This window comes from Hyperolius riggenbachi, chromosome 12 (assembly GCF_040937935.1).
Source record: "Hyperolius riggenbachi isolate aHypRig1 chromosome 12, aHypRig1.pri, whole genome shotgun sequence".
Taxonomy (NCBI): domain Eukaryota; kingdom Metazoa; phylum Chordata; class Amphibia; order Anura; family Hyperoliidae; genus Hyperolius; species Hyperolius riggenbachi.
Window position 1 is genome coordinate 33,979,910 of NC_090657.1, and position 72,089 is coordinate 34,051,998.

General features: G+C 44.0%; 3 protein-coding genes across 3 annotated transcripts in view; all 3 read right to left on the bottom strand.

The window, feature by feature from the left end:
• Nucleotides 1-2,120: 2,120 nt before the first annotated feature.
• Nucleotides 2,121-7,001, bottom strand: LOC137541686 (keratin, type I cytoskeletal 19-like). The gene is made up of 7 exons (XM_068263104.1): nt 6,618-7,001; nt 6,412-6,494; nt 5,324-5,480; nt 4,269-4,430; nt 4,066-4,191; nt 3,578-3,798; nt 2,121-2,402 (listed from the first exon to the last, which is right to left on the bottom strand). Exons 1-7 carry the CDS (start codon nt 6,960-6,962, stop codon nt 2,240-2,242), a joined length of 1,257 nt encoding a protein of 418 aa, XP_068119205.1. The 5' UTR covers nt 6,963-7,001; the 3' UTR covers nt 2,121-2,239.
• Nucleotides 7,002-8,056: 1,055 nt separating this feature from the next.
• Nucleotides 8,057-41,534, bottom strand: LOC137540913 (keratin, type I cytoskeletal 19-like). The gene is made up of 10 exons (XM_068262094.1): nt 41,049-41,534; nt 40,848-40,930; nt 40,075-40,231; nt 39,034-39,195; nt 38,831-38,956; nt 37,155-37,375; nt 36,222-36,300; nt 18,466-18,546; nt 10,922-11,127; nt 8,057-8,186 (listed from the first exon to the last, which is right to left on the bottom strand). The coding sequence occupies exons 1-10, from the start codon at nt 41,532-41,534 to the stop codon at nt 8,057-8,059; spliced, it is 1,731 nt and encodes a 576-aa protein (XP_068118195.1).
• A 29,680-nt stretch (nt 41,535-71,214) lies between these two features.
• LOC137540914 (keratin, type I cytoskeletal 14-like) overlaps nt 71,215-72,089 on the bottom strand; it is a 9,936-nt gene continuing 9,061 nt past the window's right edge. The window contains exons 7-8 of the mRNA XM_068262095.1: nt 71,598-71,714; nt 71,215-71,291 (exon numbers count right to left, since the gene is read on the bottom strand). Coding sequence (XP_068118196.1) covers nt 71,215-71,291; nt 71,598-71,714 — 194 coding nt within the window. The remainder of the gene's footprint in view (nt 71,292-71,597; nt 71,715-72,089) is intronic.

The following is a 72,089-nucleotide window of genomic DNA, read 5'->3' on the forward strand; positions in this document are numbered from 1 at the left end:
AGACGATGAACATTTTAAAATTAGATCTTTGGCTTTAAAACCCAAAACAAGACTGTCGGATTCTGGAAAAGTCCTATTTTGAAGCCTTTATAGAAGTGATGGGAAGAGGCGGCAATGGACATTACCTGATCCGGCCACCTTTCTGTATCAGGTAGTATTTTTTTTAATGTCGGGTTCTCTTTAAGACTAGATAGAATTGTTTATCTCATCAGTTTACTTTCACTTCAGGTTTGCTTTAACCATTATATTGACTAAATGTAGTGCTTGGGACTAATTTAAAGGACAACTGAAGTGAGAAGGATATGGAGTCTGACATATTTATTTCCTGTTAAAGAGACTCTGTAACAAAATGTTGAGCCTTATTTATTTTGTCCTATAAGTTCCTATACCTTTTGTAATGTGGTCTGTCTTACTGCAGCCTTTCCTAGTTGCACTGTCTCTGTAATAAATCTTATCCCCTTTCCTCTATCGGCTCTGTCGGACTCAGGCTGCAATGTGTGGAATGTGCAGCACTGCTTGTCATTGGCAGAAGCTTTACACACCCCCTCCAAGCTCTGCATGAGTCACACAGTAAGCTAGTTCTCAGCCTATCATACTCTGGTTAGAAGCAAGTCTTTTGTTTGTAAACACTGCCTAAAACTGTTAATTACAAGCCAGGATTGCAGCAGGGAGTGGCAATAACAGCACAGAGGGGCCCAGGAGAACATAAGGAATAGAATGGTGTGCTTTTTATTGTAAGAATTTTAGAGTACAGAATCTCTTTAAACAATACCAGTTGCCTGGCAGCCCTTTTGATCTATGTGGCCGCAGTAGTGTCTAAATCACCAGAAACAAGCATGCACCTAATCTTGTCAGATCTGACAATAATGACAGAAACACCTGATCTGCTGCATGCTTGTTCAGGGTCTGTGGCTAAAAGTATTAGAGGCAGAGGATCAGCTGGACAGCCAGGCAACTGGTATTGCTTAAAAGGAAATAAGCATGGCAGCCTCCAAATCCATCTTGCTTCAGTGGTTCATTAAAAACGTATTTGTCATTTTCCTGGGATCTATAACAGCCCAAATGGATAAAAACCTATCAGTCTATTACATAACACCTTATTTATTTAGCGACTTTCATGATTATAATGTACTAAAAGAAAACAGACAGAAGTTACCGTATGCACCAAGCAGTTTATTAGAAGAGTCAGCAGTAACAGTCAATACAAATCCTGACATTTCAGGTCTTAAATAGCTTACAAAAGCTGAAGCGTGTGTCTGTGGTAAAACCAAATATAACGTTGATGTTTCTAGTTTCCATGCAGGTAAATATATTCAACTTCCAGAAGACTTATTGTAATATGTTTGAAAACACTATTAAAGCAATTGTGTTAATGCGTTGCTTTGGCTGTTGTAAATTATACACTTTGCTTCGAAAACATACAGGCATTCAGGACCACAACCTACATCCCCAGCATTTAACACATTTCCATTTAAAATATTGCTTGAAATACCTTACATCTCAATGTGGGATCACATGACTACTCTAGAACACTTCCTGATCTAGTGACTCTGAGTCTAGAGGAAGGACTCTTTGAGGACGTGCTTCTAGATATACATGGAGGAAGTTCAGTCACATGATCAACTTTTCAGAGTCCATTTCGGGAAATCTCAGAGGAAGGTTTTTTTATCAACATAATGTAAAAGCAACATATGTGCATTCGTAAGGGGGGGTTGATTTATCTGTATGCCCAGAATTCTGTTTCAAATGAGCAATTAAACACATCATTGCTTGCATGCCAAGTTTTTGTGCATTTTAAAAACTGGAAGAGAATTATTTTTTCTTTGGTAACAGCCAATCGGAGGATGTTTTTTTTTTCACCTGTACTGCAAGAAAGACAGGTGGAATGTGATTGGCTGCTGCAGATGTTATACATGAAGCTAATAGCATGTTATATTGGACACACAGTTCTGCTCAAGTGATAGTCATAGGAGAACTCATGGAGAAGCGCGTGATCAGGTTGAGAGATATGCAAGTCTGTGATTTGCTAGTCATGATGATCTGCTAAAGCAGGATCACCCAACCAAAGCTTTGCAAATCTGTCAGCTGACCAAAGAAATCACATGCCTCTCCATGAGTTCTCCTAGACATGAGCATCACTATTCTGCTCTTAAATGTCAAGCACTCATGGAAAAGAGAAGGGACAAAGAGGACAAACTAGACTTTAAAAGTTTCATGGCCAGGTTAGAATGATGGTATTCTAATTATGTTTAGCCTGGTTGTATCCTTCTTCTGCGACGGTTCTTGGCTTTCCACCTGCACCGCTCATGCCAGCCATTCCGCTGGAGCTGCCAGTGCTGCCCACACTGAATGAGCCTCCGGTGCTAGCTACGTTGGTGACTACCCTGGGAAATGATCCCCGCCTGTAAAGAGAATCCATATTGCTGAGGTTAGCTGTGGGACAACCAACAATAGCACACTGTGTTTTTTTTTTATTCAGTAATCACCTACATATTATTGTCTATTTGTCCTATATTTATATTTTCTGCCTCGATTACCTTGTTCAACTTGCGCTTGATTCAAAACTACATTTCTAAAGTTTGAAATGAGCATCTAATTACTTTAATTACACTGGTGAAATCATGTGACTCCAGAGGAAATACTACTAGGAGGGAAGGTGTGGCTAAGCTGCTATTCACCCTTCCTGCCAATCAGGACTTGACAGGGGTGCGGCTTTGTCAACATAAAGGGGTGTGCTTACAAAAAAGACAACAAGCAGAATATCCAGATGTCTAGATTAACATTGTTGTAATCCATGGATATGGATAACGAGCGGACAAGGAGATATTGCCACTTTTTTAACAGGCATATCAATTTCTTCTCAAAGAGGATTTTGTTTCTCTTTTGCAAACATTAGATTGACTAGAAAACACTTCACTATGACAAACAAATATTTTAGATATAATGGATTATTCAGTAGAGCCTTATTAGTTGCATCCTCCTGACACCCAAAGGTGGCAAGGCTGCACAGTATACTACCCTTTGTTTTAGTATGATTCTTTATAGGAACCCTTTCAATATACATTGATTATCTCATATTGGTGGATGAGGCAGGTTGTGTGCAGGATTCACTTATCCGGGCTATTCAGGATTAAGTAGGATTAAGTAGATTATGGGCTTGATTTACTAAGTGGTGCTAACCTACTTAGCACGTCTAAAGTCTTAAGGCGCGCTAACCAGGGTGCTAAGTAGGTTAGCACCAGTTTTCTCAATCCGATCGTGCGCTAAGTACCACGCGCAAAGTTTTGCGCGCGCAAAGTCCTATGCGCGCTCTAAGTCCCATAGGCTTTAGTGGGCACTGCGCGGAGCGCTCTGTGCAGTGCGCGCACAAAACTTTGCGCACGGTACTTTGCGCACGATCACTACTTCTCACATTTCAACTGAGTTTAGACGTGCTAAGGGCCAGTGCTAAAGTTAGCACCGTTTTGTAAATCAAGCTCTATGCCTTCTATGTCCTACAGACATATGCTACATTCACACTCATTTCTGTGCAGCAGACTGGATTACTTAAATTTGTAATATATATGGTAATACTTACTGAGAATCCTCTCCATCTAGAAGTTGTTTGTATGTGGCAATCTCTCTTTCAAGCAGGGACTTCACATCCATGAGGGTCTTGTACTCAAAGTTCTGTCTCTCCAGGTCGCATCTCAGCTCTGCCAGTTGAACCTCCAACTCGTTGATCATATCTTGCAGCTGAGCCAGTTGGTTGCTGTAACCAGCTTCTGTCTCCGCCAAAGTGTTTTCCAGTGTCATTTTCTATGTAGACAATACAGGAATCAGAGATGACATTGTACTGTATGTGTTAAGATACCTACAGGCTAAGGTTAAGAGATAGGGTAAAAACTATCTGGGGTAGTTACTGGGTTAGGTTTCAGAGTAGGCTAGGGTTAGGTTATGTATTGCTTGATGGTTATGGATTGGGTATGGGTTAGATGATGTGGGGATTGGGATCATTAAATAAGATCATAAGGCTGTTGGACTCAATATCCAATGTCCAGTTAAGCATATATGTGCACCACTTACCAAACTATTTTGGGTTTGAAGCTCGATTTCCAGATTTTGAACGGTGTGCTTAAGCTGAAGGAGTTCTGTATTATAGGTCTGCAGTTGTTCAGCGCTGTGGGACACCTGTTGGTTCAGCTCTTCACTCTAAAGAGAAAACAATATTGTCTTAGTCCAGAATTTTCCATATTTATTCTTGGTGGTTTGCCTGATCCTCCTCTTACCTTCTTGTGGAACCATCTCTCTGCTTCCTTGGCGTTGTCCTCCATTATGTTTTCATATTGAGATCTTATCTCGGCCAAAACTCTGCTGAGGTCCACACCTGGTTTAGATTCTACTTCCACGTTGACCTTGGCACCTAACTGGCTGCGCAGACTGGCAACCTCCTGATCACATAAAGATAAAATGGATGTTATAGTCTTCTTAGGGATATGGTGGATGTTTTTTTTTTCATGAACATATGAAATTAAATATTTAATAGAGCAACATATTTATTGATATCCTTATTTATTTATTTATTTAGCTACACCTTGAAATTAAATATATAGCTATATTGATGCCACATTTTACTTAGGACCACTTTACACAAGAACAAAAACAGAAATGGTCCCTTTGGCGATTATTTTTTTAACGTAATACCAGTTTAATTACTTTTGTCCTCAACTTGAGTTACTATTAGAAACATGCATATAAATGTAAATGTCATCATAATATGGCCTCTTCTATTATTTCAACATATTTTGTGATAGAATTGTATAAGGAATTACTTAAAAGAATAAAGACCTGATGAAGCCTAAATCCAGGGGATTGTTGTACCTTGGCAGGTCTGTAGTCTATTGCAACACATTTTACTTGTCATGGAGCTGCCAAATACCTATGTTGATTGAATGTAATTTTGATCGAATGATTCAAGTTCTTCTGTTCTTATTTGGAATTAGGCCCTCCAGAAGGAAGCGCTGAATGCACAGGCATCGGACACTCCTGTATTTTCTTCAGCCTGGGAATATGGCGAGGCTTTCAGGCTATTGCTCACTGACGGTCACAACACTGGTCTCTGAAAAGACTTGCTAAGCTCTTGTTCATAAGAAACCACTGACTCTGATCTCTGGATACTCATTTACCATCATGCATTGCATTACAGCAAAGGCCATTCTGACACCACTCTAGTAAAGTCATTAATCGCAAATCACTTGTGTAAGAAGTCTCGAGGTTTAGATCACGTAAAGGATGGGATATGGGAAAAATGACCCCTAAAAGCCAAAAGAGTATCTGTTTTTACCTCTTCATGGTTCTTCTTCAGGAGGGCCAACTCATCATTCAGGTTCTGCAGTTGTACTTCAAGGTCCTTCTTGGTCAGCTGAAGCTCATCCAGCACACGGCGGAGTCCATTGATGTCAGATTCAACTCCCATGCGGAGGGCTACCTCATTTTCATACCTTAGAAGAGGATTTATAACAGCATAAAGTACAAGTATAGTTACTTGGGCAGTATGGTGGTTACTGCTGAGCAAAGGAAGCTGTCTGCATGAAGTATTTGTATTCCTATATTTTCTTTATTTACATTGTTCTTGTTTGAGTCAGGAGACATTTAAACCCTCCAGCCAGCTTGCTGATTTACCAGTTAAATTAAACAGAAAAAAAAACAGTTTATTTGCATTTTGGCTGCAAGGACATTAGGGTTATCATTAAAGGAGAACTGAAGGGTACTGCCATATCTATTTCCTTTAAAGCAATACTAGTAGCCTGGCTGTCTTGCTGATCCTCTGCCTCTAATAGTTTTAGCCATAGACCCGTAACAAGCATGCAGCAGAACAGGTGTTTCTGACATTATTGTCAGATCTGTCAAGATTAGCTACATGCTTGTTCCTGGCATTATTCAGACACCAAAATAGATCAGCAGGGCTGCCAGGCAACTGGTATTGTGTAAAAGCAAATAAAGATGGCAGCCTCCATATTCTTCTCACTTCCGTTGTGCTTTAAAGACTCAAGACTTAGTTTACCTAAAATAATGTGTGTAATCGGCTTGCGAAAAGGTAAACGGGGCATGGAAAAAAAACTTCCAAAAGCACATTGAACTCACTTAAAACTATAGTGTGCTTCTGAAATCAGAAGATCTGTTTTCAACTGTGTTCAAGGCATGTTAAAATGCTGTTAGAAGATGTATTACTATAACTCATGTAAAAATACTGTTCATTTTCCTGTTAATATTATTTGTAGCAGAAATAAGGTAGTATTGGTTAGGCAACTGAGAGGCATAGTTATTATACTGCATACAGCACATATACCACAAATGTAGAGTTAGGGTTTAAAATCCATCCATAGGCATGAGAGAAATGTGCATGAATCTAAAAGCACATGAGAAACCTACTTGGTTCTGAAGTCATCTGCAGCCAGACGAGCGTTGTCAATCTGGAGCACAAGGTTGGCATTGTTGTTGTTTCCTTGCAGGATCTGAAAAATGGCAACAATACTTTAGTGGAATGATGAGACCTAGTAAAGTTGTCACACAACATGATACCGTAAGGCACTTGTATACCTACAATATAATTGTCTTTACGGAAAACATAAACATACCTGGTTTTGAAGATCCTCAATGGTCTTGAAGTAGGCCTGGAAATCAGGGGAAGCATAAGGGACCTGTTTGTCGTACCACTCTCGGATTTTCTTTTCCAGTTGAGCGTTTTCCTGCTCCAAAGAGCGGACCTTGTCCAGGTAGGAAGCCAACCTGTCATTCAGCAGTTGCATGGTTTCCTTCTCATTAGTGCAAATAAGATTTTCATTGCCAGAGGTGTGGAAGCTTTGGAAGGTACATTGGCCTACACCAGAACCGAAAGGTGTGCTGTTTCCTCCAAAGCCACCAGAACCGCCCATGTTTCCACCACAGGAAGCTCCAAGACCACCAAAAGCACTGCTGCTCATGATTCTGCTTCCAACACTATGAGTGCTGCCAAGCCTGCAGGATCCACTTGTGCGCACAGACTTAAAGCTTGACTTGATACTCATGATGATGATTGAGGACTGTGCTCAGCTAGTCAAGTGGATGACAGAAAATGCTGGTAATGCACTGACCCGAATGAACTGTCTTTTATACTGCTTCGTAGGGTGTTTCCTAGGTAGGGGACTTGTTTCCCATGAGGATTCGCCCTATCATTTTCGTACAATTACCAGGAAAAAAATGTGACCATAAAATTCAGCATTTTGGGTTTCAGATCTGGTTTCTGAAAACACCATTTTATTTCTCCTATAAAAATAACTGCATGGCACGCCTTATAAGAAGTTATATTTTATGATAAATTATAGATGCAGAAACTACATTCAAGCTAAGAAAAATTTAAGCCAGATACACATAAAGTGGAATGTACTAATTACAACGGGGAGGTACTCTGTTATTATTTGTCTGCGTAGTATGTGTTAGAGATGCTTCTTATTTGACCTTCCGGTGCACAAGCGTTACACTGAATTGGTAAAAGTTATGTACAAAAGGACATGGCTCATACAGAGTTGTGCTTAAAATCCAGTCAAATCGAAAAGTAGAAAAAGCAAATATTTACTACTTAGTTTATAACGGAGTATGGTAAAAATGTTCATAAAATGGGACTGTGATCAACAATATATTATACATGTCTTGTTAAAGAGCATCTGTAAAAAAATAAAAAATAAAATGGGGATACTTACCTCGGAAGGGGGAAGACTCTGGATTCTAAGGTGGATTTCCCAATCTCTTTATCCTCTGGGGTCCAGTGCTGGCAACCCCCGAACAGTGGAGGGAAATGGGGACAACTGCATGGTGGACTTCAGCACAGCTTCCGGTGGGAGGGGTGCGCAGGAGACAAATGCTTTCACAGGTCACTCTTATTTAAGGATTAAGTGTTGAAGATTTTCAAATGAGTTATAGGGAACACCTTGATTCTCAACAAAGGGAGGCCACAAAAATCCTGCTCACCTGAGTTTTGTACAGTACAGAGGCATCTCTACAGGGGTGCAGGTATGGCATCTGTGCCACGGGCGCCTCTTTATGGAGGGTGCTTCACCATAGCATCCATGGTGTTCTCCATACAGATTCTATTTTTTATCTGGTGGAAACTCTGTTTGCTGACTGCTAAAAAGATCTCCCGGGAGATGAGAAGTATATACTTTTCAATTCTATCAAGAGAGAAGTAAAGGAACACATTAAGCAACATACACAGGCTTAATTTCTGTTGCCTTTAGCGATTGTTTATAAACCATGAGGGCATCATGATGTTCCGCTATAGCCGAGTTTTGTATTGCATGTGCTCGCACCTTTAAGTCCCTTGCTCAGGCTGGAAAAAACACGGTGGAGCTGGCTGATAACAACCACCTCTGCCGAAAATCCAGTGTGAGCAGAACAGCCCCTGACTGGCGTCCAGCCAGAGACTCTGCCTGGCGTATTATCTCAGCTGAACGATGGTCAAGCACTGTGTCCTTCCAAACCTGGCTTCCGTTACACCCGTGCTGCTCAATCGGCCTTAAGCCCCCCACCCCCCAAGATTGCAGCAGAACACATTTCTGGCCTACAGACTAGCGAAACGTCTCTACAGCGTCAGCCCTGCAATGTCGCCTAAGGGATTGGGTCACTTTAGTGTGTTCTGGAGTGCTGATATGCTTCATATTCACATGCAGGATGGAGCTGGACACATACTGGAAATTGAAATGTGCATAGCCTAATCAGATCTGGGATTCACAAATTAATTAACCATCAGTTAAATGAGCTAAGGGGACTTTTTCAATGTGAACACATTTTTAGGCAGGAATGGCCAATGAGAAAATGCAGAATTCAGATTCCACAGAAACTCCAATTTCCGTCAATGCAGTTTACAGATTCTGCGGATTTCCATTTTCCGATTTCATAGGAGTCTTTTTTTGGGGGGGGGTCATTTTTTTGCATTTTCGGATTGGCCAAATACTTTTAAGTTGACTCTTTATCCTCTGATTGGTCCAATGCTTCCAAGTTCTGTGATTGGGCTAAAATTGTCAAGTTGTGGTTATGCAGCATTTCTGCAGAAATCTGATTTCTGAATTCCATTTTCCGATTTTTTTAGGAATCTCTATTTGGTCATTTTTTGCTTCCTTTGATTGGCCAAATACCTCAGCATTGACTCTGCGTTCTCTAATTGATCCAATGCTTCCAAGTGCTGTATTTGTATATAATAACTGAATTGCCCTCTTGTAACACCCGCAGTAATGGCAGCTGCGGACACTCAAGGTCTTTCCACAGCCGCCTTGCCTTCTTGTTCAGTTGCTGTATCACGAGGGCGCTCGCGGAGACAGGACCTTTATGCAGGGAGGAGGCGCGTCAGCTGACCGGCCGGTCGGCTGACGTCAGAGGAGACCCACGGCGCTCCGGATTGGTTGATTGTTGTGGGCGTGGTGGTAGGGGTCTCCTCTCCTTCATAAGCCTTCTCTGTTCACTCGCAACTTGTCTGCTGTTGCAAATACTTATGTGCTAGTGCTCAGACCTTAGATAGTATCCGGTGTGCTTTGATCTGGGAGGAAACCAGGGATTTCACACAAGACTAGGATTGTATACTGTTATTGATATTCTGTGTATGACTCTTGCTACCCTCTGACCCTGCTCTTGCTTATAGTTTCTGTACATCTGCCCATCTGACTCTGTTGCTGAACCCTGCCTGATATCTTACTATTCTCTTGCCTGTCGATTCTGTACTGTGCCTGCTTGCTCGTTACTGATCATAGCCTGTCTGACTTCTCTACTCACCAGTGAGCCCTTGTCACTGGTGAGGTGCTCTACTGATAGTACCCACCAGCTCCTCTGGTGAGGTGAAGTCAAACTATCAGTTATTGTGTCCTGATAGTACCCACCAGCTCCTCTGGTGAGGTTTAGTCAAACTATCAGTTGCTGTGTTCTAATAGTACCCACCAGCTCCTCTGGTGAGGTTAAGCCAAATTAATCAGTTACTGTGTTCTAATAGTAACCACCAGCTCCTCTGGTGAGGTTAAGCCAAACTAATCAGTTACTGTGTTCTAATAGTAACCACCAGCTCCTCTGGTGAGGTTAAGTCGAACTACTCAGTTACACTGTTCTATAAGGACCCACCAGCTCCTCTGGTGAGGTTTAGCTACTATTCTGTTACTGTTGCACCAAGCACTACATACCTCGTTGCTTACCTGCTATACTTGTATTATTGGTGATACTGCATATCACTACATAATCAGGTGTAACGTCTGTGTAGCACTGACTTCCACAGTAATAGTTGGGTTCTCCTACTGTCCCCAGTGATGACCCGTCCTGTGAAAGGACCTTTTACTACTCTGACACACCAATAACTATAAGGGGTTTTATTAGGGGCAGACAAGATGCCCTGTGAGAAGGGTGTGAGGCAAACAGGATTCACAATGGTATAGGGGTACAATGGCATCAGATAAAAGCAACAGCTTAGTGACAGTGGGTTAGTGAAGCAGAAACAGCAGTTCAATAGTGCAACAGTCATAAATAGAGTTTGTTCCCCTGTCCACCCGTGAAGAGACTCTGCCCTTAACGCAGTGGGTGAGAGAGAGAGACAAAACTGCTGTACAATTCTTAACAATCAAACAGGCAAACAGTTGTATGCAATTCACACAAATAGCAGAGGAGGTGCAACTAGCTACTGCACTTAGCTAAAACATTTCAAACCCTGACTAACCACTGGCCAGTGGTGAAACTGCTATAAAGTCTGCTAGCGATGGGGCCCATTCAAGTTAAAGTTGGAGCGCTCAGACCTTCAAGAGAAGGTATTTGTAATCCACATGGCACGACCAGCTCTCCAAAGGACTCTGAGATGAGAGGGGCAGGGGCCCCTTCTAGCTCACCAGGCAAAGGCACAATTAAACCCAAAGTACTGTGGCCACAGGCCTCTCACCCGTCTAGTCGCTGCAGCAAGCAACCCTCAGGAATGGCTTGTCCTCTGGGCTGGGTGAGACGATTCCTCCTGTCTGGTCGCTGGTGGCTTGTTTCGAATCCAACTCCTGCTATCCTGGCTTCATCGCATCGATTGGAGCCTGATTGTACTCCTCTTTCTGCCCTGGTCCATTCCTCTGAACCACACGAAGATCGCTTACGCAGAGGCTGGGACAGAGAGATCCACATGTCTCTCCAGCCTCTTTCCTTTGTCCTCTCTCTTCCTCTTGTCCTTCCCCCATCACCCCCTTTGTCCACTTCCTTTAGCTCTGAAAGAGGGGTCTGGTTGCCATCGTGTGGTGGGTATAAATATTGCAGTCTCAATCCACTGATGTTACATCTGTATTATTGGTGATTCTGCAGATCACACATAATCATTTTTATGAGCATTGCTCTGGATGTGGTAGGCCATAGCGTATTTTGTGTCCTATACATGTACGGTTTGACGCGATGAACTTATTAGCACTACTGGAGTATATGCGTACTGCTATGCTATTATGCGTGCTTTGTGATGCATTGGCGATTTTGACGCTTGGCTGTGCGCGTTTTGGAGCGCATGCCGCGTTTGGGGCGCGTTCCATGCATACTGCCATGCATTGATGTGTACTTTTCGCCGCATGGTCCCGTCCGATGACGTGGGTCTCCCTGATTGGCCAGAAGTGGCCAGGAAGTGATGCCGACGTCACATGATTCTGATAGCGACGATCAGAGGCAGGCAATTTCTCTCCGTGGAGTGTCTGCTGGCAGGTAAATGGTTAATCCTGTTTTACATATTAGCCTACTAAGTCCCCCATCAGGTCCACCACATGTCTCCGCCCAGTAGGTCACCGATTGGTGATTTTAGTGGAGGTGGGGTATTTAAGGCACTGCACTTGTGTGATTGTACATGGCTGCTGCAATTTGAGAAAGGGCTATGCCCGAAACAACGTTTGTCATTGTTTAAAGTGGTCTAACACCCAGCATTTCAACTTTGCTTTAAAAGATTGCTTACAGCTTATAAACTATTATGCCAGATTTTTTTTTTTAGCAGAAATTCACTGAATGGATTAAACATGACATTTTAGTGCTGCATTTAGCTAGAAATACTCCTCCGTGCTTGCTTGTTTAGTTACAAATGTATCTATCTACAATGTAACAAACAAACACTGCTTTGAGAGAACAAAGAGGGCTTCCCCAGCAGGCTTTTCAGAGGTCTTTTTGTATTCCAAATAAAGATACATTTGTAACTAAAAGATAAGAAAGGATGCGGATTCCTAGTTAAATCCAACACTAAAATGTCATGTTTAACCCATTCAGTGAATTTCTGCTTAAAAAAAAAATCTGGCATAATAGTTTGTAAGCTGTAAGCAATCTTTTAAAGCAAAGTTGTAATGCTGGGTGTTAAACCGCTTTAAGCCACAATGGTGATGCAATAAAAGAGCTTTTATTCACGTTTGGAGTGGTGCCGACCTCTTTGCTGCTTTGATCACACATATTTAGACATCTGTGTTGCTACACCAATCGTTACACCTCTCCACTCAGCCAGAAAAACCTATAAACAAGACCTATGTCTATACCTATAAACAAGATCTATGTCTAGAGATGGCCCGAATGGTTCCCGGTGGTTCACGATCGTGGAGAACTTTATTGGAAGTTCGGTTCACCCCCATAGTGCACCATTAGGGTCAACTTTGACCCTCTAAATCACAGTCAGCAGGCACATTGTAGCCAATCAGGCTACACTCCCTCCTGGAGCCACCCCCCCCCCCCTCTTATAAAAGGCAGGTATTGCCAGCCCTTATACTCACTCGTGTGCCTGCAGTAAATAGAGAAGGGACAGCTGCTGCAGACTCTCTCATAGGGAAAGATTAGTTAGGCTCTTGTAGGCTTGTTAGCTTGCTTCTTGCTAATTCTTATCACTAAAATAGCACCCCACAACAGCTCTTTTGAGAGCTGATCTTGTTCTTGTGATCTACTTGTGTTGCATAGAGAGCCTTGATCATTCATACTGTGTGTGCCACTGCCAGGCCCAGCACATTCAGTGACTACCTGTGTGTGTGACAGGTGCACATTACCCATCACTGCATATACCTACCTGTTGTTCACTGTGCACCCACCCACGTGAGCACATGCAGTGTCACTGTGCCAGTCCGCTACATGCCTGTGTGTGACAGGTGCACATTGTAATACCCATTACTGCATATACCTACCTACCTGTTGTTCACAGCGCACCCACCTACCTACGTGAGCTGAGCGCACGCAGTGTCACTGTGCCTGTCCGCTACCTGTGTGTGACAGGTGCACTTTGTAATACCCATTACTGCATATACCTACCTGTTGTGTTCAGTGCACCCACCTACCTACCTGAGTGCACGCAGTGTGATATACCACTCCGTGCATACCTGTTAACTGCACCTGTGTGACTGCACATTATATTAGTCAAGTCAGTGCATACCTTCCACTTCATCCCCCCTCATAATATGGACAAAACAAAAGGCAGAGGCAGGCCACCTGGCAGGTCTGTTTGAGGTCGTGTTGTCATGATTTTGTGTGGCCCTCGACCAAAGTACAGTGTTCAGAAGAAGGCACGTGCCATCAACCCCCAATATTGTCAGGACGTAGTTGACTATTTAACACAGAACACCTCATCTTTCTCAGCTTCCGCACGGAAGCGTGACATATCTTCCTCCTCCTGCTTCGATTCTGGCACCCCACTTAACACTCAGTCGGCTGCCACAACCAAAGTGCCATCACCCCAGGGCTTAGCGGTGTGGACATTTTTTTTGTGTGTCTGCCTCAGATGAGAGCAATGTCATCTGTACTCTCTGCCACCCAAAAATGAGACCAAGACCTGCGTAGGGACAACTACCTTACTAAGGCACATGATTACAAAGCTCGCGAACTGAAAATCGGAGGTTCAGGCCATTTCTACTTATGTCTTGTTTATAGGTTTTTCTGGCAGAGTGGGGAGCCAGTTCAGTTATTATATACAATCTTTCACTTGAAGCAGTGAAACAGCGATCCCACGAGGAGGACGGTTCTTGATAGGACTCGAAGAGGAATTGTTTTAGACAGCGCAACTTTGTAAATTATCATTATTAAGTTCTGTATTTGGGCTAAAATTACTGAGTTGCCATAATGCAGTATTAACACAGAAATCCGATTTCCGTTTTCCAATCGTAAATGTGGAAATTTCTTCATGAGCACCCTAATGAGATGCAAATGATTCTGAGTTGATGCAGGATTATGCAGATTTTCTATGCAAATGTATACAGTTTGCAAATGGATCCAATGCCAAGGTGAAATTTGATCCATGTTTAAGCTGCAGAAATTTTAACAGAAAAAGTTGCATAATCCTGCTAGAACTCAGAATTGGTTACAATTCCGTTGACCCTCCCTATTTTAATGTCCTCTCTATTGATAAAAACATGTTGGCAGTTATAACTAGAGAAGAGAGACCCTTTACAAAGTAGGAGGGGAGAGGGGACATGTGTTTCAAGCAGGGCTCTTCCATACCAGTTTGTACTATACATATTGAGGTGGAGAGCATAGGACATGCCACCACTCAACCCCATCAAGGCACACATGTCCGCACCCTCCCTCCTTGGGGCAATTATGTGTCCCCTTCACCCCCCACTCCACTCAGCATAGTACGTGCAGTGATGCAGTGCAATATTTCCCTGCTCCTACTGTATCGGGCCTCCTCTTCCTCCTGGCAGCCACTCACTCTAGTGTGCGTCCGATCAGCTCCTGATCATGTGACATGCAGAGAGCGAGTAGCTGCCAGGAAGAAGAGGAGACCTGACACAGCACTGGAACAGGTAAATTTTACACTATCTGCACTTAGACCTGGTCCACATTAGGTCCGGAAACGTATCCGTGGCTGCGTTTTTCAAACCTGATGAAAAACGGAGTCCCGGATACTAATGTTCAAAATAGCAGCCAGCCTCACCCAAGTAAAAAACGGATCCGTCTGCGTTTGCGGGGACCCGTTTTGAAAACCTGAACGGAAGGTCCGGATCTGCTGCATTTTCACGCAACGGATCAGGACCACGGATACACGCAGGGGTAGTGAAAGCAATGAGAAAACGCATCTCCAGCTCCACAGGCAAAAAACGGATGTGAAACCGGATAGCCTGAGCTTTATGATTGGCCCAAAAAAATCCTCCGACTCCTTCCTAATGATAGAGACGTTTTCTGTCAGGGAAAAACTGAACGGAAACTGATGCAAAACTGATGCAAAACTGATGCACTTTTATCAGTTTGCAGTACGGTGGTACTTCCCCCTAATCTTCCCCTGATTCGGACTGCAGTGTCTGTCCTGCAACTGTGTCTAGTGTGGACCTAGCCTTACTCTACAAAGTAAGGGGATGGTGAGCAGGCCTCCATAGCCCCCCGGACCAACTGTGGTCATGGGAGCTATTGTTATGACTGGGAGGCCAGTACATTGTGCAATTGATCTTGACATGATTTTAAGACAAATAAACCACCCTCCTATATAAAAACACAAGCACTGTAATTTGTGTAGCACCATTATTTTCCTTAGCTCTGTATAATTAAGATAATATATAATACAACTACATGGTTTATGGGGCAGTGAGGGAATGTAGGTAATAGACACTTGTAGCATTCCAGTATCAATGCCTAGAAACACCAGAAGAAAAGGACCTATCCTATATGAGGTAGCTAGCAGCCATAGCGAATATGGAATAGAAGCAAGAGATAGTGGGAGTCAATAAGCTGTACATGGGATGCTGATGTAGTTTTTTATTATGTAGAATGTAACAGTGGATATGCAGCTGGCTAGTTGAGATTTTATTTTTGTCTGAGGAGGTGAGTTTATTTTAATTTGCATTTGGCATTTTTAAGGGTAGATGGGTATCAATCAGTTTATGGGAGAGCGTTGCAGAGAAAAGGAGAAACTAGTGAAAAGTCCTGTATGTAGAAATAAGAAGAGATGACAATGCGTTGGTGGAAAGAGAATGTAGCTAGCTGAATGGTGAATGTTATTTTCTGTTTGGAGGCTGCATTTGGGATGACATTCAACATGAGTATATAAAAACAAGGAACACCAAGAGCCCCAATAGTGTAATATGTACTGGTAAATGGTTACTAGATAGAGCAAATATTAATACTCACAAACCAGGGTTACCATTAGGCAACCACTGTAAAGGCAGGTGGGGAGATTTTCCTGACCCCACTCAGGAATAAGAAGTCGCTCTCTGTAGATGAGAAAAAAGGGGGTTCAACCCTCCACCCAGGGTGGACTCAATATTATGCAGGAGAACAGAGGCGCCAAAAGGATAAAAGGAAGCTAAATGAGCTTAAAAACCAAATTCTTGGTAAATAGAGGAGGTAGTGGTGGACTTACCTCCTCCAAGTAGACACACAACGACTGTAGTAAAGACAGTCAATATATTTTATTTATGAACTCCAAATGCCATGTTACGTGCTAGCAAAAGACAAACGGAAACCGGGAGCCCGATCTGGTGTGATATCGCCAGGTGGAGTGGATGTTTTAAGTAGATAAGAAATCTACTCACAAACGTGGGTTGCTCCCTCAGGCAACCACTCGTGTATGCCTGTAGGGAAAAACCATCCCTACTCAATCTTTTCCAGGTGTTGTGGTCGCTGCTCCTTAAAAAATAGTTCATTTTGCAGATTCTACGAAAGTGAACAACCTACGAAGTAGGGTATATAGGAAAATGCTGGATGTGTGCAGGAGGCGCCCCTCCAAAACATTTTTTAGTATCAAGGTTTAGAAAAATAATAAAAATTCTCACTCCAAAGGATTTGGTAGTAATAGCACTAACAGGTTTTACAAATTTATTATAAAAGATGCATAGAGCACATTGACGCCGCATTTCTCGGCGTAAGCCGCTTCTTCAGGTCAAATACGTGCCGGCTCGTGGTCCGAAAGGTCACTCCTTTGGAGTGAGAATTTTTATTATTCTTCTACACCTTGATGCTAAAAAATGTTGTTGTTTTTTTTTGGGGGGGGGAGCGCCTCCTGCACACATCCAGTATTTGCTATGTTAGCCCTTCTTTTTCTCGACCTCTGTAATTCCCCATGGCATGCTGTCATTCAACTTCTGGGCCAAATTCTGACTCATGGCAACCAATTCTTTCATAATCAATGCTTGGAGTTTGGCAGAATTTGTCGGTTTTGTTGTCCACCCGCCTCTAGAGGATTGAACCCAAGTCCTCAATTGGATGAAGGTCTGTGGTAAGTGGAAGATGTTCCTGTCAGATAATGTTTTGGTACCATCCTTTATTCATGGCTGTGTTCTTAAGCTGGCCACTAACGGTCCACTTTCTAGTGAAAAATCATTAGAGCGATCAGAAATTCTGATCGGAAGTGAAATATTGTAATACATCGTTCACTACACTATCAACGAACCAATCTTTGCTTCCTATCTATCACAAGTCAACCAACAAGAAAATCCAAATTTTGGTTCGACGAAAATTCATTCGGACGACATTTTTTTCACTCGTTCATAATCGATTGTGCCCACCAATGGAGATTATTTACAACCAATCCGATTAGCATTTCTGATCACTCGAACGATTTTTCGCTAGAAATTGGACCATTAGTGGCCACCTTTAGGATAAATTGTGAGCCCCACTCCATTGGATGAGAAGCAGCCCCACACATGACTGGTCTCAAGATGCCTTACTGGTGGCATGAGACAGGACTGATGGTGGGCGGTGCTCACCTTTTCTTCTCCAGGCAATCGTTTTGCCAGATGCCCCAAACATTCAGAAAGGGGCTTCATAAGAGAAAATAACTTTACCCCAGTCCCCAGCAGTCCAATCCCTGTACTTGTTGCAGAATAACATGTCTTCTTGAAGTTCTGGATCAGTCAATAAATGATTGAGCTAGAGCTGGGCTGGCACTAGTATTATTATTATTATTACTGATTTATATAGTGCCAGCATTTTTTGTGGTGCTGTACAACAGCATACAGGGTATAACCAAACAAAATAAACAATACAACAGTTAATAAAAGACAATAGTGGCTAATGCGGTAAGTAAATCGACTACAGATTTTTACACGAGGGTGGGTGGTATGCACACACATTACACAGCATTGTGAGACAAAAGTGGAAGAAAGCTCTGGCCAAAAGGCCTTACAGTCTAAAGGCAGTAGGTAAAGGGAAGCTGTGTATGAGGTGTTAGAAATGGGGGTCAGCAGCTGAAGTCTCTTAGGCACTAGGCAGGAGAGCGTGCTTGCCTGAAGAAGTGAGTTTTCAGATTGTGCCTAATAGGGGTAAGTGTGGGTGAGTGGCGTCAGTGGATGTGTTGAGGAAGGATGTTCCAGAGGAGAGGATCGAGAGAAGTCCTGTAAATGGGAGTTAGAAGAGGTAACCAGAGAAAAAGACAGGAGAATGCTGCCATCTTTATTTCCATTTGAACTATACCATAGAGGCAAAGGTGGCAATTGCCCACGGGGCCCCCGAGCACTGCTGGGCTCCCCCAAGTCTCCCTCAGACTTCAGTTTTGTTAGCCACAACATAGCAACTCACCTGTCCCTGTGCGCTGCTCTGCCTGTGTTTCCCATCTTTTTCCCCGCTGGCAGACTCTTTTCCATGACCCATCACATTTTGCTGCAAGGATGAAGAGCATCACAGACTGGTGCAACGTGCCAGGACAGGTGAGTTACTATGCTGGCAAAAACAGTGCAGGAGCCATGGGGAAAGTTGAGGGGGGAGATCTGGAGGGGAGGTAGATGCAACAGCCAGCTAGTGGGCTTCGAGTGAATATTCTGTGGGTGGTTCAGGGTTGCTCCCCAGGGCGATTTTGCCCCAGGGTACCATTGTGGCTTGAATCGGCCCTGATGGATGATTTAGGTACACTCAGTATAGCATCAAGGTAGACAGAGGCGCCAAAAGTATAAAATAAGATAACATTTTTAAACATCCCGGGCCCTTCTCCACTCCAAAGGGCATGAAAAAGGTACGTGTTCGGTTATAACACAACAATTTTTATTGATACACTCTACAAAGTATTGCAACACGTTTCACAGACGTGACCCCGATTCATCAGGCAATGAGAGGAGTATACAGCAGATGACGTCCTAGTCTAAGAAGAGCGCCTCTTAAACCTAACACACACCTTTTTCGTGTCCTTTCGAGTGAAAAAGGGCCCACCCCAACCACTTCTATGTTTTAAAAATGTTAGCTTATCTTATACTTTTGGCGCCTCTGTCTACCTTGATGCTATACTGATCCACTCTGGGTGGAAGGGCGGAAATCCTCGTATTTCTTCCGAACTACAGAGAGCAACTTCTTAATCCAGAGTGGGGACAGGTTTGTTCTCCCCACCTGCCATTACAGTGGTTGCCTAAGTGGTAACCCTGGTTTGTGAGTATCCCTTCACTTACGCTTATTTTCTCCAACCTAAGCCAATACATACTGCACTATATCGGGCTCCCTGTGTTCTTGCTCTACTAGGTACAATCAGTGGCATATTTAGAGGGGTGCAGGTATAGCTTGTGCCATGAATGCCTTGCTTGCCACCACTGTCTGCTGTGCTGGCTGCCTCTCCTCTCAGTGCTGCCACTGCCTAAACATTGTCTCCTTTTCAAGTACCAGACCTCAGATCAGCGTAGACAGCTAAGACAGAGAAGGGTGCACATGCTACCAACGCCTGGTATATGTACTCCAAATACAGAAGTGATGTTATTGGTCACTTCCTGCCTTTGGAGTAGAGATGGCCCAAACCTCCGATTTTCAGTTCGCGAACCTCCCGCGAAAGTTCGGTCTGCGCGAACTGTCGCAAACTGCAATAGACTTCAATGGGGAGGCGAACTTCAAAAAATAGAAAAAATCCTGCTGGCCACAAAAGTGATGGAAAAGATGTTTCAAGGGGTCTAACACCTGGAGGGGGGCATGGGTGAGTGGTATAGACGCCGAAAGTCCCAGGGAAAAATCTGGATTTGCCGCACAGCAACGTTTTAAGGGCAGAAATCACATTGAATGCTAAATTGCAGGCCTAAAGTGCTTTAAAACATCATGCATGTGTATACATCAATCAGGGAGTGTAATTAGAGTACTGCTTCAAACTGACACACCAAACTCGCTGTGTAACGCACCGCAAACAGCTGTTTGCATAGTGTGGCCGTGCTGGACTGGTGCGCCCATGGCGAGAGTGTAGGCCGTGGCGGTTTTCAAGCCCATATGGTCGCCGGGCTGTGGTAGCTCAATGATAGAACAACAGTGACTGTCCAGCTGATCAAATTTGGTCTATCAACAATGAAGCAACGACCTTATTATCTTTGGTGTGCCACCCCCCCCGAGACACTCATATAGCCAGCGGTCATTGCTTCATTGTGATACGCAAGCCCCTTCACAAGTCACAAAGTAATGATCACGAAGGGGAATGGGCACATGTACATGCCTTTTGTTTTGTTGTTGCAGCTGCAGTGCAGCCAGAAAAATAAGTATAGCGGCCGCTGCTAGCAGCGGCCTTAAAAATTCAGGAATCCACCTGGAGTCCTGGACCCTGTTGGTGGTGGCGAAGGCAAGCGGCCTGCAGGCAGAGATGCTGTGTGGCACTGGGGAGTCTTGGGGCAGGCAGCCTGTCACACGGATTGCAGGCAGAGATGCTGTGTGTGGGGACTGACTTAGTCTTCGGGTGGGCAGTAGCCCTCTGGGATCCATGCCTCATTCATTTTGATAAAGGTCAGCTACTGAACACTTTTGTGACTTAGGCGACTTCTCTTCTCAGTGACAATGCCTCCAGCTGCGCTGAAGGTCCTTTCTGACAGGACGCTTGAGGCAGGGCAAGACAGAATTTGGATGGCAAATTGGGACAGCTCTAGCCACAGGTCAAGCCTGCGCACCCAGTAGTCCAAGGATTCATCGCTGCTCACAGTGTCTACATCACATCCACACTTAAAGTGAGCCTAAAGGCAACAAAAAAAATGAGATCAACTCACCTGGGGCTTCCCTCAGCCCCCTGCAGACAGAGCCGGATTAAGGCTAAATGGGGCCCTAAGCAAAGTAACTGATTTGGGCCCCCCCATCATGTCGTAATAGAATCAGAATTTGCAGCTGCACAGCAACATGCCGCACACACTGGGGCAGCAGAGCTACTGGTTGCTATGGGCAACAGCCCGCTTTCCTCTGTGGGTGCACAATGCAGGGAATAGCAGCAGCAAAATGCAGAGTAAGAGATGAATGGCTGGGACATTTGCACTCAGGGGCTGGGGCACCCCTTTGAAGAGGGCACCAGATATCACATCTGCAGCACTTTCCCCCTGCATCTCAAAAGTCGTCCTGTGTAATACAATGTAACTATGGAAAGATGCATATCATTTTGAAGCTCTCTTTCTCCTATTTTCAATGATAGATAAACTGCCACACTACGCCTTTTAGTTTTCACAATTTTCGTGATCGAAATTGCCACGGCCGCAATTTCAATCGCGGAAATAGCGAAAACTAAAAGGCATAGGGCAGCGGTTTATATATCATTGGAAAGAGGAGAAAGAGAGCTTTACAATGATATGCATCTTTCCATAGTTACTGCACTGCTCAGAGTCCCTTTAACCATTATACCATCCAGCCACCGCTGACAGGATGGCGAGGACTGGTTTATGTGCTGATGGGGCCCCTTTGACTCTGAATGGGGGCCCCAAGCAACTGCTTTTGTTTCCTGGTCAGTAATCCGGCCCTGCCTGCAGACGATCAGTGCCCTCGCAGCCCTGCTACGATGGCCCAGGACCCGCCGGCGAACACTTCCGGTTTGGCCATCACCGGCCGATAGGCATGGGAACGCGAGTGATTGTTGGCATTCCCAGCCTGTATATCACCCCCTATGCTGCTATTGTGGCCAGGAGAAGTGTTCGCCGGCGGGTCCTGGGCCATCGGAGCGGATTGCGAGGGCACTGATCGTCTGCAGGGGGCTGAGGGAAGCCCCAGGTGAGTTAATCTCATTTTTTTTGTTGCCTTTAGGTTCACTTTAAGGCCAGGTAGTCGGCTACCTGCTGGTCCAGGCATTGGTGGAGGCTGGATCCAGAAGGGCTAAGGTGAGGCGTTGGACTAAAGTGTCCGCATGTTCGACATCACCATGAGATCGCTGGAGCGTCCTGTCCTTGCCTGCGTGGACATGGGAGAAGGATTACTGGCAGTGGTACCTTTATTGCGTTGTGCTGTGACATCACCCTTATACGCATTGTAAAGCATACTTGCCAGCTTGTTCTGCATGTGCTGCATCCTTTCTGCCTTCAGGTGAGTTGGTAACATGTCCGCCACTTTGTGTCTATACCGAGGGTCTAGTAGCGTGGCCACTCAGTACAGGTCATTCCCCTTGAGATTGTCCCTCAACAGGCTGGACAGCATGAAAGACGCCATCTGCACAAAGTTGGATCCAGACATACTATCCATCTCCTCTTGCTCTTCCTCAGTGATGTCAGGTAAGTCCTCCTCCTCCCCCCAGCCATGAACAATACCACGGGAACGTTGAGCAGCAGAAGCCCCCTGTGATGGCTGTTGCGGTTGTTCTTCTTCCGCCGCCTCTTCCTCCTCCACAGAAACACCTTCCTCATCATCATCATCCGAGTGTGACTCCTCTTCCCCACACGACTCCTCTTCTTCCTCTTCCTCCCCCCTCTGTGCTGCTGCAGGTGTCGAGGAAACATCTGGTTCGGATGAAAATTGCTCCTACAACTCCTCCTGCCATAACTGTTGTCGTTCACGCTCCTCCACAGCTTTATCCACCACTCTACGCACGGCACGCTCCAGGAAGTAAGCGTAGGGGATCAAGTCGCTGATGGTGCCCTCAGAGCGACTCACCAGTTTGGTCACCTCCTCAAAGGGCTGCATGATCCTGCATGCATTTCGCATCAGTGTCCAGTTGTTGTGCCAAAACATCCCCATCTCCCCAGATTGTGTACTTTTACTCTAATTGTACAGGTACTGGGTGACAGCTTTCTCCTGTTCTAGCAGGCGAGAGACCATGACCAGGGTCGAATTCCAGCGACTCGGGCTATCACATATCAAGTGTCTCACCGGCAAGTTTTTTCTCTGCTAAATGTCCGCAAAACATGCCATGACCGTGTAAGACCGCCTGAAATGCCCACACAACTTCCTGGCCTGCTTCAGGACGTCCTCTAAGCCTGGGTACTTTGACAAATATCTTTGAATGACTCAATTCAGCACATGTGCCATGCAGGGTACATGTGTCAGCTTTCCCAAATTCATAGTGGCTGTGCCGATCTCCAGCTGGTGCGGGGTCAGCCACTGATCCACCTGTTTGTTAGGAGTAGCCAGGAGCTGCTCCAGTGTAACTCTCCGCTTTCAGGCAAGACATGTCTAAGATGGCGTAACACTGTCGTACCTGGCATGCAGCATAGGCCCTGGGGAGATGGGGCTGTGTAGCTGGAGAGGAGATCACGGCACCAGCCAAGGAGGAGGATGACGACAGTGAAGAGGATGTAGCAGGCAGAGAGGAGGCGGCAGCCGTGGAGGTGTCACAAATTGGTAAGCAATGTAGCTTGCCCTGACCGTGCTTGGCAGACCAGGCATCCATGGTCAGGTGCACCCTTGACCCAACGCTGTGTGCCAGAGATGACACCACTTGCCTCTCCACTTCATGGTACAGTTTGGGTATCGCCTTTTTAGAGAGGCCTGGCATCTTCCACTGCAGTGTCCCAATGGCCACAAATTTACGGAAGGATTCAGAGTCCACCAGCTAGTATAGTAACAGCTGGCGAGCTAACAGTTCCGTCACGCCAGCTGTCAGATGCTGGGCAAGGGGGTGACTGGCAGAAATTGGCTTCTTCTGCTCAAAGATTTCCTTCACGGACACCTGGCTGCTGTGGGCAGAGGAGCAGGAACCGTTCAAGGTCAGAGGCGGAGTGGAGGGGGGTGGCTGTGAAGGTGCAAGGGAGAAAGCGGCTGAAGATGCTGCACCTGAAGGAGGAAGAGGAGAAGGAGGGTGGCTTTTCTTTTGTGTGCTTCTTTTGCTCAGGTGCGCTTCCCATTGCAGTTTGTGCCTTTTCTCCCTTTGTAAGGCACTTGTCCCTATGTGATTGTTGGCCTTTCCACAGCTCAATTTTTGGAGGCAGAGACAACAGATGGCATTGCTCCAATCTGAGGCAGACGTATGAAAAAATGTACAAACTGCAGAGCCCCCCTGGGATGATGGCACTATGGTGGCATCAGCAGCTGACGTTGAAGGGCATGTTGGCTGGCTGTACATAGGTGGCGATACATGGTGCCGGACACTGCCACCAGCTGTTTCTGAAGACGAGCTCCCCCTGCTTCTTTCAGGAACTCGTCTCCACCTACTCCTCTCTGACTCCCCCTCTGAACTGTCCCCTTGATCATCTTGTCTATTAGGAACCCATGTGGGATCTGTATCATCATAATCATCATGCCCAGCTTCGCTTGCCTCAGACACCTCCAAAACTGCACCAACAGCAGGTACTTCATCATCCTCCTCCTCACACATTACGTCCATAGTGTCGCCTAACTCACACATATGAGGTGGTGTAACTTGCTTAGCGCCTTCATCTTGTTGTTGCAGTAGTGGCTGTGAATCAGTGATTTCACCACCAAATAACTCCTGTGAAGTGTCAAATGCAGTGGATGTGGTGCTTGTAGTCGCACTGGTGGCTGCGGATGATGAGGTGTTCTGTGTTAAATAGTCAACAACGTCCTGACAATCTTGGGAGTTGATGGCACGTGCCTTCTTCTGAGCACTGTACTTTGGGCCAGGGCCGCACGAAATCACATCAACATGACCTTGCACAGACCTGCTGGGTGGCCTTTATCTGGGTCTGCTTCTACCTTTTCCTCTACCTTTTTTTTGTCCGTTTTGTCCATATCGGGGTGGGGGGGGAATGAAGTGAAAGGTATGCACTGACTTGAGTAATACAATGTGCAGTCACACAGGTGCAGTTAACAGGTATGCATGGAGTGATATATGACACTGCGTGCACTCACGTAGGTAGGTGTATATCACACTGCGTGCACTCATGTAGGGAGATGGGTGCACTGAACACAACAGGTAGATATATGCAGTGATGAGGTGGGTTCACTGGACACAACAGGTAGGTATATGCAGTGATGAGGTGGGTGCAGTGATGAGGTGGGTGCACTGAACAAAACAGGTAGGTATATGCAGTGATGAAATGGGTTCACTGAACACAACAGGTAGGTATATGCAGTGATGAGGTGGGTTCACTGAACACAACAGGTAGGTATATGCAGTGATGAGGTGGGTTCACTGGACACAACAGGTAGGTATATGCAGTGATGAGGTGGGTGCACTGAACACAACAGGTAGGTATATGCAGTGATAAGGTGAGTGCACTGAACACAACAGGTAGTTATATGCAGTGATGAGGTGGGTTCACTGAACACAACAGGTAGGTATATGCAGTGATGAGGTGGGTTCACTGGACACAACAGGTAGGTATATGCAGTGATGAGGTGGGTGCACTGAACACAACAGGTAGGTATATGCAGGGCCAGATTTGTACTTTCCAGTGCCCTAGACCTGCTGTCACCTATCGCCCCCCACACCGCCACCACCAAAAAACATTCTGTCCAACACTCTGACTAGTGATCTTTGGTTTGAATGGGCTTATTTAAGTTGTGCTGCTCTGCCCCCCATTTAGCCAAAAATCAGAGGATGCTCTGTCTGCTCTAGGGATGCTCATTCGGATTCCACGGAAATGCAATTTCCGAAATTCCGATCGGAAATTGCATTTCCGCATCGGAATGCGGAAATCGGTAATGCAAGTGTGTTAGGCGGAAATTTCCGCCGGAAATCGCGGAGATTCTGCCCGACTTTAACATCGATTTTCTCAAAAACTATAAGGTCTTTTTGAAAACTTTTTTTTTGCATCTTGTTCAGAAGATTCAGTTTAATAAACCCTGAAAATTTGGTGTTTCTAGGACTTAAGGGGGATTTGCTATTAACTGCTAAAGTCGGCGGATTTTTACTGTAATGTAAAATGCAGAAAATCCGCATCTGCTTATTTTCTGCATTTACATTACAGTAAAAATCCGCCGACTTTAGCGGTTAATAGCAAAGCCCCCGTAAGTCCTAGAAACACCAAATTTTCAGCGTTTATTAAGCAGAATCTTCTGAACAAGATGCAAAAAAAAAAGTTTTCAAAAAGACCTTATAGTTTTTGAGAAAATCGATGTTAAAGAGACACTGAAGCGAAAAAAAAATTATGATATTATGATTTGTATGTGTAGTACAGCTAAGAAATAAAACATTAAGATCAGATACATCAGTCTAACTGTTTCCAGTACAGGAAGAGTTAACAAACTCCAGTTGTTATCTCTATGCAAAAAAGCAATTAAGCTCTACGACTTTCAAAGTCTTGGAGAGGGCTGTTATCTGACTTTTATTATCTCAAGTGTTATTGAAATATTTACTTATACTCTTCCAGAGGAGAGGTCATTAGTTCACAGACTGCTCTGAAATAATAATTTTGAATGCTGAGTGTTGTGTAATCTGCACATATTATAGAATGATGCTATGTTAGAAAAAACACTATATACCTGAAAATAAAAATATGAGAATATTTTCTTTGCTGCTAAACTTCTAGTAATTATTCATAGTACACAACCAATTCATTATATCATATATTTTTTTTACGCTTCAGTGTCTCTTTAAAGTCGGGCGGAATTTCCGCGATTTCCGGCGGAAATTCCGCATTGGAATGCAGAAATTGGTAGCGGAAAGCGGAATCGGTATTTGGCAATGGCGGAATGCGGATTTACCGCGGAATCGGAAATTGGCATTTCCGACCATCCCTAGTCTGCTCAATAATTCCTGCAATTTGTGCTCCTGCCCGAATGTGCACAGCAGCCAATAGTGTTCTGGGCATGCATATGACGCTGATGCATACCCCCAAATACATAGCGGATCTATTGGAACATTATGCCCCTCCACGCACCCTCCACTCTGCCAACAAGATGAAGCTGGTTATTCCCAGGATACACTTAACATTTGGTGCTGGGGCCTTTTCCTATGCAGCCCCTACTCTATGGAACTCACTTCCACAATCAGTACGAGAGGCTCCTTCTCTGGACAGCTTTAAAAAAAAAGGCTAAGAACTCACCTCTTTTCCCGAGCCTTTGAGACTGCATAATACAGGGTGACAGCGCTTTGAGTCCCCAGGGAGAAAAGCGCTATATAAATATTATTGTTATTGTTACTTGTCAAGAATGCATAACACTATACTGGCATTGGTTGCTGTGCACATCTGGGCAGGAGCAGAAAACTTGCAGAAGTCGCAAGTGGCCAGAGCATGCGCTGCTTCTTTGTCCTCTGTGCGACTGGCTGCAGTCAGAGCCACAAACAGGTGACAGGGAAGCTCAATGGAGAGAAGCCCATCCAAAACAGAGAACAGGTAAGTAGCAAACATCCTCTCAATACCCACTTTGGATGTTTGGTTGTAATTAGATTGGACCTGAACTCAAAACTTCCTCTATGCTTCAAAAGATGCACAACATCATAACCTTTAAAAAAAATGTTTTACAGCTGATACAAATCCTGCAATAAATCGGTAGTGTCTACTTCCTGCTTTCATATTGTTAACATCCTGTGCTTTCTAATTAGCTTAGATGTTGTGGCAGTCGGGACACAGGGGAGAGATCAAATTACAACTTCAGATTAGACACAGATGAGGGGGAATTACACAGGCTCTCTAAAAACATACAGGGCGGATTTCTCTATGTTTTCCCTCTGTCCTGTGCAAGAGTTCAGCTCCACTTTAAAGCATCTGAATGATATTTATTTATATTTGCTGAAAAATCTATGTATCTCTTTTGAATGTTGAAAGTACATATGGTGGTTTGCTCTAACATATTGACAGTATACAGGAACAAAGTCTGAATAAGGCGTATTCGCAGAAAGATTACTTTTTTCTTTTAAGCCAATAAATGGTATCATCCTGATTCAAAACTCTCTGCTTTCGCTGTGGCTAAAATGGTACAATGCTCTACTGCTACAGGAAAGGAGAAGGATGCCAAACTATACAGACTAGCATAGAGGTAGTAACAGCTCAGGTGACAGTGACAGTTTAGCAATGAAAGTAAAGCAAACAGCATTTTTATTCCTGCAGTTCTCATAGATGGTAGGAACTGAAGGACATAAAATGAGTCAGGAAAGAGTTAACTGAGACCACTGCTGGCTAGGAAGAAAAAAAAAACCTAAAGCCATAAATTTAGGTAGACTAGAGATAAGGGTTAAGCTTGGTGTTGAGCACGCATACATTTTCTTGTGGTTAAACATATTTGCTTTTCTGTCCTTTGGAGGCAGGTGGTGGATGGCTTGCTCTAGGTTGTGTGAGCCCGGGAGTGGGCTGTCTGTGCCTGTCCTCCCCCCCCCCCCTTCTGGAGTGATGTGTGTGAGCCAGCCCTCAGCCCCACAACTCGGGGTGACCCATGCGTCGCTCCTTTCCTATGCAGTGCCCCGAGTCGATGCGCAGTAGCAGAACGCAATGGACGTTAAGGTAAGTGCCTGTTTTTAAATTTTGGGAGGTGGGTGCGGATGGCCCTCCCCGGCGCTGGCCACGCTTGGGGGGGTCGTCTGCGCTACCCAACCTCCCCCTCCGGGGTGTCGCTGTGGTCCCTAGGCAGTGAGAGAGCCTGGGGCCCCGCAGCCCCCCGGTTGTATGGGGGCATTGGGAAGCCTCCCCGTGGCGCTCCTGGATAGTGCTATATAGCATGAACTAATTCCCGCAGGGCAACCGCTTCGCGGTATTAGTTTTTGACCCTGTAAAGTTTGGCATGCGAAAGCAAATGCATTTTTGCATGAGCAATGCCTCATGGTAGCCATTTTAGCCAGATTTGCACAGCCTGACTTGAAAGGGTTAAGCTTGGTGTTGAGCACGCATAAATTTTCTTGTGGTTAAACAATAAATGGTATCATCCTGATTCAAAACGCTCTGCTTTTGCTGATGGCTAAGATGGTACAATGCTCTATTGCCACAGGAAAGGAGAAGGATGCTAAACCATAAACACTAGCATAGAGGTAGTAACCGCTCAGGTGACAGTGACAGTTTAGCAATGAAAGGAAAGCAAACATCATTTTTATTCCTGCAGTTCTCATAGATGGTAGGAACTGAAGGACATAAAATGAGTCAGGAAAGAGTTAACTGAGACCACTGCTGGCTAGGAAGAAAAAAAAAACCTTAAGCCATAAATTTAGGTAGACTAGAGATAAGAAAGTGTAATTTACAGCTGCTGGGGTCAGTGTCACAGCTGTAAAGGAGAACGTGAAGAAACTAGCAGAGCTCACTGATGTCTGTGAATGCACTGAAGGCACACTGGCTCACCCACTAATCCTTGTGTTTCCTTCCCTTTTGTTTCCTCCCCACTACCCTCTAGATTGTAAGCCCGCAAGGGCAGGGACCTCCTCCTAGAGTTTCTCATACTGCTGTTACTTTAACATATGTACATTTACCAACTACATATCAACTATGTATGTATCTGTATTTAATCTTTTCAATGTCATGACTGTACAGTGTCTTGTATTTTTTATGTATATTTGTTCCCCATTATTTGCACTATGTACAGCGCTAGGGATGATGCTGGCGCTATATAAATAAAAAAAAAATAATAATAAAAATAATAATAATGCCTGCATTAAAACTCAGCGGGACTTAGTTCTATCTGCTTTGTAATATAAATCCCTGGTATTTTTCACATCAACTTGTATGTTGTCCATCATACAGAGGAAAAGATTATTAGGAGGTGACAGCAGATGTTGATTGTCATAACACACCAGGAATTGTGAGAGAGATGCAGGGATTGGGGAACTGTGGAATTCAGCTATTAGTGCAGAGCAGGGCGCTGGCTGGCTGCTCTGCGGGACAAGAAGAGGTGATTAACTTTGACATATGACCTCTTCTCTCTCCAAGTCATGCCGCCCTTCTAATCTTATCTGATTTTATCGCCATGGCCTTTGTGGCCTTCCCAGAAATCCGGCCCTGGGTATATGCAGTGATGAGGTGGGTGCACTGAACACAACAGGTAGTCACTGAATGTGCTGGGCCTGGCTGGCAGTGGCACACACATAGTATAAATTAGCAAGGCTGTCTATGCAACACAAGTGTCAGTGGGTAGTGTTGGGCGAACAGTGTTCGCCACTGTTCGGGTTCTGCAGAACATCACCCTGTTCGGGTGATGTTCGAGTTCGGCCGAACACCTGGTGGTGTTCGGCCAAACTGTTCGGGGTTCGCCCGAACTGCAGAATGCATGGCCGAACATGGCCGAACAGGGCCCCTGTTCGGCCGAACAGGGCCCTGTTCGGCCGAATACTGCCCCCCTATGCCCCCTATGGGGTCGCAGGCATAAGGGGGGAGCATGCCCCGATCGCGGGGGGGGGTCGGAAATTCCCCCCACCCCCTCCGCTAGCGCTCCCCCCTCTGCCCGCTTCCCCATACAAAAAGTTTGAAACAAGTTCAATAGTACCTGGCTGGTGGCACTGGCTGGCAGTGGAGTGAGGAGGAGTCCGAGTAGCAGAGTGACGTTGAGGCCGGGCAGCGGGCGGTTCAGCGCTAGTACCCTTGTGGTACTTCCGCCCTTTCTCTGACCTCACGTCCTCTGCATACGAGGGTACGCATCACGCGTACCCTCGTATGCGTCATCACGCAGAGGACGTGAGGTCAGAGAAAGGGCGGAAGTACCACAAGGGTACTAGCGCTGAACCGCCCGCTGCCCGGCCTCAACGTCACTCTGCTACTCGGACTCCTCCTCCTCCTCACTCCACTGCCAGCCAGTGCCACCAGCCAGGTACTATTGAACTTGTTTCAAACTTTTTGTATGGAGAAGCGGGCAGAGGGGGGAGCGCTAGCGGAGGGGGTGGGGGGAATTTCCGACCCCCCCCGCGACCGGGGCATGCTCCCCCCTTATGCCTGCGACCCCATAGGGCCCCCAAAATGGGCATGTTCGGGGGTCCCATTGACTCCCATTGAGTTCGGCGTTCGGGCCGAACATGCCGAACATCTGGCCCATGTTCGGCCTGTTCGGCCCGAACCCGAACATCCAGGTGTTCGCCCAACACTATCAGTGGGAGACGCAGAAAAAAAATAGATCACAAAAACAAGATTAGCTCTCAAAAGAGCTGTTGTGGGGTGTTATTTTAGCAATAAGAAATCAGCAAGGAGCAAGCTAACAAGTCTACAAGAGCCTAACTATTCTTTCCCTATGAGAGAGTCTACAGCAGCTGTCCCTTCTCTAATTAGTGCAGACACATGAGTGAGCTTAATGGCCGGTGGTGCCTGCCTTTTATAAGCGGGGGGAGTGGCTCCAGGACAGAGTGTAGCTAGATTGGCTACAATGTGCCTGCTGTCTGTGATGTAGAGGGTCAAAGTTGACCCTAATGGTGCATTATGGGGGCAAACCGAACTTCCGGAAAAGTTTGCGGTTCTCCGCGATCGCGAACCCGGGAAGTTCGCCGGGAACCGTTCGCTGGCGAACCGTTCGGGCCATCTCTACTTTGGAGTACGCTGAGCATCGGTAGCGTTTGCGCCCTCTCAGTCCCTGCTGTTGCACTGATCTGAGGTCTGATAATTGAACAGAGAGGATGCTGAGGCAGCGGGAATGGAACCAGGAGAGTTGAGGAGACTGCACAGTGATGAGGACCATTCGCCGCAGATCTGAGGTCTGTTATGGCACCCTGCCTGCAGCCAGTTCCCTGCAAAAAATGCAAAAGATTGAGTTTTAGGGGGAGCCTCTGTCGTTCTACAATGATCTCTCCCCCATCACCCTATAGAAGAGACGTGTGCTTAGAACTTTTACCCAGGCACTGACAGATGCAGGGATTCAATACAAATGGAGGTGCCCCTTTAAGTTGATTGCTGCCCAAAAATACCGGGCTTTTCTACTTCAGGATCCTGGTAATTCTCCTGAATTGCTCAGGAGGCTGGGCCTGGGTGTGCCTGTTTACACAGAAGCCCTGCCAGGAGTTATTTCAGGAAGGACCCTGAACCAGATTCGGACCAAGATAAATGGTCGAGACAGAGAATGTCCCCTCACTGGTCTGTCCAGTTGCCACAACGTCGTGGTACAAGAGACTATGGAACCCTGTCATCCTCTCCAATCAGTGTTCCCTGGGCTCTCTCTGATGTGGACTGATGGAAAGTTTTGAACCGGTGCTCTGCAGCGTCAGAGTCCCAATTCACAATGTATCTTAGCTCACTATGGCCGCTCTTGGTCTACACCTTATGTTACCCCGTGTTCTGCTTAGCTTTCTGGTTGCCCCTTGCTTTGTGTGGCGGAATGATATAGCAGAACCATGCCTGTTTTGGTGCATGGTGTTAATGTTCTGTACATTTGCTTTGTTGAGTTATTTTTTTTTTCCTACTGTTTGTATAGATCCTGTTTTCCTTCGTTAATTCTGTATCGACCTTCAACCTCGGGCCTCCCCCCCCCCCCCCCCTCCCCTTTCAGGCTCTTTTTGGCTTATTTGCTCACTCCTTAGCCAGCTAATATGGTATGGGTTGTTTCATCAAACGCTAGGGCTACATTCCCTCTTAAGCGACAATTACTATTTAAGGAGGCAATGAGGTTGCAGGCCGACATACTTTTGGGCCAAGAGACCCACTGCAAGGCTCTGCAGCATCCTAAGCTCTATTCCCAACATTTCCCAACTGTGTTTTATGCTTCGGACTTAGTAAGAAAGGTGGAGTGGCCATTCTAATGATAGAGGGGGTCCCCTTTACAGTTGCCCAATCCCATATAGATTCCAGGGGCCATTATTCTCCTTCAGAGGACACTGGCCCAGATGGAAAAAGTTTTGGGTAATATTTATATACCCAATGTTTACCAGTCAAACTTCTTCAAGCAACTACAGAAGAAACTTTTGTCTTTAACAGCTGATTGTTGGCTTTTGGGTGGAGATTTTAACTTTTTTTTTTCATTAACCTGGGATAGATCCCTAGCTCCGTCCTATAGCATCTCAAACCAGAGTGGACTCTCATCTAGAGATTTACGTCAGTGGGTGAGGGCTCACCATTTGGTGGACCTGTGGCAGATAGCTCACCTCACTTACCCCACTAACTAAAAATGTATGTGTTAATGTACCTGCACCAGCGGGAATGCGTAAAAATGTACGCAATGCAGCCCGCCGACCCAGAGGTTGGCAAAAACGAAACTAGCTGACGGCCGGAGACTGGAGCAGCAGTAAGTGACTATGAGGGAACAGGATGGCTGCATGGGGCTGGGAGAAGCCCCAGGTAAGTGAAACTTTTTTTTTTTTGCCTGACCATTCCTTTAAAGGAAACCCGAGGTGAGAGGCATATGGAGGCTGACATGTTTGTTTCCTGTTAAATAATGCACTTTGCCTGGCTATCCTGCTGATCCTTTGCATCTAAAACTTTAAAGAACTGAATTGAGAAAAATATGGAGGCTGCCATATTTATTTTCTTTTAAACAATACCAGTTGACTGGCAGTCCTGTTAGTCTATTTGGCTGCAGTAGTGTCTGAATAACACCAGGAACAAGCATGCAGCTAATGAGATTGATTTTTACCATTAAAAATGCTTTTATTTTCTCAGTTCATAGTGAAAAATACACTCTGTAGCATTATTTCAGAATCAAATATCTTCACCATAAATTGTGACCGGAACATAATCTAAGTTTTGTGATAAGCGGTAAGAACAGCCAAACAAAATGTGTGTTTTATTTTAATCTAAAGTAGCACCAGGGGCGTAGCAATAGGGGTTGCAGAGGTTGCAACCGCATCAGGGCCCTTGGGCCAGAAGGGCCCCAAAGGGCCCTCCCTCAACTACAGTATTAGCTTTCTATTGGTCCTGTGCTCATAATAATCACTTCTATAGATGCTTTGAATAGTGGTAATCATTAACAAGCTGTCCCCCATCCCCTTCTTGTACCTCTGACACTGTAGTTGCCATTGGCAGGGTTTGGTGCACCATATCATATGTTATGTATAGAGTGCTTGGGGGGCCCCATGTAAAATGTGCTTCGCCGCGCACAGCTCCTTAGCTATGCCACTGCACACAGCACTTTTTATTTTTAAACTGTAATTGGTAAAAATGAGAAATAATGTGTTTTTTCTGTTTTTTTTTTTCTTGTTTTCTCATTAAAATTCATAGAAAACAAAATAGTTTGAGGGAAAAATGGCATACAATGAAAGATTAGTTTGTCTTGAAAAAAAAACAATATATATTTCATTTCTGTGTCATAAGTAGGGATAAAGTTATTTCTGATTAAATAGGGAGATAGCTAAACTGTCCAAATTGCTCTTGTCCATAAGTGGGAAACAAGGTCTGGATGCAAAGTGGTTAAATATGATAGCCTCCCCGACACCCTGTGTTCCTTCTCTCCACACATTCTACTAGAGACTTGTTTCTCAGATGCTAACGACTTATTTTTTTTAAATGAAACCCGAGTTGTGAGACCTATGGAACCTGCTAATTGATTTCCTTTTAAATAATACCAGTTGCCTGGTAGCCCTGATGATCTGTCTGGTCAGTAGGGTCTAAATCACACACCTGAAACAAGCATGTAGCTACTAGCTAATCTTGTCAGATTTGTCATAGACCTCTGATCTGCATGCTTCCCTCTCACCTCGGGTTCCCTTTAATCACACAAGCAATTCACGCAACAGGAACAATTGATCGACTTTTTTTTACTATTTCCAAAAGAAGACATTAGACAAAGGTTACCATATGCACCAAAGCAGTTTTATTAGAAGATTCAGCAGTAACGGTCCATACAAATCCTGACATCCCAGGCCTTAAAAAACACATAAAAGCAAGAACTTGTGTATGCCATGAAACCAAATATAACATGTAGGTTTCCTGTTGGATTTTGTGGTTCATTCAATTGTAATTCCACATAGACAGATATGCATGATCTCAAAATTCATCCTCTGCATTTAACCAATTTCAAATAGAGAACCATGATGGTTGTACCTTACATCTCATCACAAGGTCTGATCACATGACTCCTCTAGTATGCTTCCTTTGTCTAGTCACCCCTGGTCTACAGGAAGGACTGATTGGATAAGTGCTTCCTAGATTTACATGCAGCTCTTGGAGGAAGTAGCCTGGATTAGTCATGTGACCACATTGTTTTAGATCCCATCTCATTTCAAACAGATGTTCTACATGAAGCCAACAGCATGTTATATTGGACACACAACACTTCTGCTCAGAAAAACAGAAGGGACAAAAAAGACAGAAGATACTTGTGAGCCCTTAAGTGTTATATGGCCCGGTCCGAACGATTGAGATTTAATTATGTTTAGCCTGGTTGTATCCTTCTTCAGCTATGGTTTTTGGTCTTCCACCTGCACCGCTCATGCCACCCATTCCGCTGGAGCTGCCAGTGCTGCTTACACTGAATGAACCTCCGGTGACTGCTATACTGCTGGCTCCTCTGGACCATGATGCCCGCCTGTGAAGAGAAGCCATATTATTGTGGTTAGCTATGGGACAACAAACAATGTAACACTGTTAATTTAACTCAGTAGTCAGGGGTGTAACAATAGACTCAGAAGGGATGCAGCCACATGGGGGGCCCAGAATCCACAGGGGGCACTGTTGAGAGACTGACAACTAAAGGCAAGGAGCAAAAAACATGTTCTGCTCTCCCCACAATTGTTCTAATGACTGCACCTGCTCAGCCACTGATAAGGAATCGTACAAAGTTTTGCAGACAAAGATTTGTAGACAGTCCCTATTCAGTGTTCAGTAGGGTCTTGTGTATAGCACTGTTCTACCCCCAGCCTTTCTACCCCTCCCCAAGTGCTGTGTCCTGTAGTGATGCTTAAGGAGTCTGAGCACAGAGAGAATAAGCTTTCTGTTCTCTGCAAAATTGTTCTAATGACTGTATCTCTCTCTCTCTCTGTGTGTGTGTGTGTGTGTGTGTGTGTGTGTGTGTGTGTGTGTGTGTGTGTGTGTGTCTAGAGGTAGGGCAGTGCTGTACACAAGACCCTGCTGAACCCTGAATAGTGAATGTCTACAAATCTTTGTCTGCAAAATTTTGTAAGATTCCTTATCAGTGGCTGAGCAGATGCAGTCATTAGAACAATTGTTCAGAGAGCAGAAAGTTTTTTCTTTCTGTGCCATTAGTTGTCAGTATCTCAGGACAGGCCCCCTCTGCGGCTGCATCCCTTGCAGGGTCTATTGTTATACCCCTGCCCACCGGTATGAGGGGCATAGCAACAGGGGAGCAGCCCCTGCAACCACAGGGGGACCCCGAGTTGTCAGGGGACCCCCTGATAGAGGTCCATCCAATTCAGGTGTTTTTGTAGCTACACTTGTTATGGGTGTGGAGATTACGATGGCCACACTTTTTTTATGACCCTTGTGAGATGGCTGTGAGGTTCTCCAGGGGTAGCTAAGGGAAAGGGTGTGAAAACTGGGGAGATCCATATAAGTTTTGCTGGAGGGCCCAATGGTTTGTAGTTACACCCCTGCCTGCTTTGAATGGAAGGAGTGGTGATGTCATCAAACAGAGCTGTTTTCATATATGCAGATGTCAAATTTACTGTTGACACTTCTGAGTAAATATACCTAGCTGTCCAGCAGACACAGGCCACCACTTCTGATTTGTAATCATTTGTATCTCTTCTCAAAGAAGGGGATTTTGATTCCCCTTTTTTAAGCACTGAATCGATAACACTTCACTGTGACTTAAAATACTTCAGATATCACAGTTAAATCATTGTGTTTTTAGAGAAGGTAATAATACACAGGACTTTTCTAAGCCCTTGTGCAGCTGATCTAATAAGGAAAATGGGGGCTTGGGGGGTGGGGGGTTTCTGTATAGAACCTAGGTCTTTTTCTTTAGGGGGGAGAGGCAAGCTGTGCACTGGATTTGCTTACCTGGGCTATACAGGCCTCATTTGATTAGGGGTGGCTGGGTAGTGTAATGGTTAAGGGCTCTGCCTCTGACACAGGAGACCAGGGTTCAAATCTTGGCTGTGCCTGTTCAGTAAGCCAGCACCTATTCAGCAGGAGACCGTGGGCAAGTCTTCCTAACACTGCTACTGCCTATAGAGTGCATCCAAGTGGCTGCAGCTCTGGCGTTTTGACTCCGCCAGGAGAAAAGCGCAATATAAATGTTTGTCTCTAAGTTAGGAACACCATTTTCTGAACATGTTGTTTTACATTGGGTGGCATTCTTTCTCATACAAACATACGTCATACACATGCATTACTGTGCCACAGACTAGATTACTTAAAAGTTGTAATATATATGGTAACACTTACTGAGGATCCTCTCCATCCATAAGTTGTTTGTATGTGGCAATCTCTCTTTCAAGCAGGGACTTCACATCCATGAGGGTCTTGTACTCAAAGTTCTGTCTCTCCAGGTCGCATCTCAGATCTGCCAGTTGAACCTCCAACTCGTTGATCATATCTTGCAGCTGAGCCAGTTGGTTGCCATATCCAGCTTCTGTCTCCGCCAAAGTGTTCTCCAGAGCCATTTTCTGTGTAGACAATACAAGAGGTCATTGAGAGTACATTTTTCAGTGAGGCTCCATAACTTCGAACTTTAACCACTTGACCACCAGAGCAATTTTCACCTTTCAGCGTTTCTTCCATTCATTCGTCTTTATCATTACTTATCACGATGAATTGATTCATTATTTCTCAGTTTTCGGCCATTATAGTTTTAAAATAATACATGCCTCCATAATTAAAACCCACGTACTGTATTTGCCCGTTTGTCCCGGTTATTACACCGTTTAAATGTTTGGCGCCAATATTTTATTTGGAAATAAAGGTGCATTTTTTTTTCAGTTTTGCGTCCATCCCTAATTACAAGCCCATAGTTTATAAAGTAACAGTGTTATACCCTCTTGACTTGAATATTTAAAGAATTCAGTCCCTAAGGTAACTATTTATGTATTTTTTTTTATTGTAATTTTTTTTTCTTTGTATTACAAAAAAAAAATTGGGGCGTGTGGGAGGTAATTAGTTAATTTATAATGTAAAACTAGGTATTTATTTATGAAAAATGTTTTTGGATGTAGTTTTACTATTTGGCCACAAGATGGCCACAGTAATTTTTTGTTCATGCAACCTGTAAGCCCCCGGAAGTACGCTTACTGGAAGCACAATGAGGCTGGGAAAATCACAATGATCGCGCTGCTTCTAATAGAAGCAGCCGATCATTGCTGGGGGGCAGAGATCAACGAATGGGAATGGTTCTTCTCATTCATTGATCTCCGGGCAAGCGGGAGGCGGCGTGCACGAGCGCGGGAGCAAGCGGGAGCATGGACAGCGGCGGTACCACCAGGGGCGGTATGTGTTTCTATGCCCCTGGTGGTAAAGTGGTTAAGGTTTAAGTTATATTTTCTAAGAGATGTAGAGTTTCATATACAGTTTAATTGCATGTGATGGGGCCTAGAAGCAGAGAAATATTAGGGCACCATTGCTTTCTAGGGGTTGCTTCTACTTAGGTTTGATTGGACTTGTCTACAGTTACTCCATGACATTCATAAAGAAGATAAACTGCAATCTATTGACTATTTCCTTTTAAGCATGCTTTCCAACAGGTAGCTGTAAGCAATCAAGAATGGTACCTTAAATCAGCATTTTATGGTGTCTGTTTATTTGGCCAAGGGACATATGGGAACTTATAAGGAGTTGCTGCAAAGGTTATAAAAAAGCTAATCTATTAGTCTAGGGAGTTCAGGAAAGGTTGGGAGGAGTTAGCGTGGTGGAGTTAGGTTAAAAGGATTAAAGGAAGTTATTGAGCTAGGTTAGATTCGTAGTTTAGGGTTAGACATTGCTTGATGTTTGTAGACTTGGGTTAAGCTGGGTGGGGATGGGACTGGGCTCATTTCGGATGATGCAATGACATAAGGCACAATATTGGGTTTGGGGTAACTGACCCAATATCCTGTGTTTAATTATACACATATATGTATACCACTTACCAAGCTATTTTGTGTTTGAAGGTCGATTTCCAGATTTTGGATTGTGTGCTTAAGTTGAAGGAGTTCCGTATTGTAGGTCTGCAGCTGTTGAGAACTGTTGGTCACCTGTAGGTTCAGCTCGTCGCTCTAAAGAGAAAACAATCCTGTCAAAATCCAGAGTGGACCATCATTACCATGACTAGCTTGTTTGATCTTCCATTTACCTTCTCAATGAACCATCTCTCTGCTTCCTTGGCGTTGTCCTCCATTATAGTTTCATATTGAGATCTTATTTCTGCCAAGACTCTGCTGAGATCCACACCTGGTGCAGCATCAACTTCAACATTGACCTTGGCACCCAGCTGGCTACGCAGACTGGTGACCTCCTAAATACAGAAAGATAAAATGTAAGTTTGGATTTTTGGGGGGACATGTTGGATGTCTTTCATGAATACGTTAAAATTTAGTATTAGTTGCATGTTTAAATACCATGTGATATATTCTGCAATGTCTATAATATTGGGAGCTATGCTGTGGATAGACCCACCTTGTACCAGACCAGAAATAGTTCAAACAGGACTGCATCTTGAATACACATATGTTTATTATCTCATCACTGCAGCTCGAGTACTGCAGAGTAATGTGAAGAGCTAATGAGATTTATGACCACTTTCTATTTACACTAGGGAGTATATAACTGATTTAAGCCCCTCTCATACAAAGAAAGCAGTGCTTAGAAATATATTCTCTCACTTAATGATTTCTGCTGACATGCTAAGGTAACTTAAAACACTGCAGGCTAAAAAGGGCATGAATTTTCACTTTTCTGCATTTAGTGCTGACTTCACCGGCAAAATGAAAGCTCCAATGGAGACAACCCCCCAACAAACAAAAAGATGAGCAACAAAGATTAGCTATAAGAAAGGGGCATCACACACAATCTATGGTAGGCATGTCTGTTACTCCAAGATATAGACAACATCACTTTATTTTAAGTGTGCACCAATTAGAGGTTTCCTTTGACACCTACTGTTCCCTGTAGGAATTTTAATTTTGCTTCGGAGTTCCCTAGATTGCTGCGTATGAGTGCCTTAGCGGTTATCTCATTGGACAGGCCCCCTAACACCACTGTTGTAAATTCACAAGCAGTTAATAACTGGTGTCATAAGACTGGAAGAATGGATCAGGTAAAAATTGAGCCATTTGAGAAATGTTGATGAAGTAATTTAGATCTTTACACCCCCCCATACATATTTGTAGTTTACCTCGTCATGGTTCTTCTTCAGGAAGGCCAGCTCATCGTTCAGGTTCTGCAGTTGTACTTCAAGGTCCTTTCTTGTCAGTTGAAGTTCATCCAGCACCCGGCGGAGTCCATTGATGTCGGATTCAACTCCCATGCGGAGTGCTGCCTCATTTTCATACCTTGGAAAAGGGTTTAGAACAGCATTAAGTACTCAAATGGCTGCATAGGGCAGTGTGGTGGTTGCTGCTGACCAAAGAAAGCTGTCTGCACTAAGGAACCCTAACAGCATGAAACAGTTTTCAGCAATATTCAAAGCATAGTATGAGCAGGAGAAAAAAAAAACACTATTCAAAGATGAATTAAAGTTATATTTTTTTGTACACAGGAGAGAAAAATGGCAGCGCATCCAAAACCAGGCTGCATCTGAATGACTTAAGAGCAAGATGTTGTGCAAAGCATGTTTAAAGGCATAAATGCACCTAATTGTATCTGAAACAGGTGCTACACTTTACTCTAATGGAGGATGTTAGCTTCCAAAACAGTTTGCATGCAAAATAATTCAAACTAGACCCTTCCACCGCAGTGAGGTGGTCGTATCGGAAGGGACCCTAACCTCTTTTCAAATGTCAGTTTCATCTGGGAGCTATTCAAATATGAAAGTCTATAACTTGTGTAAGGGACATTTTTATTTAGCACAGTTCTTTGTTTCATACATGTTATTGTTAGCAAGAATAAACAATATTGGTTAGGCAACATTGAGGCACATTTTATTATAAAGAATGGAAGGCAACCTACTTGGTTCTGAAGTCATCTGCAGCCAGACGAGCATTGTCAATCTGGAGAACAAGATTGGAATTGTTGTTGTTTCCTTGCAGGATCTGAAAAATGGCAACAATAGTGGAATAATGAGATCTGGTAAAGTTGTCACACAATATGATACAGTAAGGCACTTATATACCTACAATGTAATTGTCTTTACTGAAAACATAAACATACCTGGTTTTGAAGATCCTCAATGGTCTTGAAGTAGGCCTGGAAATCAGGGGAAGCGTACGGGACCTGTTTGTCGTACCACTCTCGGATTTTCCTTTCCAGTTGAGCGTTCTCCTGCTCCAAAGAGCGGACCTTGTCTAGGTAGGAAGCCAACCTGTCATTCAGCAGTTGCATGGTTTCCTTCTCATTAGTGCAAAGAAGGTTTTCATTGCCAGAAGTGTGGTAGCTTTGGAAGGTACATTGGCCTACACCAGTACCAAATCCACTAATGCTAGAGCCATAGCTACCAGAACCACCTAGACCAAAACCAAAGTTTCCAGCACAGGAAGATCCAAGACCACCATAAGCACTGCTCATGACTCTGTTTCCACCATGAGTGCTGCCAGGCCTGTATGATCCACTAGTGCGCACAGATGACATGCTGGAACTTCCACCTGCTGGTCCTCTAATTGAGCCAGTGGAAGTCCTAATGGTTGACTTAGAACTCATGATGTTGATTACACTCAGCTAGTCAAGTGGATGACAGAAACTGCTGGTAATGCACTAACCAAAGTGAGCTCTCTTTTATACTGCTCCATTTGGGTGTTTCCTACTTAAGGTCAAGTTTCCTATGAGAATTTACCCTCAACGCCCTATCATGTTGGTGCAATATCTACAAAAATGTGTCCATAAAATTCAGCATTTTGGGTTCCAGACCTAGTTTCTGAATACAATACATTATTTTATTTCTCCTATAAAACTAACTCCATGGCACGCCTTACCAAGAAGACACATTATATGATAAATTATAGATGCAGAAACTGCACTCAAGCTAATTTTTTGTTTTAAACGGGGACACATAAAGTGGAATGTACTAATTATTATGGGGAGGTACTCTGTCATTATTTGTCTGCCTAGCGTGTGTAATGGTAAAAGTAAAATATAGAAGTACATAGTTCATGCAAAGTTTGGATGTATAATAGTCATGTTTTTGAAGTAGAAAAGATAGATAACATATTTATGGTATTTATAAAAGGACCACTTGACAGTATTATTATTCTTATCAGCAGCAGTAGCAGCATGCATCTATACCTAAATGTAGTAACAAATTTTAAGTTATTGGGAAGTGGAAAAAAACATCAGATACTTACCTAAGACCAGGGAAGGCTCTAGGTCCTATAGAACCTTCCCATTCCTCTCATGATCCCCTCGTTCCACTACTGGCTCCTCCGTTCGAATCCCCTGCCGGGGGAGGCTTCAGAAGTCTTTGAGAACCTGAATGCTCCTGAAGACGGGTGGCTCTGTACTTCGTATTCGTGAGCGTGCAAGAGATTGCACTATAGGAACCCCCGAAAAATGCACGCACGCTAGCACAGATCCGCTCAGCTTTCTTAAAAAAGAGGGAGTGCCAGTGGCAGCTTTTGTTATACACACTGGGGTCCACATCTTAGAATCTTTAAAAAACAGCAGTGTATTGCACAATTGATTAGGTCCCCATTTTAAGACATTTATACCACTTACCACTCAAATATAAATACACAAGCACTTTTGATTTTATTATTCCCATGCCCCTGTTTAATTAAGATGATACATACAATTAAACCACACAGTTACTGGGGGAGTGAGGGGAATGCAGTTATTATAGGCACTAGTGCAGCACAGCTGGTGGAAGTGCAATAGCAATGTATATACTATACACCCGTAACACAGGAATCGGGGACACCCACTAAACATGTTATCTTTGTCACCAGTCCTATACGTTTGGCTTCATCAGGAGGTAAGCCTTCTGATGCCTCTCCTTTTTTTTAATAGTTTTACAATATTTTATTTCAAATAGGGTGCTTGTCGAGGGCATTGGTCTTCCCATACTTGGCACCATCAGCCTTCACCCTCCTCCCCTGCTTAGTAACAGAATGCATTAACAGCCTGCAGGCTAGTGACACATCTGTACAGTCTTGGCCCCACCCTGCAACCCATGGAGTCAAGTCCTTATCCCTATCAGGCTACAGCCATTGTACAAGTGTACAAGGCGTAAGAACTGAGCCTGGGGGTACTCCAGCCCTAAAGAGATGGGGCAACGGGAGGAGGAGGTAAGGGAATGTTTGACACCCAAAGACCTTCCAGTGAGGTAACAAGACAAAAATGAGAAACCCTGAATAAATCTGTGTCATGTTAATAAAAAATGTTACTTTTAACTTGAAGGGAACCTGAGACGGGGGGGGGGGGGGGGGGGCATTAAAAATATATATACATACCTGGGGCTGTTAGGTGAGGGAGCATTCCGCCTGGAGGGGGCTGGAAGAAGCCCCAGGTATGTATAGTGTTTTGTTTTTGTTTAAATGCCCTCATCTCAGGTACACCTTAAGTCAAATTTACAGATAGGAAGAGGTATGCATGCAGTGATTCTAGCTCTTATTCCCCTCACACTTTGCAACAAACTAGCCTCTCCCAGGGTGTAAATTTGACTTTAGCCTACAGTCAAATTTTTTAAGGAGTGATCATGTGGTCCGAGGAAAGGAAGAGACTATGCACAGTGGTACACACAGACAGTGTGAGGTGACCCAGGTGAGCAGTATGTCTTATCATGTGGATAAAGCAAGTGATAGGTTTAGCATGCATCTGCATTTTTTTTTTTTCACAAAAGGCATTACCTCCTTAAACTTAAAGCGGATCCGAGATGAAAAACAAACTATAACAAGTAACTTGTCTATATAACCTATCTAAAGTTTAGATAGTTTACACAGCAAATCTAGCTGCAAACAGCTTCAACAATTTATGATTATTTATTCCTGTGATACAATGAGGGCAGCCATGTTCTGTTTTTCACATTGTCACAGGCTGAGGGCTGGAGATGCAATCAGCTTGTCTGTGAGTAAATGTAGTCCCCTATCCTCCTCCCTCCTTTTCTCTGCCTCTGAAATCAATGGCTAGTAACACCTCCCCCTCCTCCTCCCCCTGCCTAGACTGAGCTCCCATAAGCTCTTGCTAATGTATGAAAATGCCAAGGCACAGTGAAAAGCTGTGGGTGAGGCTTGTTTAGTTTATTGGGAATTAGAGTATTAAAACAAAACAAAAAAGTATTTGGCTTGAGGAATGCCCTATAAACTATATGAAAGGAACACAATTATGCAATGAGTAAAAGTTTATCTCGGATCTACTTTAAGGTCCATACACACTACTAGTGTGACTAGACTAGAATAGAAAAATAAATTGAGTCCAGTGCTGCTTGCAAGTTTTCCCCAAGGTCATTTTTTTCATCAAAAATGCAGTTTTTGATTTCGAGAAAATATTCACGAAAATATATTGCATTTTCACAATACAGTGAAAAATTGTGAAAACACAGAAAACTGTATTTTTACTGTGAAAATTCATGAAAAACACAAAATCATTTATTTTCAGCATTAAAATTCACACAAAAAAAGGAAAAAAAAATCACAGTTATAGCACAATGATTTTCAATGGCATTTTTTAGTCGAAAGTCGAATTTAACAATAGTTTTCACAAACATGAATGCAAATAGAATATCGGCATTTTCGCTCATCATCGGATGAGTCTTTCAAATGACTTTGTCCACATGCCGATATGTCAATCAACTAATTTCAATATTGTGCACGCGAGCAGAAGTAACATTTCACAGGACATGCGCACATGCTGCAGAACAATGTAATTGGAATAATATTGTACACATCTCCCCAACTGTACAATATCTGCCCAATCCTCTTGTTGGATCGGACAAAATGCCTGATATCATTTGCTCATTGTCTTTTGGCTACATATCTTGCAACTATTGCCACCTGATATTGCAAAATCTGTTGCTCATTTGGAAATTTCCAACGACTTTTGTATAGCATGTGTACTTAGCTTAACACTACTTGACTCAACTGAAAAGAACATCTGGAAGATAAAAAAGATAAAGGAGTTTTTTTCACCTTTTGCTGGGCACACAGTAATATTCATTATTGTAAAACTGAATCAAGCTAATTACAATTTCATGAGTGAATGTTGCAGCATTGTGTTAAAATACAATCACCTAAAGCAGGTATGTCAAACCGGTCCTACGAGGGCCGAGATCCTTACACATTTTTGACACAGCTCAAATTAATCGATGGGTCTGAGTCAGGAAAGGTGAGGTCCATCAGGTAGAACACATTCCTCTCTTTCTCGGTCCATCCTAAACACTGGTATGGATCTGGCCCTCCAGGCCTGGAGTTCGACACCTGTGACCTAAAGGATTATTCGGAACACCTGTTCAATTACTCATTAAAGCAGTTATCTAATCAATTGATCACATGACAGTTGCTTCAATGCATTTAGGGGTGTGGTCCTTATCAAGACAATCTCCTGAATAGGGCTACTCAAATCCGGATAGTTGCTATCTGGATATCTCCCAGTAAACCTGTGCGGGGTGGGCGGGGGGGGGGTCAATCTTACCTGTCTGACGTCTTCTTCGTCCGCCCCTCAGCACCTCCCACGATGCACTCTACATGCATCACGTGATTACAAACACTTCCTCCTTCAACCCGGAAGGAGGAAGTGTTTGTAATCACGTGACCGCCGCTTTGACCACATCGTGGGAGGCACCGAGGGATGGACTGAAGAAGACGGCAGACAAATAAGATTGACCCCCCCCCCCCCCCCGCCCACCCCACACAGGTACCTGGGAGATATCCGGATAGAACTATCCGAATGTCTCCCGGATCCAGATTTAAGCAGCCCTGCTCCTGAACTCCAAACTGAATGTCAGAATGGAATAGAAAGGTGATTTAAAGGGACACTATCAACTAAAATGTTTATTTCAATTGAGATAGAACATGTTTGGGAAGGGCTGCTAAGTACTGGTGTATACATTTCACTGCTTATCTATTTGATTACTGTTACCTAATTCCTTTCACATTTTTTCTGATGGCAATTCTGATGGCAAACTCAGCCATGAGGGGAGGGGGGAAATTCCCTCACAGACTGTGTCAGTTAACTCTGTCTGCAGAGAGCTCAGTCAGAGACAGGCAGAGCTTTCTCTCACAGAGAGCAGAGGAAATGTAGCTTATGTGCAATATAAACATTTGTAAAATGCTGTAGTGTGTAAAACCTGATACCTGTTTTCAAATAATCTGCTTCAATATTACACTGCTCTTAGCATGTCAGACTGCAGAGATTCACCTCTGCAAATGAGACATTCCAAACGTAGCTAAAATCTACACACAATGAATTACAGCTTTTGCCTCTGATATTTAACATGAATAGTAGGAACATGTTAACACAGCTACTTAGACATTATTCGTACATTGTCATTTTAGAACACTTGGGGATTGATAGTATTTCTTTAAGCAATTTTGAGCGTGGCAATTGTTGTTGGTGCCAGGTGGGCCAGTCTGAGTATTTCACAATCTGCTCAGTTACTGGGATTTTCACGCACAACCATTTCTAGGGTTTACAAAGAATGGTGTGAAAAGGGAAAAGCATCCAGTATGCGGCAGTCCTGTGGGCGAAAATGCCTTGTTGATGCTAGAGGTCAGAGGAGAATAGGCCGACTGATATAAGCTGATAGTAGAGCAATGTTGACTAAAATAACCACTAGTTACAACCGAGGTATGCAGCAAAGCATTTGTGAAGCCACAACATGCACAACGACGGATGAGGCGAATGGGCTACAACAGCAGAAGACCCCCACCGGGTACCACTCATCTCCACTACAAATAGGAAAAAGAGGCACAAGCTCACCAAAATTGGACAGTTGAAGACTGGAAAAATGTTGCCTGGTCTGATGACGAGTCTCGATAGTCAGAATTTGGCGTAAACAGAATGAGAACATGGATCCATCATGCCTTGTTACCACTGTGCAGGCTGGTGGTGGTGTAATGGTGTGGGGGATGTTTTCTTGGCACACTTTAGGCCTCTTAGTGCCAATTGGGCATCGTTTAAATGCCACGGGCTACCTGAGCATTGTTTCTGACCATTTCCATCCCTTCATGACCACCATGTACCGATCCTCTGAAGGCGACTTCCAGCAGGATAATGCACCATGTCACAAAGCTCGAATCATTTCCAATCGGTTTCTTGAACATGACAATGAGTTCACTGTACTAAAATGGCTCCCACAGTCCCCACAGTCACCAGATCTCAACCCAATAGAGCATCTTTGGGATGTGATGGAACAAGGAGCTTCATGACCTGGATGTGCCTCCCACAAATCTCCAACTGCAAGATGCTATCCTATCAATATGGGTCAACATTTCTAAAGAATGCATTCAGCACCTTGTTGAATCAATGCCACGTAGAATTAAAGAGACTCCGTAACAAAAATTACATCCTGTTTTTTATCATCCTACAAGTTCCAAAAGCTATTCTAATGTGTTCTGGCTTACTGCAGCACGTTCAACTATCACCATCTCTGTAATAAATCAACTTATCTCTCTCTTGTCAGACTTGTCAGCCTGTGTCTGGAAGGCTGCCAATTTCTTCAGTGTTGTGGTTCTGTGATGTATCTCCCCCCTCCCAGCCCCTCTCTGCACACTGCCTGTGTATTATTTAGATTAGGGCAGCTTCTCTCTTCTCTCTCATCTTTTACAAGCCGGATAAATCCTCCTCTGAGCTGGCTGGGCTTTCACATACTGAGGAATTACATACAGGCAGAGCTGTCTGCACTCTGCAGGAAGAAACAGCCTGACACTTCAGTGGAAGATAGCTGCAGGGGGAAAGAAACACACAAATGATCTCTTGAGATTCAAAAGGAAGGCTGTATACAGCCTGCTTGTGTATGAATGTATTTTCTATGTGTGGACATACTGTACATCAACATACTTCCTGTTTTGGTGGCCATTTTGTTTGTTTATAAACAAACTTTTTAAAACTGTTTTTAACCACTTTTAATGCGGCGAGGAGCGGCGAAATTGTGACAGAGGGTAATAGTAGATGTCCCCTAACGTACTGGTATGTTTACTTTTGTGCGATTTTAACAATACAGATTCTCTTTAAGGCAGTTCTGAAGATGAAAGGGGGTTAAACACCGTATTAGTATGGTGTTCCTAATAATCCTTTAGGTGAGTGTATTTGATTTGCTGCTTCAGCTGGGGACTGCCATACTCGGGCAGTCGCACCAAGATATATAATCACAAAAAGTCCTTTATTAAAGAGCACCTCCAACCAAAAAAGGTCTGATTGGCAATACATAATTACATATATGCAAGAAAAACAAACACATATATCCAGGCACATCGCCTCTAGTTAAGACATCTAAATAAGTTATTAAGGAAAGGGAGGTCCTGAAGGCGATGTAGTCAGTAAAATAGCAAAAAAAAATGTACCCTTTGCACACTCACATGCAAATGTTCAAACAAATGCATTCACAGATTCACTCATCCAGGCACCACTGTTATCCCTACAGCTAAGTTAAAAGCCGGGGTCTCAGTTCACAGAAGAATGCATTCTCTTGCTTAGTCACCTACACTGCACAGAAGTACCCAGTGCATAGACTGCATATATGTAATAAAAATAACAACCCTTTGCACACTCACTATCAAGGGATTAGGAGCAGACATCCTGACGTCCTCTCCTGGGACAGATAGTGCATCTTACCAATTGCACAAGGGAGCTAACGTAATGTATACATGTGCACCATGCACATACACCAGCATAAGCTGTGTGCATGCTGACAAACACATACAGGGGAAGGAGGGAGTGCACTGAACTAAAAAACATTACACTAGCTCCCTTGTGCAATTGGTAAGATGCGCTATCTGTCCCAGGAGAGGACGTCAGGATGTGTGCTCCTAATCCATTGATAGGTTTGATGCAATGAATGTTTGCATGTCTGCACTATGCATGTTACAGGGCCAGAGTTAGGACACTTACGTTTACCTGTGTACTTCTGCGCAGTATATGTGACTAAGCATAAAAATGCATTCTTCTGTGAACTAAGACCCCGGCTTTTAATTTAGTTGTAAAAATCTATTAACCCTTCGCACTCTCACATGCAAATGTTCAAACAAATGCATTCACAGATTCACTCATCCAGGCACAACTGTTATCCCTACAGCTAAGTTAAAAGCCGGGGTTTTATTTCACAGAAGAATGCATTCTTATGCTTAGTCACCTATACTGCGCAGAAGTACCCAGGTAAACATAGGTGTCCTAACTCTGGCCCTGTAACATGCATAGTGCAGACATGCAAACACATTCATTGCATCAAACCTATCAATGCATTAGGAGCACACATCATGAGGTCCTCTCCTGGGACAGACAGTGCATCTTACCAATTGCACAAGGGAGCTAACGTAATGTATCCATGTGCACCATGCACATACACCAGCATAAGCTGTGTGCATGCTGACAAACACATACAGGGGAGGAGGGAGTGCACCGAATTAGACCCTAGCCACAGGGGTCAGTAACAAGAACAAAATACATATATCCAGGCACATCGCATCTAGTTAGGACATTAAATAAGCTAAGGAAAGGGAGGTGCTGAAGGGGGTGTGGCTAGAAAACAGCAAAAATCTATTAACCCTTCGCACTCTCATGTGAGAGTGCGAAGGGTTAATAGATTTTTGCTGTTTTCTAGCCACACCCCCTTCAGCACCTCCCTTTCCTTAGCTTATTTAATGTCTTAACTAGATGCGATGTGCCTGGATATATGTATTTTGTTTTAATTTAGTTGTAGGGATAACAGTGGTGCCTGGATGAGTGAATCTGTGAATGCAATAGTTTGAACATTTGAACATTTGCATGTGAGTGTGCAAGGGGTTGTTATTTTTATTACATATATGCAGTCTATGCACTGTGTACAGTTAGATGAACATATAAAGTTAACATCTGGTACATCATAAAAACAAGGAACACCAAGAGCCCCAATAGTGTAATATGTACTGGTAAATGGTTATTAAATAGAGTAAATATGAATACTCACAAACCAGGGTTACCATTAGGCAACCACTGTAAAGGCAGGTGGGGAGATTTTCCTGACCCCACTCAGGAATAAGAAGTCGCTCTCTGTAGATGAGAAAAAAGGGGGTTCAACCCTCCACCCAGTGTGGACTCAATATTATGCAGGAGAACAGAGGCGCCAAAAGGATAAAAGGAAGCTAAATGAGCTTAAAAACCAAATTCTTGGTAAATAGAGGAGGTAGTGGTGGACTTACCTCCTCCAAGTAGACACACAATGACTGTAGTATAGACAGTCAATAGATTTTATTTATGAACTCCAAATATGCAACGCGTTTCACAGGTTTGATCCCGCTTTATCAGGCAATAACTGAGCAAAAGCATATGTGGTCAGTAGAAGAGCCTACTGACCACAGAGTAGTGTTGGGCGAACAGTGTTCGCCACTGTTCGGGTTCTGCAGAACATCACCCTGTTCGGGTGATGTTCGAGTTCGGCCGAACACCTGATCATCATCGGCCAAACTGTTCGGCCATATGGCCGAACTAAAAGCGCATGGCCGAACGTTACCCGAACGTTCGGCTAGCGCTGTGATTGGCCGAACGGGTCACTTGTAGCGTTGGGCAAACATCTAGATGTTCGGGTTCGGGCCGAACATCGCCGCGATGTTCGGGTGTTCGAGCCGAACTCCGAACATAATGGAAGTCAATGGGGACCCGAACTTTCGTGATTTGTAAAGCCTCCTTACATGCTGCATACCCCAAATTTACAGGGTATGTGCACCTTGGGAGTGGGTACAAGAGGAAAAAAAAATGTAGCAAAAAGAGCTTATAGTTTTTGAGAAAATCGATTTTAAAGTTTCAAAGGGAAAACTGTCTTTTAAATGCGGGAAATGTCTGTTTTCTTTGCACAGGTAACATGCTTTTTGTCGGCATGCAGTCATAAATGTAATACAGATAAGAGGTTCCAGGAAAAGGGACCGGTAACGCTAACCCAGCAGCAGCACACGTGATGGAACAGGAGGAGGGTGGCGCAGGAGGAGAAGGCCACGCTTTGATACACAACAACCCAGGCCTTGCATGAGGACAAGAAGCGTGCGGATAGCAATTTGCATTTTGTCGGCATGCAGTCATAAATGTAATACAGATGAGAGGTTCCAGGAAAAGGGACCGGTAACGCTAACCCAGCAGCAGCACACGTGATGGAACAGGAGGAGGGCGGCGCAGGAGGAGAAGGCCACGCTTTGAGACACAACAACCCAGGCCTTGCATGAGGACAAGAAGCGTGCGGATAGCAATTTGCATTTTGTCGCCATGCAGTCATAAATGTAATACAGATGAGAGGTTCAATAAACAGGGACCGGAAACGCTAACCCATCACAGATGTTCATTGTTCATGTTACTTGGTTGGGGTCCGGGAGTGTTGCATAGTCGTTTCCAATCCAGGATTGATTCATTTTAATTTGAGTCAGACGGTCTGCATTTTCTGTGGAGAGGCGGATACGCCGATCTGTGACGATGCTTCCGGCAGCACTGAAACAGCGTTCCGACATAACGCTGGCTGCCGGGCAAGCCAGCACCTCTATTGCGTACATTGCCAGTTTGTGCCAGGTGTCTAGCTTCGATACCCAATAGTTGAAGGGTGCAGATGGATTGTTCAACACAGCTATGCCATCTGACATGTAGTCCTTGACCATCTTCTCCAGGCAATCGGTGTTGGAGGTGGATCTGCACGCTTGCTGTTCTGTGTGCTGCTGCATGGGTGTCAGAAAATGTTCCCACTCCAAGGACACTGCCGATACCATTCCCTTTTGTGCACTAGCTGCGGCTTGTGTTGTTTGCTGCCCTCCTGGTCGTCCTGGGTTTGCGGAAGTCAGTCTGTCGGCGTACAACTGGCTAGAGGAGGGGGAGGAAGTCAATCTCCTCTCTAAAGTCTCCACAAGGGCCTGCTGGTATTCTTCCATTTTGACCTGTCTGACTCTTTCTTCAAGCAGTTTTGGAACATTGTGTTTGTACCGTGGATCCAGAAGGGTATAAACCCAGTAATTGGTGTTGTCCAGAATGCGCACAATGCGTGGGTCGCGTTCAATGCAGTCCTAGGCCGAAGAGGTCATAGCCTAGGGTCACAAAAACCTGTTTATTTGGGCAATTTCAATGGTAGTGATGCTGACGTACATAAATCTCAGCCATGGCCGTTAGCAACGTCTGAATTTTCACGAAATGTCTCATGCAGGTAGAAGACATATTGTTAGACTTGGATTCCAAAGATGGGGTCCCTACATCTCTGCAAACCAGAGTTACAGGGGTCCAAAATTGGTAAAATCCCCCATAGGCTTTCATTGCCTCCCTATTTCACTTTCCAAAATCTCACATCTTTTCAAAGGGCATGACTGCATGCCGACAAAATGCAAATTGCTATCCGCACGCTTCTTGTCCTCATGCAAGGCCTGGGTTGTTGTGTCTCAAAGCGTGGCCTTCTCCTCCTGCGCCGCCCTCCTCCTGTTCCATCACGTGTGCTGCTGCTGGGTTAGTGTTACCAGTCCCTTTTCCTGGAACCTCTTATCTGTATTACATTTATGACTGCATGCCGACAAAAAGCATGTTACCTGTGCAAAGAAAACAGACATTTCCCGCATTTAAAAGACAGTTTTCCCTTTGAAACTTTAAAATCGATTTTCTCAAAAACTATAAGCTCTTTTTGCTAAATTCTTTTTTCCTCTTGTACCCACTCCCAATGTGCACATACCCTGTAAATTTGGGGTATGTAACATGTAAGGAAGCTTTACAAAGCACGAAAGTTCGGGTCCCCATTGAATTCCATTATGTTCGGAGTTCGGCGCGAACACCCGAACATCGCGGCGATGTTCGGCGAACGTTCGCGAACCCGAACATCTAGGTGTTCGCCCAACACTACCACAGAGGTACCTGGCTCTTCGACTGACCACATATGCTGTTGCTCCGTTGTTATTGCCTGATGAAGTGGGATCAAACCTGCGAAACGCGTTGCATATTTGGAGTTTATAAATAAAATATATTGACTGTCTTTACTACAGTCGTTGTGTGTCTACTTGGAGGAGGTAAGTCCACCACTACCTCCTCTATTTACCAAGAATTTGGTTTTTAAGCTCATTTAGCTTCCTTTTATCCTTTTGGCGCCTCTGTTCTCCTGCATAATCTGGTACATCATAGTCAATAGAACAGACTCACATTTATATTTATAAGTAGCACTTCCTTATTTCTGAAGCTGAAGCCTTGGCCTTGCTAAAGCATTATGTCCTTCCCTTCAGCCTTCTTCCCTCCCCTGCCCCTCCCTCTCCTTTTCTTTGCCTGCTTGGATCAAATTACTTTTCTTTTCACAGTGGCCTCGATTCATAAAGGTTGTGCAAAAAAAAAATTGTTACTTCATAAAAATTTTCACAGGTGCGGTTGAAGTTCGGTAATTAACCCAGCCCAAACCTGCTTTGTTGTTCCATTCTCTCTGCTGCTGCCTGGGGGGAGGCAGGGGGGGGTAGGAAAGTTTGTCCCCCCCGAGAAGCCTGTGTGTCCTATCATCGTCATCAGCAGGACTTGCAGGAGACGGATTATTTCTATTGGCTCCCTTCTCCTGTCAGTCATAGCTGTCTCTGCTTCTTCTTCAGAGTCACGGCTCTCAGCACAGTCTTGCACTGTTTACGCCACCTCAGAGGTGCTGGTAATTTTCCTAGGCTTTACCACCTGTTCTAGTTTTTATGAATTGACATTTACTGACATGTTGAGGTATTTATTGCACAAGTCTGTAATTTACCTCACTGCTTGGTATTTTCTGCTTTTCATTTGGTAACAGCCTTTATGAATTGATGTTTTCCTAAGTGCTTGGTAAAGTCAGCTGTTTTTTTTTTTTTTGTATTACTGAATGCGGTAATGCTTTATGAATCAAGGCCAGTGAGTAGGAGAGAGAAGAGACAGCAGAACAGCTGAAGCCTATCTTATCCTGTTTGCTTGCTATAATTTTTATTTCAGATGTCATTCTGCCTGCCTGGATTAGATCACGTGGACATGAGGGGTGGAGTTATGACCCTGCATCCTTTGCACCTATGGATTTAAAAGAAAAAAAAAACAGGCCCAATTACACACTAGGGACGGGGATTTCAAGACCATATGTGGAATATGGACCCTGGGGGTGAGAAAATCACACTTTATCATGTGTGAGCTTATATATCTTGGCAATTGATTAGGTTTAAAGCAAACTGTCATTTATAATTTAGGTACTTTTTAATAAAGCATGGGACACTTAAAACAGATCAAAAATGACTAGATGGGTAGGTGGGGTTAGGAAGCCTATCCATAAATAACAATAAAGCCAGTAGCGCATAAATAAAAATAGGATAAAAAAATGCATCTCAGAGAATTGTATACAACAATCAATATACAGTATATAAATATATATATATATATATATATATATATATATATATATATATATATATATATATATATGTTTTTTTGATCCTATTTTAATTTATGCACAACTTGCCTTGTCTTATTGTTATTTATGGATGGGCTCTCTAACCCCACCCACCCCTCTTCTCATGTCCCATGCTTTATTAATAAAGGACTTTTTGTGATTACCGTATATACTAGAGTATAGACCAAGATTTTGGGACCAAAAAATGTTCCCAAAAGTGGGGGCCTCAGCCTATACTCGAGTCTTAACTTAGTGCCGGTGTTGCCCCCCCCCCCCTCCTGGAGTGCCTTTTCTATCAAATGCCAGTCAGCTTGTGCGGTTAATTGTGCCGGCTGAATTCACCGCAACTGTGACGGATCCCCGAGTCTTTAAACCCCACCCCCCTCATTGGCATAGGCTACATGGTGTAGAGCAGGAGCCATCACTCACCGTCCTCGCTGGCAGAGCGGAGCAGCAAAGTATATGCCTGCTCTCTGTCCCCCATTACCATACGCTGATCGGTGAATATCAGGAGCGGGAGCTTTTCACTCACCGTTCCTCGCCGGCAGAATTCCCCTGCATACCTCCAATGGACTCACTCCTATGACGCCCTCTAGTGGCGTCTCACCACTGCCTGATGTCATAGGAGCGAGTCCATTAGATGCATGCAGGGGAATTCTGCCGGCAAGGAACGGTGAGTAAAAAGCTCCCGCTCCCGCTCCTTCCATTTCCGATCAGCGTGTGTTAATGGAGGACAGAGAGCAGGCATATACTTTGCTGCTCCGCTCTCTTGGCGAGGACGGGTCAGTGAAGGCTTTCGCTCCTGCTGTGTACACCATGTAGCCTATGCCAACGAGGGGGATGGGGATCCGAGACACGGGGATCAGTCACATCAGTTGCAGTGCATTCAGGCCAGGTGTTCCGACGTGATAACCTACACGTCGAATTTGCCTACATCTCCGGCACAATTAACAAATTACCCGCACAAGCTGACCGGCATTTGATAGAGGAGGCACTCAGGGAGGGGGGCCGACACTGGTATTAAGTAACGACTGGGGGGGGGGGGGGACCAGCATGTTACTTGTATGTGCAGTGTGTCTACTTCCTGATGCATGGTACCAGATATATTGTTAACAGCCTGTGCTTGCAAATGAGTTTATCTGCCATCTCTGCCTTGGCAGTCAGAGGACACAGGAAACAGATCAACTTACAACTTGTGATTAAACACTAATGATTGGGAATAAAACAGGCTGAACTCTCTGAATACATACAGGGTGCATTTCTCTATGTTTTCCTTTTGTCCTGTGCAAGAGGGCAAGTTTACTTTAAACTAGCAATAGGGGATGCAGAGGCTGAGACCACAATGGGCCCCCTGGATCAGTCTTTCATGCATCTTGTTAGCTTTTAGTTGATGCTATGCTGTGCTAATCCTTAAACTGTGTCCCTACTCTGATTACACCTTATTATACCTGCTGCATTTCCTACCCCCCGGCTTATACCCAGGACACAAATTTTTCCTGTTTTTTAAGGTAAAAGTTGGGGGGTCGGCTTATACTCAGGTCGGCTTATACTCAAGTATATATGGTATACTGTATATCATGGTGTGACTTTTGGTTTTCTCCCTTTGTGCTTTAGATGCTTGTTTGTCAGTTGCACTCTATATTTTATGTATTTACTTAAGTAATATTAGTGATGCGGAACCAAAACAATTGATTACGCTATTCTTTTTAATGCCATAGATACAACAGTCAGTGAAGGCACACTTTCTTTTGAAGCAGGTATTTTGAATGTCTATTATAATTATTATTATTATTATTAATTGCCAATTTTTCATATAAGATGCTCTGGAAGATGACACACTTTGATTTAGAGGTAAAATATCAGAGGAAAAAACACAAAAATTCAAAACCTTTATGCGTTTGTAGTTCAGGGGCGTCTTATGGACCTTTTACACAAAAAACTGTCTCTACACTACTCTGTTTACTTTACACTACACTGCCCAGCTACACAACACTAACCCCTGCTGCCTTTACCAGTTACACTAGACTACACACTACACTACACTGCACACTAAGCTCCACTGCACTAACTAATCGGGTCTTACCCATCCAGCGCTGCGCTCCACTGTGAAGAAACATTCCATTTTCTCATTGTCCCTCATGCATCGCTTCAGCTTTTGTTTTCATTCTGCTTGGCTCAGCAGTCTGGAAAAATTGGTGCTGCAGGAAACTTGCGGTCCATTCAGCCGATCTTTCAGAACGGATCCATTTGAACGGATGTGAACAGATCCATAGGTTAAAATTGGATCCATTCCCGTCTGATCTGATCCGTCCCCTTCCAATCCGGGAACGGTCTGTTTATTACCTCTAATCTGAACCTGGGCCTAAATGCATATATGTGTGTGCTTTTAAATTACTTTTTTGTATGTGTATTTCAGTTAGACAAGTTTATTTATGGTTTGTGCTTTTCTCATTCATAATCCTTTGATATGTTCATATCTTATCAAAAAATGCCCTTTAAGTCACCAACGAGCGAGCAAATACCCTGAATAATTTTGACAGTACTTTTGTACCAACTTTTTAGTATTTTTTTTTTAAAATTCCAGAATGCTGAAAAGTTCTTTAAAACAGAAGATAAAAAATGAAAAAAGGAGAAAACTTGGGCCTGGGGCCAATATGCAATTACCGTTTTCTCCTAGGTAAAATTTTTACATCATGTTAATAAAATGCATTTTAAAACACCAGAAAGCAAGAAAATACAGAGAAAAAGTTTAATAGTACTTTTTCATCAACTTGTAGGTACTTTTTTTATTGTAAGATCCTTGAAAATTATTTTAAAGAAAATATGAAAATGATCAACTCCGGAAAAACTCAGGAGAAAAGATGAATTGCATATGGGGCCTTAGCTTAGCTGAATAAGAGCCAGATCGTACATAAGTTCCAGCAGCCATATTCCTTCCACCTTTCCCTGGATGCCAAAGGTGGGGAAGACCCCAGTGTTTAAAGTGGTTCTGTGGGGGTGTGCTGAGGGTAAAAACAGACACTTACCTGGGGCTTCTATCAGCCCCCTGTAGTAGTAATGTCCCCAGCCATCGTCCCCTGATCTGCCATTCCCCGCTGCTGGCACCGGGCAATTGTTCGTCTAACACAGACGAATAATGCGCGCTCCCGCTCGCGTCATCGGAAGCTTACTGCGCAGGCACAGTACGAAGGTTTCTTGTACTGTGCCTGCGCAGTATGCTTCCGATGACGTGAGCAGCCGCAGTTAGAATGCATGCCGCGCTAGGAGAACGACGGATTGGTGGAGGACGGTGCGGGACATGACTGCTACAGGGGCTGACAGAAGCCCCAGGTAAGTGTCTGTTTTTACCCTCAGCACCCCCACACAGAACCCCTTTAAATAATATTAATTAAAAAAAAGGGGGGTTTGTCTTGGGGAAATTATATTATGCCCCTAGCCTTGCCAAGGGTTCCCTCCTCCTTCCCTGATGCTTTAAGCCATACAGACTATATGGATTAGCAGGGGAAAGATGGGAGGACTGCAGAATCACTGGCTCATTGCTTATTTATGAGTCAGCCCACATAACTGATTACCTGGCTTTCAAGGATTCTTGATGCCATTCTCTCCTTTTTATTTAGCGTGCATTAAAAAAGGGCGCCGTTAAGAAAGGGCCCAAGTTGATAACGAAATGGCGCCAGTTATTAACAAAATCTTATAACGATAAACATAGTTGTCAGGCATTGTTAACAATAAATACTGTTATAAAAACAGACGAGAAATAACGAAAAGATATTAACATTAAATATCGTTACATATTTCAACAATACAGCTTAACCCAACCCTACCCTCACAGAGAACTCTCCCCCTGGTGGTGCCTAAAAATAACCAATCTCCTGATGGCACCTAACCCTAACCACCCCCCCCCCCCGGTGGTGCCTAACCATCCCCCCCAGTGGTGCCTAACCCTAACCACCCCCCTGGTGGTGCCTAACCCTAACCACTCCCCGGTGTTGCCTAAAACTAACTGCCACCCGGGTGGTGCCTAACCCTAACCACTCCCCTGGTGGTGCCTAACCCTAACCACCCCCTGGTGGTACCTAACCCGAACCACCCAGTGGTGGTGCCTATCCCTAACCACCCCCCTGGTGGTGCCTAACCCTAACCACCCCCCTGGTTGTGCCTAACCCGAACCACCCCCCGGTGTTGCCTAAAACTAACTGCTGTCCGGGTGGTGCCTAACCCTAACCACTCCCTCTGCAGAAACACGCTTTACACATAGTAACGATAATATCTTTGATTACGTAAAATTTGTAAATATAAACAAAATATGACAAAAACTATAACGTTGCAAGCTTCTAAAATAACATACTTCAAAAACTATAATGTTCTAATGTTGTTAAGGATATTTATCACAGCGCCCTTTTTTCAGCTTTTTTTTTGCCGTATTAACGATAATTGCATTAAAGTCTATGGCGGCACCCTTTTTGCCTACCCTCAGGCGGCGCCCTTTTTTCCTGCTACCTTTAATTCTGTTTTTTTTTAAATGTGTGCAGTCACTTTAAATTCTAAGCATTCACAATCTCACTCGAGATTCAAGAAAATAAAACCTATTGCCAGGGTGCGGTGCAGAAGTGTTGGGAAGGGAGATAGCGGCATGAAACGCATGTGTAAGAGGTAGTGGCTTAGGTGAGGGCATCCCTTTTGTCACGGTCCTCATGCTGTAAGACAATTTTGCAAAATAGATCTCGCTCATCCGTATTCATTAACAAAAAGTGCTAATGGTAAGCAGAGGGAGCCCAAGATGGTACCTGGGTAAGGGACTCATTCAATCTTAATCAGTCTATGGTAATATTGCATAGCTAAACTGAGGCAGGGGCTTGCTAGGTCAGGCTGCAGCCTTAGCTGATGTAAAAATCTTTGAAGGCAATTTAATAGCATACTGTCTTGTAAAAAAATTACCACCGGGGCTCAGCTGGCAGTTTTTAGCACTTTGTACCATAAAAGGTAAAGGAAAATTAAGTGTATATAAGCTGGCTAACAATGTCCATTACTTCCTGCTCATATTATATAGAGATGGTGAAGAACTGCTCGCCAGCGAACATCTATGGGCAGCCTGGCCCCTGTACTACTTCCAGGTCGCAATGACCCACAGTAGTGCCCTTCCCCAGACGCGTTCATTAGTACGCATGCCCTGCCCCAGCAGTGCACATCCTTGATTGCGCGCATGTGACTGGGCACGCTTCTTGATGTCACGCTTATGCGCAGAGAGTGCCCAGCCACAGGCGCTCAATCTAGGATGTGCACCGCTAGCCATGGCATGCGTACTAATGTGTCCGAGCCAGGGCATGCGTACAGGGGCCAGGCTGCCCATAGCTTTGCGGCAAGCAGTTTCCCTGCATAGGCGAGCTGCTCACAAACATCACTAATAATTTATGCTCCTAACTATTACCTATCTGATCTACCCACCCCTCATCTCCCTCATCCTTCCCCCACCCCTGCTGCTCTCCCTGGCCCCGCACGCCAGTGGAGAGAAAGCAAGGTCGCGGCACCAGCTGCTGAAGTGTAATGCGGGGAGGGAGGCCGACATCACTCCTCCCTCCTTCTCCATCAGTGCCCCCTCCCGAGTCCCCTTGCAGAGAACGCGCAGCAGGCGTTTAGTTTACCTGTCTCTGTGCTCCGGCCAGCTTCATTCTATTTCCTGTTTCCCATGACGCAATACAGGAAGTAGAATGAAGAAGCCGGCTGGAGCGCAGAGACTCAGGTAAACTAAACGACCGCTTTGTGTTCTCTGCAAGGGGACTCGGGAGGGGGCACTGATGGAGAGGAAGCGAGGAGTGATGTCGCCCCCTCCCTACATTACACTTAGGCGGCTAGTGCCGCGATCTTGCTTTCTCTCCACTGGCACCCTTCAGTCCACCCCACAGAGTGGCACCCTCCTTCCTCCTCTCCCCCCAGAGTGGCACCCTTCACCCCACCCAATGTGGCACCCATGCACTCCTACCCACCCAGGTTGGACCTTTCATCTACCCCCAGAGTGGCACCCTATTCCCACCCAATGTGGCACCCACCCACTCCTACCCACCCAGGTTGGACTCCTCAGCTCCCCCCAGAATGGCACCCTTCTCCCACCCAAAGTGATATCCTACCACCCACCCATCTTGGCCCCCTCCTCTGTCCTCTCCCCCCACAATGGCACCCTCCTTCCCACCCAGAGTGGCACCCTCCTCTCCCCCAGAGTGGCCCCCCCCCCTTGAAAATCCTGGGTTTGCCCCTGCACATACTAACACACACACACACACACACACACACACACACACACACACACACACACACACACACACACACACACACACACACACACACACACACACACACACACTTACACACACACACACACTTTTTTTAACTGTCCTTCCTATCCCCAGTTTGCACTGTCCCCTCTTGTCCAACAAGTCCCTCTGTGTTTACTTCTATTTCAGTAACCATGCCCCCTATTTATGGCATGTTCATAATTGTGTAACCTACTTCTCTTCTCTGCCTCTTCCTTATTGTTTGTCGGAGTTTCCCCATCCACTGACATCAGGCCATTCACATTGCATGCTGAGCATTGTGGTGCTGTGTAATAAATGTGTCCAAGTTAAAGAATCTTTAAAAAAAAAAAGTGCCCACTGTCCAAGTGCATTGTAATATGGTGGTGTTAGGCTGCTCTATTCAGTTGTATAGAATGGGGTCATGTCAGTCTGTACTTATCTATGATCAGCAACTGCGCTGAGCTTTGGGAAGACCACGTTATGAACAAGTCTTCATATTTTTTGGCATCCAACCAATCTGCAATCCCCGGTGTCTGCCAACCCTCAACAGTTACTACTATCTGATCAGGGAAAACTTTCTTCCACTTGATCTTATCTTTGCTATGTTCTACGCACCTATACAATATAGTATAAAATGTTGTTCCTATTCAGTGATATCCATAGATGTTCCTATTCATCTAATGACACCTTGTGGAATTCCCCTTTAACTTTCTCTGACAATGTGATGGTTACAGAGACAAACCCAAAAATTTACAAGCCAGATTTATTTAAAGTAAAATTTTTATGAAACGTACACAACTAGTAAATGTCCCTTTTTTATGAGCTTTGTCCTGTGTTACCACTGGCTCCCCTGATTTTATAAGCTTCCCTTGAAAATTATACCATTACTTCAGATGAAGCAGCCAAAAGGCAAGGAAGAGCCAAGTAGCATGATACATAGGAAGGGATTTCATAGTTTTATGAATAATACTTTTTATTGTGCTTTACTATTATCTTGTTTTATTATACCAAGCTTTTGACTTCCTTTGCTTTAACCTGTTACTACCTTGATACAAACAGAAGAAGAAAAGATGAACAAAGACGAAGATAGAAGGCAGAAAATAGAAGAACTATAGAAGATTTAAAGGTGTGTGTGTGTGGTGAGGGGGTTGGGGTGTGAACAAGGCTGTGCACACAATATTTACATGTATGAGCAGTATGAAAAGTGATAGAGATAAGGGTCACCCAACAGCAGAGACTGGTGCACCCATACGGGTACCTGGTGAGTAGTTCAGTGGTCCTTGTATGTCTGAATCTACAGAGGCGTCTCCATCAGTCGATGAAGAATTCCCTCCAGCTCCCTCAACCCACAGGTAACGGCTGGGTATGTTCCAAGGTGGTGCGTGTAGGCAAATAGGTAAAGCCAATATTGGTTTAGAAGAGAAGACATAACCATGCAGATAAAAAAATGTTAGAAGAAAATAATATCTAGAAGAACAGAGACAAAAGTATACAGATGAAAAAAGAAACTACAGAAGAATGCTGATGAATGAAAATAGAAAAGTTTTTTTTTTTTTTTTGTTTTTTTTTTTTTATTATGATGAAATGTTATAATTGTATGTAATTCACATAAAGTTTTTTTAATATACAGTATATAACAATTCTTCACTAAGTAACCATTTCTTTATATAAATATGTCCGGAGAAAACAAAATTAGTTACCACCTCTAGGATCCCTTATTGTTATAAGAACGTTTTAGATTACACCATAAATCACTTTTTAATTAGCAGGTGGTCACTCTCACCATTGCTAATGGCTGGGTTTCCAATAGTGAATTTTCATAGGTTGTTGCAGGTCAAGCACCCCATATGCATCTGGGCCTATGTGCAATTAGCTTTTTTCCCTTAGTTTTCTCTTCGGTGATATTTTCAAACATGTCAATAAAATGCCATTTAAACCACCAAGGCCCGGGCCTTTATCCCCTTTATCCTTATATAAGCAAATAGTAGGATAGAACACAAAGCTTTGGAGTTAAAAATGCAAAGTATTAGACTCACTAAAAATTAAAAAAAAGTTATTGTGTCTCTTTTTGTCGCCTGTATTTCCTATCATTGCACACAGATAGACACTCATGTATGGGGCCAAGCGGATGTGGCCCTGCTCCCTGCCCACCCATCTGACAATAAACTAGCATTTGCTGCACTACGGAATTTGCTGTAGTACCTGTTGTGTGAGCTGGGGGGCATGGCTTCAGCTACCAGTGTGCTGTCACTTCCTGAAACAGGAAGTACAGACTATATTTGGGCCTGTGAACCTTCTACATGGGGATGTGTTGGAAGTAGCGCTCTACTGAAAACATTTGCAAAAAAAAATTCCATCATGTACAATTAAGTATGAAATTTCTTCTTAATACTCCCCCCCCCCCCCCCCCCCCAAAAAAAAAAAAAAAATCTTTTTGTTGTGTTTAGTAATGATAAAGTTATTGGCAAATGAAAGGGAGGAGTGCTGAAATGTGAAAAACTCCCTTAGTTGTTACCAAGTTAAACAACAAATGAGTTATGCAAAAAACATTTGAGAATTAGTCAAACAACAATCCGAGAAGTTTACAGTTATGCAGCATGTAAATTAGTTTGTCTATAAATTACAACATAAAGTTGCTTAATGTGTTATGACTCAGACAGAAGCTGTGTAATTATAGCACTGCCAAATACAATAATATAAGTGCTTGTGTTCATCCAACGCAAAACGGACAAGTATAGAGTACATGGTATCATGTACTGTTTCTATATAAAGTATTGATCACAATTCTTTACAAAAAATTATCATGGGATTAAAGTGACCCTGTACTGAGAGGGATATGGGGGTGGACATATTTATTATATATAATGCATATCGGCTTGCTGTCTTCCTCATCTTTTTGTCTGCTATATTGTCTGAATCACACACCTCAAACAAGCATGTGTCTTAAAGAACAACTATCAAAGAAACTGTTTTTCTGTAAACCCCATATACCTATAGAGCTTTTAGCCAGCAACACTGTAAAGCTTTTCACTGGTCCTTGTGTGAAAAAGCACAGCCTTTGTGAAAACAATGCTTGCTTTGTCAGCGGTTTGTAACAATTTTGTGTCGGCATCAGGGGGGGAGGGGAGGGGGAGGCAGAGCTAAACTGTTAACATTGCGCGGCAGAGTGAGAGAGAGAAAGAGAGTCAGGAACTCACACACAGAGCCAGGGCCGGGCCGAGGCATAGGCTGGAGAGGCTCCAGCCTCAGGGCGCAGTGTAGGAGGGGGCGCAGAATTCATTCAGCTGTCATTCCTAATTGTGTTTGAAGCAGAAAGAAATAAGAAAAGGGGATACATGGCAGTGACTGCAAGCCAGATAACTAGATATTAAGGTGTTGGGGAGGTTGTGGGACCTGTGGCACCTCTTAGTCTAATAGCAATCAGTGTTTGATGGCTCGGGTGGCAGGGATGGAGGGGCGCACTTTGGTGTCTCATCCTTGGGTGCTGGAGGACCTTGTCCCAGCTCTGCACAGAGCTGCAGCTAATGATTATTTACACACATTTGAAGTTATATTTCTGCTTTCTATCATTCTGAAGAGATTCCAGTCACAGTATTACAGACAGTGATGATTGTTTCTTTATGCTGGATGTGCTGGACACAGTCCTCCATAGTAATGCCCACATTGAGAACCGTTCTCTGGAAATGTCATTTTCTTTATATAAAAAAAAATTAAAAGATGAAAAAAGCCTTTGTATTGATATTTGCTAGTAATTACTGGAAATATACTGTGTGTGACATTTAGAATTTTAGTTAACTTTGATAATTGTCTTTTAAGCAGGTTTAATGATAGCCAGAGCACCTAATCTGCAACCAAATCCCCCCAAAAAACTTTATTGGCAGGGCCAAATGCATTCAGCATTGCCAAAGCAAAACATTAGCACTAGCATTCGAGGGGGTGGTTGCGGAATTAAGGGAAGGTTATATACGGTTGGGGTATACAGACCATAAGGGTGTAAATTAAGCAATTTTACTCTATTTTATTTCCTTCCACAAGTTTACTGTTATGTTCACTGAGAAGCATAAGAAGAGTACATGGTTAAAGAGGAGCTGTTGTAAAAATCTTAATATTTAAAACACATACAAATAAGTACATTTCTCCCAGAGTAAAATGAGCATAAATTACTTCTCTCCTATGTTGCTGTCACTTACAGTAGGTAGTAGAAATCTTACCGACAGGTTTTGGGCTAGTCCATCTCTTCATGGGGGATTCTCAGCATGGCCTTTATTCTTTATAAAGACATTCCCTGAAAAGTATTAATATAAAGATGCTGGCCAGCCTCCCTGCTCGCTGCACACTATTTTGGCAGTTGGACAGAGCAAGTGCCATTCACTAAGTGCTTTTAAAAATAAAGAAAACCCTGAGAACCCCCCTATCAGAAGATGGGCTCGTCCAAAATCTGTTGGTAATGTCAGATTTCTACTACTTGCTGTAAATGACAGCAATATAGGAGAAAAGCTATTTATGGCTTATTTTACTCTGGGAGAAATGTACTTCTTATTTGTATGTGTTTTAAATTGCAAGGTTTTCATGACTGTTCCTCTTTAAAGCTACTTTAAATCTCACTTGTCATTCATGTGCTTTTAAATCTGATGAGCAGGATATGTTTGGTCATGTTAGTGGCATAAGTTTCATGTACTGTGATCACATCATGGTTTGGAATGAATCTGAAATAACTACTGCCCTTTGACATGATTTCCTAATTATTTGTAAGTAATAGTGTGTAGTTCGCTCTATGACTCAATACACTTTCCAAACATTGAGTAACTCCATAAGTGCTGATTCTGCTGATCAAAGATGCTTTACAGAGCTCACCAGTCTTATTAGAAGAAACAAGGCATTCATCCTTTATGAATGATCATTTTGTACTAGAAAAAAAGCATGCAATACTTTGAAACCACCTTGATGCAGGATGAAGGCAGGGAATGAATAAAGTTGACCTGAACTCAGAACTTCCTCTCTCTCTTCCTGAATGATAAAAAAACAGCATAATAACCCTTATAGAAAAATGCTTTGTTACAGCTGCGCTGATACAAATCCTGCAATAAATCTGCTGAGCGTCTACTTCCTTTCATGGAAGCAGGCAAAGGGTTAACGTCCTGTGTTTACAAATTAGCTGCTCACGCAGTAGAGAGAACAAATTACAGTTATGATTAGTCACAGATGAGAGGGAAATAGACTGGCTAAACTCTCGAAATACATACAGGGTCCATGTCTCAATGTTTTCCTTTTTGTCCTGTGCAAGAGTTCAGGTCCACTTTAACCTGGACCTGAATTCAAAAATGTATTACCAATTACTGTATATTCCGGCGTATAAGACTACTTTTTAACCCTTGAAAATCCTCTGAAAAGTCAGGGGTCGTCTTATACGCCAGGTGTCATGGATGCCGGGTGATGCGCCCTATCCTGTTACCACCTCTCAGATCTCGCTGCTGAGGATTGTAGTGAAGCGGCGCAGGCGCACATGTGTGAGATCTGAGAGGCAGAGAAGGAGGTAAATAGGATACAAGGGCGGGGCCTAAAGGGTGAAAGAGGCGTGTTTTATGGGCACAGCGCAATCTATTCTTCCATACCGCTCTGATAAACAGGGAGACAAGGAAAGCTGACCAATACACTTAGGGTGGCCACTAACGATCCAATTTTTTTTCATCTAATCTTACCATTTCTATGTAATATAAAGTAACTGCCTAAATTATCCATCCAATATATTCCCTCAATGTACCCTTTTACTACATAGATTTGGTAAAATTGGATGAAAAAGATTGGATCATTAGTGGCCACTTTTAGGGAGAGGGATAGTTGACCAATCCAACCAGTCAATCGCCTATACACTGTTACATACTGGGTACCACATACACTACAGCACCAGCATCTGTTCATACGTAGCACCAGTTTACGTTTTTTTGTGTTTTATTTGGGTGTGCGTTGGAAGAGGGGTAGTCTTATATGGCGAGTATATCCCAAACTCTATATTATAACTGGAAAAGTTGGGGGGTCGTCATATATGTATGAATATACTGTACATAAAACATGGGATACATAGCATTACTCTAATGAAAATAAATAGATAAACAATATTTCTTATTTTAACTTCCTAGATCTTGTCATTTGAACGCTTGATGTCTGGTAGAGTGTACTGCCATATGCTGGTTGGCTTGTGTCAGTTTCCAGCCAGCCCCTCCCTCCTGAATATGCCTATTAGCTGTGGGAGTGTATATTTAAACAAGTCTTTGCCTCTCTGTGATGCCGCGTGACCCTGAGCATTTTTATCCATTATAAGAAAAAGAAAGATCCAGGAGCTACAGCAATACAACTGCGAGCTGTCCAGAGCTCTGCTACATGAGTCGTGTGTCTCTCTGGAACTCCACTCCTTTGTCTCCATTCAGGGAGCTCCTGGAGAGTGGGAGAGAAAGACTTATCTGCTCCCAGCATGACTAGCACTGCACCTGGTGCTTTGCCTTGGCAGCTTGTCAATGGGGGAGTGGTCAAATACGTAGAGGATTTTTTTAATAAGAACTTAAATACACCAAGAAGTATAAATACCAATGCGGGAGCAATGGGAGTGAAAAATGTTTGTACTTAACGATTACTTTAACCTTCCTGGTGTCAGCTCGGGCTATGCCGCCGGAAGGCACCACTCAGGCCCCGCTCAGGCCCCGCTGGTCCGATTTGCATAATTTTGTCGGTGACGTCATCCTGCCCATGGCCATGGCGACGGGGGAAGCCCTCCAGGAGATTACGTTCTTTGAAGGGCTGGGGGGGGTGCCGCTGAGTAGCGGCTATCATGTAGCGAGACCTTGTCTCGCTACATGAAATTTTTTTTAAAAAACATGGCTTTGCTGCCCCCTGGCAGATTTTGATAAACTGCCAGGAGGGTTAAAGGGAACCTGAAGTGGGAGGGATATGGAGGATGCCATATTTATCTCATTTTAACTACCTAACGACGACGTCACGCCGATTGGTGTGACCGTGGCAGCAGCCCCAGGACCGCCTAACGCCAATTGGCGTCAAGTCCTGGTGCCGGCTACTGCAGGAGATCGCACGCAGGCTGCGCGCATCTCCTGCTCAGGGGGCGGAGTTCTGCCCCACCTTCAAACTCGGGAGACTGTTAGACAGCGAAACTGACATCTTTCTACTAAATACAGCGCTGTGATCTTCCTTCTCCTAAAAATGACATTTTAAGATGTTCCACAGTTTTATTTTATGTTTAACCTTCCTGGCGGTAAGCCCGAGCTGAGCTCGGGCTATGCCGCGCAGGAGGATTTCTCAGGCCCTGCTGGGCCGATTTGCAACATTTTTTTTTTTTTTGCAACACGCAGCTAGCACTTTGCTAGCTGCGTGTGCACTCCGATCGCCACCGCTCCGCGCCGCATTCCCCCAGACCCCGTGTGCTGCCTGGCCAATCAGTGCCAGGCAGCGCTGAGGGGTGGATCGGGACTCATTTTGACGTCACGACGTCCATGACGTCTGTGACGTCACCCTGCCTGTCGCCATGGCGACGGGGGAAGCCCTAATGGAAATCCCGTTTAGAACGGGATTTCCGGACGGGCTTGATCGCCAGAGGAGTTTGAAGAGGGTAGGGAGATGCCGCTGCAGAGCGGCTGTCATGTAGCTAGCGCTAGGCTAGCTACATGTTTAAAAAAAAAAAAAGTTAAATATTGCTGCGCTGCCCCCTGGCGGTTTTAATTGACCGCCAGGAGGGTTAAATCTACTTTTTAAGTTTTAACTGTTTTATAGTTTTTTCTTAATGACACATTCATTGAAGTATGCCAGAGCTAAAATCTATGAACTATTGATGCTTTTTATCTCTTTCCTGCTCTCAGAAGTCATTTTCTGCTATGAAAGTATTTTATAGTTGGAATTTCTTATCAGTGAGGGTCGCTTTCCGATGAATCGCCACACATACCTGCCGCTCTCAGCGGTCACAGGCTGCCCCATCGCCGCAGGCTCCTCTCTCTGCCGTCTCTATGATGGCAGAGTGCTGACAGCCGGTCATTGATAGATGCTGTCTATCAATGGGAGCCAATGGGATTGGCTCTTTGTGATCACGCAGTCAGGAGCCAATGAAAGCGACTCCTGACCTGCTTATAAAGCTCTGCAGTTTTATAGATGGCAGAGCGAGCAAATTGCAGCGGTTCAGAGCGGCTACATCGGCTGTAACGACAGGGATGCATAATTCATCAGGATGTTGAATCTACGTCCAGTCAGAGTGGCAGCACCACCTGCTAGACGAAGATTTAAACTGTGTTGGTCTGGAACCAGTTAAAGCTGATCCGAAAAGAAAAACTAATTATAACAAACCACTTGTCTATATATCTTATCTAAAGTTTAGATAGTTTACACAGCAAATGTAGCTGCAAACAGCTTCTATAGTTTGATTATTTATTCCTGTGATACAATGAGGGCAGCCATGTTCTGTTTATCACATTGTCACAGGCCGAGGTCTGGAGATGCTATCAGCTTGCCTGTGTGTAAATTCACTCCCCTCTCCTCCTCCTTCCTTCCCGTCTGCCTCTGAAATCAACGGCTAGTATTTTCCTTCTCCTCCTGCCCAGACTGAGCTCCCATAAGCCCTTGCTACAGTGCCAAGGCACAAAAGGAGCTGTGGGAGAGGCTTGTTTAGTTTAGAGGGAATTCGAGTATTAAAACAAAGCAAAAAAAAGTATTTAGCTTGAGGAATGCCCTATAAACTATATGAAAGGAACACAATTATGCAATGAGTAAAAGTTTCTCGGATCCACTTCAAGCTCAACATTTTTCTTGTAAAATTCAACTGACTTTATACACAGGGAGGGAAAAATGTATTAGTTTTCACTTGACAAAAAAATAAATAACAATCTGCATAAAAAAATGTCACACAATACTGATTGCATGAAAAAGAATAGACTTTATTAATGAAAGTGCAATAAATGCCATGACACTAAAACACTGGAGAACCATGAACTATACCATCTTACTGCAGTTGTGCACCCAAATATCACATGATTCACAATATCCATCCACATTACTGAAGGCAGAAGACATTCTAGCATACCGACATGTGCTATAGGGCGCTGTACTAATGTGTACGATCTGTCTGGAACACAAACAAAATGGAAAATGTAACGCCAACCTCTGAAAATAAAATATCGAGGGATGATTTGCATATATGCTCACTGGAGAGAAGTGACGCATCATGGAAGCTCCGCCTTTCTCACATAAAGCTGAATAACTGCAAATACCATCTGTTTACAGAAGGCAAACCCAGTGGTTCAGGCTCACCGTGACGTATCTAGGTACTCTATAATACTCTTGTTTCCTAAGGCCCACCCACAGAGCCACATTAACCCTTGCCTTGCATTGGCGAAGGATAATTTAGCTAGAAACAGCTATGCACAATTTGGATTAGGAAGGCTCTCTAAAATTAAAAGGCTATTGGTGCACTGCACACCCACAGCTCTAGATGTGTACTCGACTGTGAGGGACACAAAGACATGATTTGCATATTACCATACTGAGCAGTAGTGATGCATCATGGGAGTTCCTTTTTGCTCACGTAAACCTGAATTATTGCAAATACCTTTTTGCTTTAAGAAACTTTGTTTTAACTTTAGATTGATTACGTTTATTTATGTTTTTATTTTCTCTAGCTTTTTGTCAAAGGATTTGCAATTTAACATGAACTGCACCAAGGGTGTCTCAAAAGTACATTAAAAATGCATACTTACAATGTGGCTCATTACTAAAAAAACTTTCATTTTACCTCATCTTTTTACATGTAAGGGTTAGTTACAGACAGTATTCTTCTACTTCCTCAACTTCCTCCGCCCACAAGCCGGCCTCAAGCCACAGTCAATGGAAGGCAAATAAGGACACTTTTAGTTAGACTTAATTGCTCGGGAGCTAAGATCAAACAAACCCATTCACTATTAGGGAGGGGGAGTAGGGAAAACAATATGCTTCAAAGAGATAAGATATGTCACACTTGATGAACTTCACACCAACCCGGGATAATGGCAGTGAAAAGGGAGCAGGGGGATTAACGTCTCAAACATGGCAACAATTTCAGCTATTTGAAGCCAGGAGCTGCTAAGATCTCTTTAAAGTTGTCTTCCTGCATTGCATCTGAATGAAAATAACTTTACTCTTTAAACAGGCAGATAACCTTGGATTGCCTGAGATTTTTGGTTTAGTTTTTAATATGTCAATCAGACAGACATATGAGTGCTTTGCACCAAAGTTCAGCAAGCCATTCACTGACCTAATCCCTCCTTTTATCATTATCCATGAAGTTGTAATACATTTAGATATCTCTTCAGGAAAGAGGTAGGTAGAATTGTAAATGTCATATTTTAGCATACTTAATTAGCATTTATTTAGCCAACTGCTCAGAATCTCACTAATGTTTACTAATTGTGGATCTAGTTGGATCTAGGTCATGTTTCCTTTCAGATTTTCCCTAACCATTGCAGAGCTTAAAAGAAAGAAGTAAGAAAAGACACCAAAAGATATTCTGGAGACACGTGTTTTCCACGGGGGTTTCTCCAGAACAGTCTTTAAATCATTAGCATACGCTGTGGTGATGTTGATGATGAGCATGGCTGGTGACATGGTGTTGAGTCTTCACTGCATGGTGAGAACCTAGAAGAAGAAGAAACAAAATGTATGAGTCATCAAAGAATTTTGATCTCGGCATAGTCTGGTAAGCTTGCTCTTTTTTTATGTGTAGGGGAGGATGACAGAGATGGGGAACCTTCCGCCATAGAAAGTACAATATCGATAATCCTCCATATTGTTATAGGATGAAGTGCTAATTTGTATTAGTGGAATTGACTGTACACAAAATGGACAAACAGTTGTGAGAAAACGCGGAGAAGCCGCCGCATGTGCTCAGAGCAAGGCGGCTGATTCCGCGTCCAATGCGGCGGTTGGCACGCGTGGGTCTACATCTGGTGGGGTGGCCAAACACGGAGAATCCGCCGCATGCCTTGATAGCGGTGCGGCAGATTCCGCGTCCAGCGCGGCGGGTGCTTTGCAACACGTCTGGTGTGGCTGGGACTGATAGTCCACACAGGTTCAGAAGGATGCGCGCGCTGTGAGGCAGAACTTATATGACAGCCAGAAGGCAGTCAGCTGACCAAGCCGGTCAGCTGACGGTTCAACCATTTCCCATTGGTCCAGCACTTAGGGGAGGCGCTGGAGAACGCTTTGCTATATATACTGGGTGCTGGTCATTCTCTGGTTGTCTGCCGTTGCGATCACTACGTGGGAGCTCACACCCAAGACTAGGAATACTGTGTATCATCTGTGTTATACTTCAGACTAGTTCCAGGGTGTTGATGACTACGGAGCTCACACCCAAGACTAGGAATTAGCTTTACCATCCTTTTATACTTCAAACTAGTTCCAGGGTGTTGATGATCTAGGAGCTCACACCTA

What these genes read in the sequence shown, in the direction of transcription:
- LOC137541686 (XM_068263104.1), bottom strand. Translation starts at nt 6,962, where the DNA reads ATGAGCAGCAGTGCTTTTGGTGGTCTTGGAGCTTCCTGTGGTGGAAAC. An exon ending in GCAGATGACTTCAGAACCAA is followed by an intron (nt 5,481 to 6,411) that starts GTAGGTTTCTCA and finishes TCCTCTTCTAAG; the next exon opens with GTATGAAAATGAGGTAGCCC. An exon ending in TTCAAACCCAAAATAGTTTG is followed by an intron (nt 3,799 to 4,065) that starts GTAAGTGGTGCA and finishes TTGTCTACATAG; the next exon opens with AAAATGACACTGGAAAACAC.
- LOC137540913 (XM_068262094.1), bottom strand. Translation starts at nt 41,534, where the DNA reads ATGAGTTCTAAGTCAACCATTAGGACTTCCACTGGCTCAATTAGAGGA. An exon ending in TTGAGGATCTTCAAAACCAG is followed by an intron (nt 40,931 to 41,048) that starts GTATGTTTATGT and finishes GCCATTTTTCAG; the next exon opens with ATCCTGCAAGGAAACAACAA. An exon ending in AGAGCAGCGCACAGGGACAG is followed by an intron (nt 11,128 to 18,465) that starts GTGAGTTGCTAT and finishes TCTCTGTCCCAG; the next exon opens with CCTCTGCGTAAGCGATCTTC.